Source organism: Nansenia antarctica, assembly GCF_963989245.1.
Source record: "Nansenia antarctica genome assembly, chromosome: 6".
NCBI lineage: Eukaryota > Metazoa > Chordata > Actinopteri > Argentiniformes > Microstomatidae > Nansenia > Nansenia antarctica.
In genome coordinates, this window is record NC_137676.1 from 48,781,260 (window position 1) to 48,853,348 (window position 72,089).

Consider the following 72,089-nt stretch of genomic DNA (forward strand, 5'->3'; position numbering starts at 1 on the left):
GAAAATGCAACATGTTGTACTTGAGTGTGGCAGAGAGGTGGGACCCCCGGGGATGGTGGTGTGCTAACAGCTAGCCGCCGCAGAGGCACCGTGCTGGGCTGGCCACCTCCACATGTCACCACCCCGGGCAGCATGGGGCTGGGGACTGGTCATCTGGATGTGGGGTAGTTTAATACCCCTAGATGTGGAGTTGTCTGGCCACCGTGTGTGACTGATGTAGCCTGACCCAGCAGCAGGGAGGTGGGCAGCATGGAGACAGACCTCTGCATGGCCTGGCTGGGCTGCTAGCTGACAGACCTAGCCCTAAAGCCTGGCTGGGCTGCTAGCTGCTAGCTGACAGGCATGACATGGATGAATGAATGAACATGCTGCTAACCAGGAGAACTTGACACAGCTAGTTACCATAATACAATGCCATCAACTCTGCGTCTAGTAGGGCTGTAGGCATGGGCCAATGTGTGATTTTGGTGCAAAAATTGCAAAATCACTAATAAAAATGTGTTATAATTACATTTTTCACTGTGCTCCTAAATTTCTTTGTGTGCCCCTAACATTTTTCATTTAGGAGCACATGTGCTCCTAGTGAAAAAGGTTAGCGTAGAGCCCTGCTGTGTCAGTGGCTCAAGCATATCCTATCCATCCATTCCTATGCACATGCACATGAACACATATGTGCATGTATAGGCACCCACACACATACACACACACACACACACACACACACACACACACACACGTGTATACTTTATTTGGGTTCACAGTAAACCATTACATCACACACACACACACACACACACACACACACAAACACACACATACAGTATAAAGCCCTGCATCCCCTAGCCTAGCCCTCTATCCATGGTTCCAGGGTAGTAAAGTAGTCAGTGGGTGATAATCAAAGCCCTTTTAAGGTCACATATATCTCAGTCGATGGGTCCCTAGAGACAGACAGCACACTACAGAACTGCACATTCCCCTAACCTCTCTCCTGAAAGAGGATGTGGAAAAGGGCAACATCAGATGGGCTGTGTACTTAAGTCAACTCTGTACTGCCAGACAGTGAATAATGATAAATGATCCTCTTTACTTTGTCCTCAAAGGAGGGGAGTGAGTGCTTGGCCTCATGTGCCTCTCGGAGACGCACAAACAAACTATCAAAGCGTGGATGAAAGGTGTCTGAGGTGGTGTTGTTATTCATCTTGGCACAACAGAAATTCTTTAATTTCCACCTCTGCTGGCTATTGTAGCTGTTGAGCTTTGATCGCTTTGAGGATTTTTTGACTCATGATTCTTTAATGCTACAGCCAGGACTGCATTGTTATAATGAAGTGTGTTTCTAAGAGCATCTTATCATCAATGATAGTCCTACCCCAAAATGAAGATGAAGATCATCAGAACGCCAAAATGTTCCTAATACTTTATGAAGACTCTGTCTGAAGAAGTCTGTTGCTATACGGGCATTGCATTGCATTGTTAAGTGTGCTTGCAGTAGCAAGCAGCACTTATTAGTATTGTACATATATATTTATTTATTATTATAGCAAAATTTGGCCCGGCTACTCGTCCCACAGTTTTGGCACTAGGTAGACATGAGAGGTGTCAAAACGTGCGGCTCATTCCAACTTGCGTTACTATTGTTACGGCATACGGTTTACCCACAATGCCCCGTTTAGAGGACAAAATGAATGGGCCGATATTCAAAAAACACCACAGCTCGGCCTCTGAGTGACGTAAAAACACACGGTCTTCGACGGGGGGTGCAGGGGTGTTAGCTAACTAGCGCTAACTAGCACTAACTAGTAGCTAGTTAGCTAGTGCTAGTTAGCCCTGCCCCTGGGTGAGCTAGAGAAACGCGGTCTTCGCCGGGGGATGCAGTGGAGTGGCCCGGGAGGCGGGGGCAAGCACACTTCACAATTTCCACAGGAATTGTCCCTGTCTAGTTCAGGTTTACTCTCATAGCAAGTAGTACAGATGAAGGATTTACCCAACTGTGAACCTATCTCTACCATTTGGCCCATTGCATATTCCTTGCTATTCTGAGGTGGAGACATACCCTGTCGTCTCTACTAATATTGTAACTCTTACTTTGTCTGTGTAGATAGTATATCCTGCTACCACTCTTCCTAAATCAATAGGTAGTATTCATGTTTCATCAGTATGGGTTAGAGGGTTGAGACATGTGGTGTATGTGTCCGGCATGTCTGCGTATGTGTGTGTCTGTGTGTACGCCTGTGTGTGTGCGTGAACACTTTGCCACGGTTACTGGTTGATTGCAGCTTCCTGTAGTTGGTTTAAGCGTGCAGCCTGACAAAGACAACATCATAAAACCGAGTGTCACACGTACGGACATCCATCACTACGACATCCATCACTACATCCATCACTACATCCATCACTACATCCATCACATCCATCACTACATCCATCACATCCATCACTACATCCATCACTACATCCATCACTACATCCATCACTACGACATCCATCACTACATCCATCACTACATCCATCACTACATCCATCACTACGACATCCATCACTACATCCATCACTACATCCATCACTACATCCATCACTACATCCATCACTACATCCATCACTACATCCATCACATCCATCACTACATCCATCACTACATCCATCACATCCATCACTACATCCATCACTACATCCATCACTACATCCATCACTACATCCATCACATCCATCACTACATCCATCACTACATCCATCACATCCATCACTACATCCATCACTACATCCATCACATCCATCACTACATCCATCACTACATCCATCACTACATCCATCACTACATCCATCACATCCATCACTACATCCATCACATCCATCACTACATCCATCACTACATCCATCACTACATCCATCACTACATCCATCACATCCATCACTACATCCATCACTACGACATCCATCACTACATCCATCACATCCATCACTACATCCATCACTACATCCATCACTACGACATCCATCACTACATCCATCACTACGACATCCATCACTACATCCATCACATCCATCACTACATCCATCACTACGACATCCATCACTACATCCATCACTACATCCATCACATCCATCACTACATCCATCACTACGACATCCATCACTACATCCATCACTACGACATCCATCACTACATCCATCACATCCATCACTACATCCATCACTACGACATCCATCACTACATCCATCACTACGACATCCATCACTACATCCATCACTACATCCATCACTACATCCATCACTACGGCGTACTTTACGAAACAGTGGAAACCCACAGTATGTGTATGACCTGGGGTAGAAGAGTGGGGGACAGGGGGTAGGAGAGTGGGGGGCAGGGGGTAGAGGAGTGGGGCACCCTGGTGAGAGTTCTGAGAAATACAACCAACTGTTCTGGTCTAGAGAGAGAGAGAGGCCGGCACTGGACTAACTATTGTACAGTTATTTGAGGAAGTGAAGAGATATACTGTAGCAGAGGAAAAGGAGAACAGAATGAGGAGAGAGAAGGAGAGACGCGAGAGGGAGCAAAGGAAGAAGACAAAGGAAAGGAAGGAGAGGAAAGGAAGAAAGGAGAGCGAGTGACTTTCCTGGATGCCACTGCTGGGTCTGCATGTGATTTAGGGAAACGCTCAACACTGGCACCGTCCCTTGATTCCTGGGAAGCCACTAGAAGGCATCTTGTTTCTAATGTGAAACAGATGCGTCATCTCCTGTGTTCTATGAAACCCAGTATGAGAGTAGGGGCCTCATTTTTCCTCCTTTGCCTCCTCTTCCTCTTCCTCCTCCTCCTCCACCACAGACACAGCAAGGGATGGAAACATGACTCTGATCTCTACCAGCCCAGACCTACCCATAGCAGGATACAATCACACTACATTACCATCAGCACTCACTCAGGCATCTGAATGTTTCATCTTAATGCTTCACAAGTTATCTTTACTGCTTAACCTGAATGTCGTTCTTGTAACGGAAAGGTGTAGATATTGTATGTGGTGTCAGGTAGAAGGTATCAAGAAACGAAGAGGTGTGCAGTGACTATAAAAAGACTTTGAGACAGGCACGGCATAAACAACCGCCCAACTAACCACCCACTCGATTCCACACACATCCATGAATGATGCATTTTTGCACTTTTGCTCTAGTAAGGCATGAGTTAAGATAATATTTGGGTGCATTAGCCTCGCCAGCACAATCAGTCTAAGTAGGGCCATTACAGATAAACATTGCTGACAGCTTCCCCTGTCTATGTGTACGTTATGTTCCGCACAACAGTTAGCGGTTCGGCCACATGGTACACACTCTACCACCACCGGGCCCCCCAGAGCCAACTACAAGGCTCCTTTTGTTCCATTGCATTCAAGGAAAATGGGAATGCACGCAAACCTTTCACATCTAAATCAGAATGGGGGTGGGGGGGTGGGGGGCTGCTAGTTCAGCTGAATACATTTCCCCATCTGGAAACTGTTGCACACACACAGCCTCCCTCTCAGCTTCCAGCTCTCCTCTATGGTGCATTAACTGGGCGCACCTCCCAATGCTATCAGTGCTAACAGTGCAGATGCAGGGCAAGGTTCGTTAGCATCATATCAGTGACTCCAATCTGATAGTAGTCCTCCAGATGACTTGCATGCCATTTTCAGTGTATTTTAGGAACAGTTCAATACATAGCCTACACAACGTATGGCAAAAGACTGAGAACCAACAGTTCCAATCATATAAAACAGTTTAAAAAAATTAAAGTTTAAACAATTTAAAGTTTAAACAATTTTAAAAAGCTCCAAAACTGCCTGTATATAAAGGGTAAAGCAGCTTGTTTTGGTTGTCACTCTAAAGAAAGTACAGATCCTGAGTTGTGGAGGAAGCAGGAGAACATTTGTGGATGTTTGTTTATAGGTTTGGTCAAATGGTTCCATGAGGCCAGACTGGTTAGGTGAGGCCAGTGTTTCGACTGGCAGCCGAGGTTTGTGGATACAATGACTGTCCACCATGGACAAATGAAGCTTTTCAGGCCTTACCTGTTTTATTTGTCCATCTGTCTCCGCTCTCCAGGTTGTTGTCTCTGGACCCCTGCTCCCAGTCCAACCCCTCTGCTGAGCCCCACAGGCCAGGGCTTGCCCCCCTCCCCTCCTCACTTCCTGTGGGGTTCACCTCACCGCTATCTGCAAGCTGAACATGGAAAGGGAGGGTCACTTCTTAGAAGGCTTAAACAATTGTAAGACTATCCAGTGTCATATAAATATATATGAAATACAGAAGTGGAATAGACAATCCACACATTACACTTCACAATACATTTTCGACTGAGTGAGGTGACACATCTGTTTTCTAAGTAAAGTAAGTGAACTTAATTTAACTTAATCTATTGTGCTATTATTAGTTGCTGTGGTTATCTGAGGCATTGAGGCCTGCTGTTAGTTTCAGCAGAAACCATTGTCTCTGAAGCCTGATTGCCCTAAATTTGCATTTGGGGGTTTTCCCAGTTTTGAACAGCTATTTAACCTGGTCAGATTAGTGAGCTAGTCAATACATTTTCGACTGAGGCCCTGTCCACACCGATACGTTTTTTTGATAAACGTGGATTTATATATTCGTTTTGGGGGGTTCGTCCAGGCGCAAACAAGTTTTTGCCCCCTGAAAACGAAGATGTTTAAAAACGCCTGCCAGAGTGAAGAATTTTAAAAACGCTGTATATTCGCCGTATATTTTCGACGTGTGGACGAGATAGACAGAGCTTTTTGTATTTGTCACGTCATCATGCGCGTAGATTTCTATGATCATGCGCACTGCAGCTGTTTGCTGTTCCCTCCAACGTCATATCCTAGCACCAGTAACTACTTTGTTTACAACAGGCAACGGTGGTCGAGGCTACACAAGCGAGGAAAATGCATGTGTACAAAGTGCTTCTAGTTCTTTCACTGTTAACTGGACTTTTAACCTGTTTACATATAAATGCACGGTTAATGATCGAGAACATTGAGAGACAGAGGCGTCTGATTGGCCAGCGGGGCTATGAGGTTAAAATTATATCGCCGACTACTGGTGTGGAATGCTCAATGACAGTGTTTATATTGCTTTTAAACATGCTGGTGTGGATGGTCATATTTTTATATACGAAAAACGTTTATCAAAAAAACGTATTGGTGTGGACATAGCCTGAGTTCACCTGCCCGGTCGTTTAGTGATTGTTAGTGGGAGGGGCTGCAAGCCTGCTAGTCATCGTCGCAATTACTGAACCTCCGGTTATATCCGGGTGGTCAGAGAGCGACAGCCGTGACACAAAGACTAGGGAGTCTATCGAGGAAGGCCTGAGAGGAAGAATACTAAGTATTTTCTCTTCCATTTTTGATTGTCTCATATTTGTTTACTTTGAGTGTACTTAACTACTCCTACCTCTGTTTGTCCATTAACCCTCTTCCCCTCTACAGACCAATATCACAATGGGCTTTCTCCCTATTCCTGTTCTTCTGACACTCAGGAGGACACATAGACATCGCAACCCTTCCAATCTCTCTTCGTTCATGTCCCTCAATTTCCTCGCTCTCACTGAGACCTGGACCTCACCTGAAAACACAGCTACACCAGCAGCCCTCTCTGACGCCTACCGTATTTTCCGGACTATAAGTCGCACCCGAGTATAAGTCGCAGCAGGCCAAAAATGGGTCATGAAGAGGAAAAAACCACATATAAGTCGCACTGGACTATAAGTCGCATGGTTCAAGGGAACGGGCTTGGCGGAATCAGCGGGGAAAGAAGACCCTGTTGAGCTTGACTCTAGTCTGGCACTGTGAAGAGACATGAGAGGATTTGTAAGCCCAGGAAGGACATAATTCACGTTAAAACTTCTTCTGAAAGGTTAGAAATACTTAAATTATCGAGTGTAAAGCCAGGGCTAGCTAGCGCGTTGCTAACGAAGGTTAGCAAAATGGCGTCGCGGGAGCAAGCAAACAGGATGGAACAGCCTCTGAAAGGTAATAAATGACTTTAATATCGTGTATAACGTTCATAATATAGTGCTTAATGTCCACATTGTCGAGTGTAACGACTATTTATCGTGTATAAGGCCATGACAAAGATAGCTTGGTGAAAAACGGAAGTAGTTAGGATGAAGGGCGGCCTACAAACAATGCAACATTGAACAGCCTCTGAAAGGTAATAAATGACTTTAATGTCGTGTATAACGTTCATAATATCGTGTATAAGGTCCATAATATCATGTTTAATGTCCACATTGTCGTGTGTAATGTCCACATTGTCGAGTATAATGGCTATTCTATCGCGTATGTGGCGCTAGCGGAAGTAGCAAAATAGCCTCGCGGGGGTAACTTAGCAACATAGAACAGTCTCTGGAAGGAATAAATGACTTTAATATCGTTTATAACGTCCATAACATTGTGTATAAGGTCCATAACATCATGTTTAATGTCCACATTGTCGTGTTTAATGTCCACATTGTCAAGTATAATGGCTATTCTATCGTGTATGAGGCGCTAGCGGAAGTTACTCCTTGGTTCATGTCAGTCAGAGATTACCGTATGTCAGTTCATGTCAGTCAGAGATTATGAATTATTGATATATAAGTCGCACCTGACTATAAGTCGCAGGACCAGCCAAAGTATGAAAAAAACCGCGACTTATAGTCCGGAAAATACGGTACTCCTTTTCTCATTCCCCTAGACCCTCTGGTCGAGGGGGAGGCACAGGATTTCTCATTTCGCCTAAGTGGTCACATACTGTCCTTCCCCTGTCACACCTGTCAATATCCTCCTTCAAATTCCATGCTGTTTTTTGTCTTCTCCCCTGTCAAACTTCTAATTGTTGTCATCTATCGCCCCCCCAGGCCAGCTCTGTGACTTCCTAGACGAGGTGAGCTCCTTCCCTGATGGCACTCCGCTCGTACTACTGGGTGACCTCAACTTCCAGTTAGAGAAGCTTCTCTCATCTGGAGTACTTGACCTTCTCCTCTCCTTCGGCCTTACCCTGTCGCCCTCTCCTCCGACTCATAAGGCAGGCAATCAGCTCGACCTTATCTTCACCAGATCCTCCCAGACTTCCAACCTTACTGTTACCCCTCTTCCAGTTTCTGATCATCACTTTGTATTCTTCTCCCTCCCCCTCAAAACCCCTCTTCCCTGTCAGTCTCTAACCACTTTAGACCCTCTCGTCGCAACCTACGTACCCTGTCCCCCACCCCCCTCTCTTCTTCTGTCTTATCCTCCCTACCCTCTGTTGAATCCTTCTCCCTTCTATCCATTGATGCAGCATCCTCCACCCTCCTGTCCACTCTCACCTCATCCTTCCACGCCCTCAGTCCACTAACCTTGAAGCCAGCACAATCCTCTCCTCGTGCTCCCTGGCTCTCTGAAACGCTACATGCTTGTAGAATAGAGCTCAGGGCAGCTGAGAGGAAATGGAGAAAAACTGTCCTCTCTGATGACCTAAACCTCTATCACTCTCTCCTCTCCAACTATGCCTCCTCTGCATCAGCTGCTAAAGCATTCTACTATCATTCCAAAATACATTCTTCTGCCTCTAATCCGAGACAAATGTTCTCCACTTTCTCCACACTCCTTAACCCACCTCCTCCCCTTCCTCCTTCCTCCCTGTCTGCCGATGACTTTGTCAACTACTTCGAAAAAAAGGTTGATGACATCAGCAGCACCTTTTCCCCTCCTCCTACCAACGCTGCTAACACCCCTTCCAAACTCTCTGCTCAACACTCTTTTTCCCCCCTCTCCCCTGATGAGATTCTCACACTGATCACATCCAAGCGGGCAACCACATGCCCTCTCGATCCCATCCCCTCCCCTCTTCTCCAATCCATTTCCTCCGACATCCTTCCTTACCTTACCACCATAATCAACTCCTCCCTATCCACAGGATCTGTCACGGCTGCCTTCAAAATAGCCAGTCAAGCCTCTTCTCAAGAAACCAACCCTTGACCCATCCTCTGTCCACAACTACAGACTGGTATCCCTTCTCTCCTTCACTTCCAAAACCCTTGAACGAGCTGCATCTAAACAACTGACTGACTATCTCCGGAAGATGGAACATCTAGACCCCCACCAATCCGGCTTCAAGGCTGGGCACTCCACTGAGACTGCTCTCCTTGCTGTCACGGAGGCCCTCCACTCTGCTTAAGCTTCCTCCCTCTCCTCTGTTCTCATTCTCCTGGACCTGTCTGCTGCCTTCGACACAGTCAACCACAATATCCTTCTCTCTATCCTCTCAGAACTGGGCATCTTTGGCACCGCACACTCCTAGTTTGCTTCCTATCATCGGGTCGCTCCTACCATGAATGAATGAATGGTCTTTATTGTCATTGATATAGTACAGGTACCAAACAACGAAATTTGGGAGGGGGGGCTCCCCTGGTGCTAGGAAGAAAAAAAACTAAAAACAAGAAGGGAGCGATCTCGAGTGGAATCTTTTGTTGTTTCAAGAATTCCGTTGTTAGTCCTCTCGTTTTGCGCACCAACTTCTAGTAAGTCTAGTCTGCTGTAGGTACTATTTACACAGCCGTTCCCTATGAGTATTAAAATAAAAATGTACATACAAATGTACTTAGAAACACTTAAAAGTGTAAGTGCGACTATATGACGTCATTAGTAGCCAACAAAGTACTGATCCACAGGCTATCCACATCATAGCGGGGGACTTTAATCATGTCGACCTGAAGGCAGTACTACCCAAGTTCTACCAGCATGTAAAATGCGCAACGAGAGGAGAAAAAACACTGGATAAGGTATACACCAACATCAAACGTGCTTACAAGGCTAGTCCGCTAGCTCATCTAGGCATGTCTGACCATGTGTCAATCCTCCTGATTCCTGCATACACTACAATGGGGAAAAGTGCTCCCACCACCACTAAGACTGTCAGAACCTGGCCAGAAGGGTCCGCTCCACTGCAGATCTGCCTAAATGACACCCTATGGCAGGAATATGAGCATGAGGACCTGGAACAGTACACGTCATTGGTTCTGAACCACATAGTGAACTGCACCAACTCAGTCACCGTGGACAAACGGGTCCGGGTCTACCCCAACACGAAGCCATGGATGACTGGGAAGGTCCAAAAACTGATACATGAGAGGGACAACGCCTTCTTCGCAGGGAAGCGCACACCGCTGTACAGCTCCACCAGGGCCAACCTAAAGCGCGGCATCAAAGCGGCCAAGGCAGAGCACAGAGAGAAGATTGAGGAATGCCTCCTGAGCAACGACTCCAGGCGGATGTGGCAGGGGGTTCAGCAGATGACAAACTTCAGAGCCAACAGGCTCACAGCCGCAGAGGACGACCCCCTGCTGGCGGGAAAGCTGAACACCTTCTACGCCCGGTTCGACGAGGGGCGAACGGAGGTAACCACAACACAGACACCACTCTCTCCAGCTCTCAGCAGCCTCACCCTCACAGAGCACGAGGTGAGACGCGTACTGAAGGCGGTGGACCCCAGGAAAGCCTCGGGGCCGGATGGCGTCCTGGGACGGGTGCTGAGAGACTGCGCCGACCAGCTGGCCGGGGTCTTCACCAACATCTTTAACCAGTCCCTGTCCCAGGCCACCGTCCCACACTGCCTGAAAACCTCAACTATCATCCCAGTCCCGAAGAAAAGCACGGTGAGCTGCCTAAACGACTACCGCCCGGTGGCACTCACACCAATCATCATGAAGTGCATCGAGAAACTAGTCCGGGCCCACATACTCACACGCCTCCCGCCCAACCTGGATCCATACCAGTTCGCCTACAGAGCCCACAGGTCCACAGAGGACGCCATAGCGACGACTCTCCACGCCACTCTATCCCACCTGGAGAGGGGAAACAGCTACGCGAGACTGCTCTTCGTGGACTTCAGCTCCGCCTTTAACACCATCCTTCCAGACAGGCTAGTGACCAAACTACTAGACCTGGGTCTATCACACTCTATATGTGCGTGGATCAAGGACTTCCTGACCGACCGCCCCCAGAGGGTGCGGGTGGGCCCCCACACCTCCACAGCCCTCAGCCTCAGCACTGGGTCACCCCAGGGCTGCGTGCTAAGCCCCATCCTCTACAATCTCTACACCCACGACTTCACCCCCATCCACCCCAGCAACTACATCGTAAAGTTTGCAGACGACACCACCGTGGTGGGATGTATCTCGGGGGGGGACGAGGCGGCGTACAGGGATGAGGTAGAGCAATTGAGCAAGCTGTGCAAGGTTAACAACCTGCTGCTAAACAAGTCAAAGACCCAGGAATTCATCGTAGACTTCAGGAGGAAAAAGTCCGAGATCCTGCCCCTGCTCATCGACGGAGAGAGCGTGGAGATAGTCTCAACCCTCCGATTCCTGGGACACAACATGCGGGATGACCTGGCCTGGAAGGACAACACTAAAGGCACCATCAAGAGGGCACAACAGCGGCTATACACCCTGAGATGCCTCAGGAAACAACACAACAAGAAGGAGATACTGGTGGCCTTCTACCACGGCGCAGTGGAGAGCATCCTCACCTTCGGCATCTCCAACTGGTTCCACAGCTGCACAACAGCGGAGAGAAACGCGCTACAGAGAGTCGTGAGAACAGCACAGAAGATCACCGGCGCCCCCCTCCCCTCTCTGGAGGAGCTGTACAACACACGCTGTCTCAGGAGGGCCTCCAAGATCTCCAAGGACCCGACCCACCCTGGGCACGTACACTTTGTCAAGCTGCCCTCGAACAGGAGGTACAGGACCCCGGCCGCTAAGACAAACAGACTGAAGGACTGCTTCTACCACAGGGCCGTCAAGGCCCTGAACACAGAAAAGGCCTAAGTTCTGGGCCCAGGACAGTCCGGACGGATTGTATGGCAGCTAGTGCTGAGGCACAAACATGTACATTTTCAAGCCTGCAAACTGTGACACTTTAAAATAATGTGAAAAAATACTTTCTTGTGCAATATGACAACCCTAGTTGACTATCTGTGCAGTATAGTACAGTGGATTGTGTACATAGCCTTTATTGATGTAAACCAGCTCCTTACCTTCTTGTGATTTTATGCATCTATGCTTTTTCTAAAATGTGTTTCTTTTTCCTTTCCTAAACACCAGGGGAGCCTCCCCTCCTAAATTTCGTTGTTTGGTACCTGTACTGTAGCAATGACAAATAAAGTCTATCTATCTTAAAAGCACCGATTTTGAGAGCTCCCCCAGCCTCGTGTCCGAGCGCGCCGCCATCTTGGAACTATATCACCACCAGGTGACCTGGGGAGAATCGCTGTCTTCTCCACAAACTTTCACAACTGGGGTACCCCAGGGCTCTGTCCTAAGGCCTCTACTGTTTATACCAAGTCTCTTGGCTTGGTAATCTCCTCTCAAGGGTTCTCCTACCACAGCTATGCAGATTACACTCAAGTCTGTCCTTCCCCCCCTCTGACCTACATGTGGCAACTCATGTCTCTGTATGTCTTGCTGACATCTCTACATGGATGTCAGCCCACCATATCAAGCTCAACCGTAACAAGATTGAGCTACTCTTCATCCCTGGGAAAGCCTGCCCTCTCCAAGACTTCTCCATCACAGTGGAGAACTCTACTGTAACCCCCTTCCTGACAGCCAAGAACCTTGGAGTGATCCTGGACAACCGACTATCCTGTGCGGAGAACAACAGCACGCTCCTGCAGATTCTTCCTTTACAACATCAGAAGGATACGACCATTCCTCACCAGAGAAGCAGCGCAACTCTTGACCCAGTCACTGGTCATCTCCTGCCTTGATTACTGCAACGTACTCCTGGCCGGGCTCCCCACCTCTGCCATCAGACCTCTGCAGGTCACCCAGAACGCCCGTCTGGTGTTCAACCTCCCCAAATTTGCATCAGATTCAAGATCCTGGTGCTTGCCTACCAGGCAGCTAAAGGGACAGCCCCTGCCTACCTGCAGGCAATGGTCACCCCCCAAACATCAGCCCGTTCACTCCGCTGTTCCACCTCTGCTGGCCGACTGGCCCCACCACCTCTACGTCAACACGGCAGTTGCGCTGACCAATCACGTCTCTTCACTACACTGGCTCCCTGCTGGTGGAATGAGCTTCCTACGACTGTCAGAACTGCAGAGTCACTACCCATCTCTTCAGGTTACACCTTAATTGCTCCTCCTGAGACATCTACTACCCCCCAGCACTGCATCTCCTGAGACACCTGCTTTTCCCCTATACTGTGTCTCCTAAGACTTCTACTGCCCCCTTGTACTGTTTCTCCAGTGTCTATAAAAAAAAGGGAAAAAATAAGAAAAACACGTTATTGTTCTTTTTTTCTTCTATCACGGAGACTGCTAATGGCCCCAGGCCTGAGCTAAATTACTCTTCCCACTACAACTGGTGAACTGATGATTCACTTGCTTAGCCAAATGTAAGTCGCTTTGGAATAAGGCATCTGCTAAAAATGGAAATACAAATAAATGCTAAATCACATATTCTCCATAGTCATTCCTTGACTCTCTAGCACCTGGGGAGAGAACTATCTCTAAGCCAGAGGAGCTAATTACATTTTCCCTGGCAGACTAGATTGATAGTGTGAACCAGTGATCAATCCTCTGAGATGGAGTGAGATCATAAGCACACATTTTTTTTACTGCTATCTTCAGGAGAGGAAATCATCCAGATTGCACTTTCAAAGAGGAAGCCACCATAAAAACCTCCCTGTAGTCTGCATGCTCAGGAGCCTCCTTGCTAGCATCAATCCCCATAAATGATGACTTGATGACGCTTCTTGCAGATAAAACCTGACTAAAGTTTTCCACATGGTAATCAGGGGCTTTAAAGTGCACATTACTCTACAAGGCCATTGAGTTGATGTGCAATGACTGTTTCGGTAGATCTTATCTGAATGTAATTGCAATTAAACAGTACAGTGCAAAATAAATGTTCAAGATTCCCATCAACATGACCACATATTCAGGTGGATAATGTTTGCATTTCCCAAATGCATTTCCAGAGAGCTGCTGCAGTGGTGGAATTGAGGCGTTAAGCCTGCATGAGTTTGTTTATGGTGTGATGTCTTAATCAGTGCAACTCCACTTCCTGTGCCTGTGAGACATCCAAGATTCCTCCTAAGCACTGAAGAGAGACCAGCAGCACCCCCGCTCACTCTCTCTCTTTCTTTCTCTTTCTCCTTCACCGTCCATATGTGATGGCAGCTGGTGAAACATCAAGTCAGACTTTTTTTCTGAAAAGTGTAAATAAATGTCAACATTGATGACACATTCGCTAGTCAAGCCAAAATATTGCAATGCAATGGATTTGGTGAGTAATCCCCACTACTACCTAGTTAACTATAACACATTTACACATTTAGATTACTTTACAGGCTCACAAAACAAGCTGTGTGCAATATTTTGGTTTGACTAGCGAGTGTGCCATTGATTCTCTTCCCTTTTTATCAGCACATATATCTCAGCACATATATCTCATTCTATCACTCTCTTTCTTTCTCTTCCTACTTCTCTCTTTCTCTCTCTTTCTGGCCTCTCTTTCTGTGTGTGGCTAGACATTTATGACAAGGCCTAATTTTGGTTGATCTTCTTGCAGTTTTGGCTGGTATCACTGACTGATTTTGAGGGTTCAAATAAAAATGACTTTTTTTATTTTCTTTTTATTTAACCTTTATTTAACCAGGCAAACATGTAAGAACAAATTCTTATTTGCAAATGCAGCCTGACTTGGTTACGGTATGCAAGGCAAGGCAAGTTTATTTGTATAGCACATTTTGTAAAGAATACAAATACAACAGGGGCAATTCTAAGTGCTTTACATACAGTAAGAAAATAAAAATGACAATGAATAAAAGCAAATATAATGACTGCAAATATAATGACTGCAATGCATGACTATAATGCTCATAGATGTGATCTCTTTCACACATGCATACACAGACACACACAGACACACACACACACACACACACACACACACACACACACACACACACACACACAGACACTGATCTCCCCCCTCTGATGAGCTTAAGAGGTCAAAATGGTTCCTGGAAGCCTCTCACAAGTGATCACTAAGTGCACCGGTAAATACAGCCTCTTCTTCTTTAATTTTGTTCACTTACAAAAGCTGAGTTGCTGCATTTAATTTCTGATTCATTTCTATGACATATTCAGCCATGAATTCTGACATGCCTGACATTCAACACATCTGGACCAAAAACATACATCTACCTCAGATTCACATGGTCTCCATCGCTCTGTGGAACCAAGGAGGTGCTGAATATGAAGGAAGTAATGCAACAGATATAAACAACTGTAATCATCACCATCATCAACCGAAAGGTTTGTGTCACTTACCCACTGTTGGTTGGGCAGAGCCAAGGAAGTCAGCATGTCTGCCATAGCGCCTAACATTTGGTCCGTCTGTCCCCGATTCTTCTGAAGAGCCTTCATTCTCATCCAAAACCCTCTTTTCCTCTTTCACTCTCACGGTTGTACTTTCTTTTTCCTCCTGAAACCCCACTCTTTGTTGTTGTTGTTGTTGTTGTTGTTGTTGCTGTTGTTGTTGTTGCTGTTGCTGTTGCTGCTGCTGTCCTCCACTTCTCCTCCCTCTTTCTCTCTCACTCTATTTTCTCCTCCACCTATCCAGAGCGTTCTGCCAGAGTTCAGAGCCGTTGTGATCCGCCTTGTACTAGACTGACCCGCAAGAACTATGCATATGAATAATTGATAAAGGAGGAGGAGAACATGTTTTTATCTGGACGGGGATGGTGTCAGGCTGTTATGCGGCACTCTGTCCTCTCCCCTCCACACACACACACACACATACACACACACACACACACACACACACACACAAACACAGGTGGTGTGAATCAACCATGTCCCTCACACAGGCGTTCCTCCTGTCCGCTTGGTCCACTCAATATTATCTTCCACCTGGGCGCAGGAACTCAAGATTCCTCTGTGGAATGGGTCCCTTACTCTTTTTCGTTGAATCCTTCCTCTGCCCTGAATCACTCAACTACTTGTCTTTCTCTTTCTCCAACGTTGAGCCTCCTACAGTATGTGTGAGGAATGACCAATCTCACCCTCCTCAAAATCTGTCTGCCTTACACTCCATTGGCTATCTAGGATTCCCACCCCCTCCCCAAAACTCTCCTCCCTTTTACGATCCATCTCTCTTTTCTCATCCCTCCCTTCAAACCTACTGGATTTCCCCCAATGCCTCCTTTCCTTCATCTCTCCATTTGTTCCTCCTCCTCTTCTCTTTTCTTTATGTTCCTGACACCCTTCTCTCTCTCTATTATTATCTCTGCCCTGGTCTTAGGCAGTGACACATGGTTTGTGTGAACTCTATGAGCTGGGCACCCAAATAAGGCATGAGCACACAGCCCAGAGAGCACAACTCTCTCCATTTAGAGGAGACATAGATTACACAGGCTGCACCCCAAAGTACTTAGTCAACATAAGATCTGGACTGATGTAGAGTTAGGCAGGAGTGGGGCTATTGCTGTGTGTGTACACTGGGAGGAGTTGCACTGAAGTGTACACTGGGAGGAGATGCACTGAATGGTGTATTTAGGTTTACCACATGCTGATGTGCAGATTTACCTTGAGACAGGACAGGACAGGACAGGTGTGTGTGTGTGTGTGTGTGTGTGTGTGTGTGTGTGTGTGTGTGCGTGCATGCGTGCTTTGTTTACAAACAGTGCCTCAGATGTCTCAGTGAATTGTAAAAGTTTGTTATTTTACACTCACACACACCCTTTCCTAATACTTTGTGCTTTCCGCTGGACACCAGACAAAAACGTTGCTCATGCCTCTCTCACCTGGCCTTGAGTAAGGACACATTCTTATTCTACAGAACTCCAAATACAATTCTGATTAAATTTGGGGTTGATTCGTTTAGCAGACATCCCCTAGTGATGCTGTAAAGACTCTTTAGAAGAAGAGACTGAGTTATGACTGAGTGGAGGAGGGGAGGAGGGGAGTCAGGCACATAGCTGAAAATAATCTACCAGAGCCCCTCGAAGCCTGAGGCCAAGCAGTGTTAAGACTGGTCCTGGAAAGACTGCCAAGTGTCTAATATTAGCTCTGCACATGGCTGTCTTTAGAACTGTTTTTTGTGGCTAAACTTAGTTCTCACAGGCCCTCTCTCTCCATCTACCTCTCTAGGCTCAGCTCTGCACTGTGTAAATATGCTGGGGCTTCACACAGGAAGGGAAGGTCTTATGGGGTGGACAAGGAATGACCAGTTGAGTATGTCCACATGTCATCGAATCTAACAGAACAGACACTATACAAAGTGCATTCAGACTTCTGAGAAAGATCTGAGAAATCTCGACGTGAGACAATGAAGACATCCAGTAAAATGCCCAGTCCATTCATGCCACTGGAAACTAAACACAAACCAACTGTTGGTTAGAGTATGTTGATTGTGCTCTGCTGCCCCCCTCTGGTTACGGGTGCAACTAACCTACAGGCCTTTGCTTTTCATGACATGAGTTTGTGAGTTGCTTCTATTTGAGCTATTTAATAGGTAGGTATTACCAGTCATTCCACTTCTCTGTGTGTTGTGGACAGTAGGGCCTCTTGAGGCATCTCTCAGTACTCTGAGGTGCAGTGGTGACTTCAAGGCCAATGCACACAGCGTGCGATTTTTGTTTGAATGGAAGTCTATGAGAAAATCTCATCCCAATGCACACGGCCCCGATTTTCATCGCACCGCGAAAATTCGATTCCATTCGTTTTGAATGGGACAAAGCACACGGCGTGCGAGTTTTGTCGCACTGTCAAATTTTGTAAAAGTTTGTGGTGCGACGGATTATTGCATCACAATGGGACAATTGGGGAAACTTCAACTGGTCTATCTAAATTAATTGAGTCACTCATAACGGGGAGAGAGACTGGAGCATACCTTTTTATATAGTTATAGTTTAGCAAAAAAGCTTGCTATCATTACATAAACGCATATCAACGTTAACGTTGCTACTCACCCATTTTCGTTTGTCTCCTTTCGTTGATGACTGTCTCCGTCCTCCGAATCTATGTCCGCCTGATCATCGCCCATAATAATAAAGTGGCTTTTATAATACACCTTTCTGGCTGTGTGTTTTGTGCGCTCCCTCTCCTGACATTTTACCAATACCCCTAAATCCTCCCCCATGTCAGCCCAACTGCCTTTTCCTATGTCTGACTTCCTCCAGACATGATATATGTTTGTTTTGCCTATTCTAATCAACTGGTGTGATATATCCACACACAAATACATTTTTCTTTTAATTTTGTGTCCCCAAGATACAAATGGGTATTTTTGGACTACATTTTGATAAAATACTAAATCCAACTCTTATATCTTATGTATATATGTATTCACCCCTTCTTTATGTTTCTGAATGTTGAAATAGCAGTGAGTTTTTATAGAAATAATTGCATGGTTTTACCTGCATAGGATACCCCCCAATGTGGCCTGTCCCCACATCATTTCATCCACCTTCTTTGAGGATTTCAACCCACTAAACCACAACGATTTCCATAGATTTTATTTCCCTTTTCCCTGCAGATATTTTGCATAAATTCCTTGTTTTTAGCTATTACAAACATATTCTCATGAAGAACATACAGTTAGTTCGGGAAATATTTGGACAGTGACACAATAAACACTTCAGAATTCATCCGTCTGTTTCTGTCTTCTGACACATCATCAATAAACACTAGTGACCCAGTGCCATTGGAAGCCAGGCATGCCCATGTCATCACACTGTCTCCACCGTGTTTTACAGATGATGTGATACGTGTCGGATCATTAGCCGTTACAAGCCTTCTCAATACTTTTTTTTCTTCCCATCATTCTGGTACAGGTTGATCTTAGTTTCATCATTCCAAAGAATGCTGTTCCAGAACAGGGCCGGCTTTTTTAGATGTTTTTTTGGCAAGTATAATCTGGCCTTTCTATTCTTGAGGCTTATGAATGGCTTGCACCTTGTGGTGAACCCTCTGTATTTGTTTGTGTGAAGTCTTCCCTTTATGGTACACTTGGAGTATGATATGCCTACCTGTTGGAGACTGTTCTTCTTCTTGAGTAAATTGTCCAATTACTTTTGGTCCCTTGAAAAAGAGGGAGCTACATATTAAAGAGCTGTAATTCCTAAACCAACTATATCTGTGTCCAAATATATATGGACCTAACTGTTTTATGTCTTTCTAGAGAAAGATGATCCCTGTTTGCCAATAGGGCCTAATGGGCGGCTGTGGTGCAGGAGGTAGAGCAGGAGGTAGAGCAGGAGGTAGAGCAGGCGTCTAATGATCGCAAGGTCGGATACTATGAGTTGATCGGGAAGTACTGTAGGCCATTACTGTAGCCATTAACTCTTAAGACCTGATTAGCTAGCATCTGTCACAGGTTCAAGAGACCACAACCAGTCTTATTGTGGCTTACTATGATACAGGACAGGTGCCTCAATGACATTGGACAAATAGTTTATTTGTGTATGTGCCGTGTAGATTAGAGCATGTCTGTATGTCCCCAGTGCATAGCTCTAAGTGTTTTCTGAGGCAAATGCTCTTTCCTCTATCCTTCACTTTCCTTCACTTACACAAATGAATGCATGTGTAGTATGTGTGTGTGTGTGTGTGTGTGTGTGTGTGTGTGTGTGTGTGTGTGTGTGTGTGTGTGTGTGTGTGTGTGTGCCGGGGTGTCCCTGGAGTGGGTGCGGTCTGACTCTGAGACTGTTCGGGTCTCAGAGAACTGTATATCTGACCCTCTCACACAGGTCAGGGCAACAGCCTCCTTTGCTGGACAGAGCCACCAGCTAACATCTAGAGGGGCCAGACGGACTCTCATGGACCTTCATCAACAACAACAACACTGGACTGGTCTGAAACTCCAGGGAAAACTGGCATGTCTTCCCACAGCTGATCACTCTGTTTCCCATTCTTTTCTAAAAAACACTGCACTCGATGAGGACATTGTCATATTCACAACCAAGGCCAGATTACAAGAAGATCACGGGCCACAAGCAGCCACATACTGTGGTGGAGGGGACCCGAGAGCAGGCGGATGACCTGAACTGCTTCTTTAACAGGTTTGACCAACCATCCCCCTGTCACCCCCCACAGCCCCCGACCCTCTCCTCCCCTCTCCAATGTACCGCACCCCTGGCAACAGTAGCCCCCACTCCCCCTGACCCCCTCACACCCCAGCAGCAATTGCCTCCCCTTACCAACACCAGGAGCCAGGGAGCATGCTTCACACGTGGAGACACCGGTACTCACAGCTTTATAACATCTGAGCAGGTGAAAAGGCAGCTCTCCAGGGTGAATGTGAACAAGTCCAGAGGTCCAGACAACATCAACCCCAGGGTTCTGAAGGTGTGTGCTGGAGAGCTGGCGGACACATTCCAACATCTCTTCAGTCTATCTCTAAGACTGAGGAGGGTGCCACAGCTCTGGAAGACCTCTTGCATCGTCCCAGTGCCAAAGAAGGGACGGCCCAGCACCCCAAACGACTACAGACCTGTCGCCCTGACACCACAGGTCATGAAGATCCTGGAGAGGCTAGTGCTGCAACACCTTAAGCCCCAGGTGAAGGACTTCCTGGACCCCCGGCAGTTTGCATACCAGGAGAGCATGGGGGTGGAGGATGCCATCATTTACATGCTGCACAGGGCCTACACACACCTGGAGAGGCCACAGAGCATGGTGAGGACCATGTTCTTCGACTTCTCCAGTGCATTTAACACTATCAAGCCATCACTGCTGGCTGACAAACTAGCAGTGATGTGTGTGGAGGACTCCCTGACGGCTTGGATCCACAACTACCTCACAGACAGGCGTCAGTATGTGAGACTGCAGGGCTGTCAGTCTGAGGTGGTGGTGTGCAACACCGGTGCCCCCCAGGGAACTGTTCTGTCACCCTTTCTCTTCACCCTCTATACCTCCGACTTCCAGTTTAGCTCCGACCAGTGCCACCTGCAGAAGTTTTCGGATGACTCCTCTATCGTCGGTTACATCACAGACGACAGGGATGAGGAGTACAGGGCCCTGGTGGAGAGCTTTGTGCAGTGGTGCGACACCAACTACCTTTTGCTTAACACCAGCAAAACAAAGGAGTTGGTGGTGGATTTTAGGAGGAAGAGAAGGACCCCAGCCCCCATCACCATCAAGGGGGTGGAAGTCGAGAGGATGGACTCCTACAGGTACCTGGGAGTACAAATTAATAACAAACTGGACTGGACTGACAACACCGAGGCTCTTCTCAGGAAAGGGCAGAGCAGACTGTTTTTCCTGAGAAGGCTGAGGTCTTTCGGTGTCTGCAACAAGCTGCTGCAAATGTTTTATCAGTCGGTGGTTGCCAGCGTTCTGTTCTTCGCCGTGGCCTGCTGGGGTGGAAACATCTGTGCCAGGGATGCTGCGAAGCTAAACAAACTGGTGAAGAAGGCCAGCTCTGTGGTGGGGACCGGGCTGGACAGCCTAGAGGTGGTGGCAGAACAGAGGATGGGGAAAAAACTGGCGGCCATGCTGGTCAATCCCTCCCACCCGATGTACTGCGAGCTGGCGGGGATGAGGAGCAAGTTCAGCCACAGATTTGTTCTCCCCCGCCAAAGTACAAAAAGATTTGGACAGTCCTTTGTTCCAGCTGCACTCCGACTCTACAACCAGGCCCTGCAGGGTGGGGGAGACCTGGAGCTGGAACTTTTGGAACTTTTTACTTATTGAGCCTGCACTGTTTTATGTATTTTATTGAATGTTTCTGTTTTCTGTATTGAATGTTTTCTGCCCTAACTGAGCTGTTTGACAACAAAATTTCCCCATTGGGGACAATAAAGGTTTTCAATCAATCAAGTCCTTCCTACCAGACTCAACCTCTCTATTTGGTTTCCCTCCACTCAGGTTCCTCATTGCTTGCACCACACCACAGAACAGGTTACAGAAACACTTTCACATATCTTGAATGGCTGTTATGTTTACAAAGGAATGTATATAGCACGTCATGACAGAATTGTGAGCCTAATAGTAAAGGACATATCACTCCACTTCCCAGTTACAGTGAAAATGTATACACATGCTTGTGTCAATGCATCCATGTTCAATTTCTGTAATGACCAATGTCACTTTTCACAGTTGTCTGCTAACACACCAGATGTTGTTGTTGTTAATGAAGAGTCCAGAGAGGTGTCTGTATTAGAGGTAGCATGCACCTTTGATATAAGCCTAGAGGAAGCCTTCATGACTAAGGTCATGAAATACCAGCAGCTTGTAGACACCATCTCAGAGCTAGGCTATAGGTGTACGCTATTAGTCTTTATATTTGGCAGTCTTGGACATGTGCACAGATTGGTTGTCAGAGGACTACGTCTACTGGGAATGTCCAAGGGAGAAGCAAAAAGGCTCAGCAAGTATTGCTCTGTCTCTGCGATTATTGGCAGCCGCCAAATATGGCGGAGACGGTGTTACTTGTACCCGTGAGTCTTGTCCTGTTGTATGTGAAAGACATTGTCCATGTCTGTTTGTGAATGCATCCCATCTGTGCCTTCAGTATTTGTGTCCTTGTATACTTGTTTCTATGTGGACAGAAATAAATGATTAAAATGTGTGTGTGTGTTAGCTAATTGTCCTCATGAGCAAGGAGGAGTGGTGGGAGGCACAGGTAGCCTACCTTGGTAATAGCTTATGTGCAGAGGCTTTTTTTTGTAAGAGCACTTGGTTCCCAGTGCTCTAACATTGCTAATTTGGGAACCGAGAGGGAAGCATCTCATATGTGCCTGTTCGGTAAATCATCTCAGGCTAATTTAAGTAAAAAGAAAACATACCATACTGTGTGTGTGTGTGTGTGTGTGTGTGTGTGTGTGTGTGTGTGTGTGTGTGTGCGTGCGTGCCTGCGTGCGTGCGTGCGTGCGTGCGTGCGTGCGTGTGCGCCTGCGCCTGTGCACGTGTGTGTGTGTGTGTCTGTCTGTCTGTGAAGGGGTGGGTATGAGAAAACATTATTTTACACAGCAACATAAACAATTGGTCCACCGAGGCCATGGGGATTTCAGTGGTCCTGCTGCCTTGGCAGTAACAGGAGGGTTAGTTTGTTGTCCCTCAAATGGATTTCCTTGGGAAGACAGGCTCCAGACTGTGTCACTGCTTCACAGACAGACTGACAGGGATTATCCAGCCACAAGCATGGGGTCCATTCCACTACAACAGATTGAGTGTGTTATTGTGTGTAATCATGTGTGATTACATCAAAAGACTAATCTTGGGCTAATACAGACAGGCTGGCTCTAATACAACAGAAGGAGAGAGATGGAGACCGATAGACATGGAGAGCAGGGGCAGAGTGATAAGAGAAGTAGAGAGAGAGAGAGAGACTTCTCAGAGCCACAGACTGCCAGCCAGGAGAGCAAAACTGGCAGCTGCTGTTTCTGCTTCTTAATCCACAAATCTCCTGTAATCGGGATGAGAGGTAGGGATGCTACCTGTCTTAAGACAGCGTCTATGTTGGGACCTGGGCGGATTGCGGGGCAAGTGGAACGGCCTGTGTGGCCAAGCAACAGAATGGAGGGAGGGGGCAAGCATGAGCAGGGCTCTGCTGAAGAGGACTCAGCCAGTCCCCTCTAAGATCCTAGAGGAAGAGGAAAGGATCCACTACCAGAGGGGATGCTTTAATCACCCTGGGGTGAGAGAGAGAGAGAGAAAGAGGGAGGGAAGAGAAGAGAAGAGTATGCTCCCTCCTGGACAGACCCTAGTTTTATGGTAAGCCACGGTACAGTATGTGTGTGAGTTCGGAGAAACAAGGTAAAGCTTGGTCAAATGTGTTTTTTCTGCAGAAGTTGTGTTGTGTTGACCAATTGTAGTGCAATGTTTCCTAGCAGGAGGATATTATTGTAGAAGGAGAGTTGAAGACAGAAGGGTGTGTTAGGAATTGTTGGAATAACAACAGAGGAATGAAAACAAAAGATTGTGGGATTAAATAGTCAAGCATTTCCCATCTGGGTTTAACATGATCCTACTGAAAGGATGCTTTTAGCCAAATGAGTTGGGGCATGCAGATAGTTAGTAACGAGTGCTAAGCTTAACTAATTATTTGTTAAGTGATTGTGTTGCTGGCCATGTAGTGTAGTGTGTTGACGAGAGAGGGGCTGGTGCTGTTGTGGAATGCGGGGCCAAGGCAGCAGGAGCCGTGACATCCTCATGGCCTCGGTGGACAGATTGTTTATGTTGCTGTGTAAGAGAATGTTTTCTCATACACCCACCCCTTCATAGACACACACACACACACACACACACACACACACACACACACACACTCACATACACATAGTCACACTCTCACACACACACACACACACACACACACACACACACACTGACTCTTATTGTCAGCCTGCAACAACAACAGAGTAGCACAACTGGGACCATCAAGGATTACTAAATATAGCCAGTCCTAGGAGCAAAATAGCCATTGTTTTTTTGTTTTGTTTTTTTTTAAATCTGAGCAAAGTAACAGTGTCAATGGTTTGAGAGTGCTTGTTTTACACAACTTGACAAGTTAGCTGAATGACCGTGTTGCCAAGACAGCAATGTTACTCTTACACGTTCCGAGGGACAATGTACTGAATGTACTGAAATGGTGGGCTCTGTATTTCACTCAATCTGAAACTCACAGATTGTCAGTAACACCTTCTGTCTGTTCCTCAAGAATCTGTAATAATCTGTTCATCAATATCACAACACGTGATTGTTTTGCTTGAATATTCCATGTAATGACCATCTCAATGCGTCAGCACATACCTGTCATCAGGTCCTCAGAGAAAGAGAAAAGTATCTATTTTCTGAGTGAGGACAATTGTTTTTCCAGGAGCCAGGCTGGTTGGTATCCCAGCAGTACAGTATAGTACACTACATGACTACGGTGAAACTGTGGTGACAGATGCTGCAGCCAGGCTGGCTTCCAAGTGACAGCTGCACCATATTCCCTGCCTCTACCCAGGGAACCCAGAGGAACTATATTCCTATTTCATAGACATAACTTTTGCAAAATTCCCTGCTCCAGAAGACTCACTCATCTGCGTTGAGTAGGAGTTGACCATATTCATGTTTTATAATTGCCATTTGGGGTAAATGTGTATAATGTGTTGGGAACACTTATTTTAATGCATACAACATATACTGTATTTTCTACCTAACTGGCCTCCAGGCCTCCAGATAACACATCTGACACAGTGGAATTCTCGGGCCATGAGCCAGTTACCAAACTGAGGCACGTTGCACAATGAGGCACAGGCAGGAGGGTTATTTCTGCCAGGAGGCTCAGATGACCTATTCTTGTCAGTCACACCTGGGCTCTCCCTCTCCTCGTACCTGCTTTGAGGTGAGGTTGCGCCTCCTCTTTACAACCCCATCCGCAAGGACCAGGCTCTCTACAGTCAACTCAGACCTGAGGGTCAATCAATCATTTTGATAATAAAATTCCTCAGAGCATACCAAATTGGATGTCAGTTAAAGCTAAGAGTATTTTTCTTTTTTTTCTTTTCTTCTCTTATTTTTTCTTTCTTTTCTGTGTAACAATATAGTTGGAAAACTGGTGGAGGCAGGGGAGACTGGTGTAGGACAGGCGCACTGGAATGCACTGAATGGAATAAGGAATGACACCAAACAGACATTTGACACCGTTTCTCACTCCAAGCTATTTTTGGCAAATGAAATCAGAAATACATTTTCAACAAAAAATAAGAAAATATGGAAGAAATAAATGTAAAAATCATTATAACAATAGACATAAGCAAATGCTTTGACTTAAGGTCAAATATATGGAAAAGCGTCTAAGAAAACATATAGCAGAAAAACGTATTTTAATTTGTTTAGAAAAGCAGTCAACTAATGAAAACTTATATATTTATTTTTTAGGTTTGGCTTCTGTAAATTTAAGAATCATTGCCCTGTCTCGAGTCATTCTGTGATTTCTTCCTAATTTCCCTTTTGTAGAACCAATTTCAGTTGTAATTGTTAGAAGTAGTCCTTGTGCATTGGTTTATTAAACTTTGTTATCAAGGGTGTTTGTTTGGCATATGTGTGAAAGCGAAAATGTTTGTCTCAGCATCATTCTGTTACTGTGTCTTGTTATATTCACTATTTAAGACAAGGTGCAAAGTGGTACCAAGCAAATATCCCCCCTACAGGTTTGTCATATATCAGTAATTTTGTAAGAGCTCTTTGATGTGAATGTAACAATGTTTGTGTGTTCCTCCAGGTAGCATCCTGGATGCATTCAGGGTCCAGGGGTCCTCTCCAGCGGGTGTAATCCCTGGCTGCAGGGGGTCCAGCGATGGCTCATGCACGGGACGACCCCCAACTGGGCTCTGGCCCCTCTGACGTCTCTGAGTTTTCTGAGAATGACTCAGACTCAGGCAGCGTGTTCTCAGAGGACTCTGTGTTCCCATACTATGAGAGGGAGGAGAAGGTCGGGGGAACCACCTCCACATTGTACCAGGCATGCGCCAGGAACGAGGTCTACAACCTCCGTAGGGTCCTTGAGAGGGGCGTCATCAAGGATGAGGTCATGGAGCTGGACATCAACGGCAGGGTAAGACTGTGTACTTCTCTCTGGAGGTCCTCACTAACTCCCACCATCATCAAAACCTTATGGCTGCAGATACATACATGATGTATACATTGAGACCTATAAAATGACCATGTCTTGTGTTTCTACTCTGTTCCATGGCAGACCGGCCTGATGCTGGCCGTCTCCAGAGGTTATGTGGACATCGTCTATGGGCTACACACATGTCCACTGATAGACATCAATCACCAGGACAACGAAGGGAACACAGCACTCATGATAGCTGCCCAGGCCGGTACGTAAGCACCTGCTGCATGGCCTGTGCAAGGTACAAGGGTTTATCACAATCTTCCTAACAACAACCCCTCTATCCGCCCAGGGTTCAACACCATTGTAAACTACATCTTGAACTACTACCCTGCCGTGGACATTGAGGTCAGGGACGTCCGCGGCTTCACAGCCCTCATCAAGGCAGCCATGCAAGGCCGCGAGGACTGTGTGTCTGCTCTCCTCATGCATGGTATGTACACTGTAAAAAAAACAACTACGCTTTATTCAGTAGAGTTAGTATTCTGAATTGTTCAGACAGGAACATTTAAATGACTATGAGTGAACGTAAAAATGTACATCAGAGGAATGGAATGGACCCCAATAAGTTCTAAACATACAATTGTGAATAAACTGAAATTGCAATTCGTTGTTGGCACATCTGGTTCGTTGGTATAACAGCAGCGCATGCGCACAAGGCAGCTCAGACCTCAACGCATTTTTTTTGATTGGCCGCTTGGCCACAACTGATTTGCATATTAGCGGCCCCAAAGGATTCTGGGCCCAATTGATGTGAGTTTTGTGGGTCACATCGTGACTGTGTTGTACAGGGGAAAGTATCGGGTAGTTCCAAGTTCATGGGGTTGAGTCAAAGTACAGCCATGTCTTCAAAAGTCTGACTGTCAATATTCCAATGGCGGTTGCATGATTACATTGTGTGCGAGTCCAATAAATATCCACGCTACTTTGCAAATCAGGGCCCGGATTCACAAAAGTGTTCTTAAGATATTTCTTAGTTGGAACAGCAAACTCAAAATTCTTAGTGCATAAGGTTGCCTTGATTTTTTTAATATTCTCAACTATTCTTTTTTTAGAGTGTACCAACAGTACCTGACTCTCCCAACTGACACTTTCCCAGCTGCTCTCAGATCAGTAATGACTGTACTTTGGTGACTACAGTATAATGAGTGTGGCCCTGTATGGCATCAGATTAGTACAGTGTTCGACAGTCAACAATGCCCCAGGTAATGTTTCTAACCACCCAATCATTGTATAAAGCTTGCTTAAGTTCACACTTGCTAGCTCTCAAGTTTAGTTTGCATACCCAACAGTGCCTGTGAGCACTCAATATAGTTTATGTACTAGCATGGCTTATTCTCTGCTCGCTCGCCAGTTTATGTCCACTCGATGAGCAAGTTTCTTGCTCGACAGCAACATCTCATGCCTCTTGACATTTGGCACTAATCTGATGGCATAGCCCTGTATGAGAAATGATAAGGTAAATGTATAACACACGCAGTCTGTTACAGGGGCCAAGTCTGTTAAGTGATACCAAAAGTTATACCACAGGCATGGTGGTGGAAGACGATGACCTGGAACTGTGTTTAAGGGGAAAATCTAAGAACATTTTCTCTTCTGATCTTCAGGCTAATCTGGTCCTCCTCTGGGTTAGTCTAGGGGGGATTAACCTGGGGTGGATTTACGAGGCTTTATTTAGGATGGCTAAAAATTCCACTATCTATTACTGGTTCATTTAATTGAAGGGTAACAATCATGTCACACTGATACCTATTCTTATACACAATCACAACAGTAGTATGGTATATTTGTTGGTAGGTCTATTAGATATCCATGGCGTTCATTGGACTCAATGGATTGCTGAGACGTCTCTGAAATAGACACTATGAAGATTATCTATCCAATATCGATTTTAACTAAACAATTAAGACAAAGGCTAGCTCCACCTCCCTGAATCTGGTGCCAAGACTGAAGGCCATCATTGTCTCTATTTGAGTCTTTAGTCTAGACACTAAATGACAGTTTTACATCACAGCTGTAATGTGGTCCTTTTTATCTCGTCTTTCTCCCTCCACATTTTAAGTCCCATTTCTGGCTTCTTGGTGGGGCAATTTTGTTGAATTTATTTACAAGCTTTGGCATCCATCCATATTTTATGAAAATCAGAAAATCTAATTGTGGCCAGTTTCCCTAATTTGTTTCTTTAAAAAAACAACAGGAAGGATGGGTGAGTGAGAAGAGGGATGACATGCAGCATAGGTCAATGGCCGGATCCGAACCAGGGACCCTGCAATTATATGGCATGCGCCTTAGTAAGCTATGCCATGCTGGCATCCCGCCTCATTTGTTTCTGTCTCCTCCCTCTCCTTGTCTAGGTGCAGATATAAACGTGGTAGACTCGACTCGGGGGAAAGGCATTAAGGACTGGGCCCTGAAGACAGGTCGCTATGAGATCTTGCGTATGCTGCATTACCTCAATGTCCAACCCATTGCCGAGCAGTTCTGTGAAAGCTACGTCTGCGAGTGGCCCGAGCTGAAGGGGCGGGTGGCCAAGGCCACAGCCCGCAAAAGTGCAGGCCAGAAGTTCACCCGGTGCCTGAAGGACAGCCTCACCGTTAACTTCCCTCGTGACCCCCAGGACAATGGGGTCATGGACCACATGGTGCGCATGACCACGGGGATCTGCAGCCCCCTTGTGGTAACTGGCTGTCGTCCACTCTGCCCCTCCAGCCCCCCCGAGATCGGGAAGCGCCGCTTGTCTGTAATGGAGCTGATGGAGAAACACACCAGTAAGGATCTGGAGGAGAGCTCGGTGTGCCACAGCAATGGCTCCATCTGTTCAGCTACTCCATTGTTGGTGTCATCCTCCTCTGTATCTCTGACTTCCCGTTGTATCAAGTGGAGGGACATCTTGATCTCCATGGCCTCCGATGGCATGAGGAATATCCTGCCACGTAGAATAGTATACAGGAACTCAGTCTTCCCCTCAGGCTGCATCCCTAAGATCCAGGTGACAAGGTCTGCCGACCCCACACCCAAGAAGGAGAAGAAGACGATGAAGAACCACAAGGGCTACCTGGAGCCGCCTCTCTGGAAGTACAAGGAGGCCAAGGTGGAGAAGAAGAACGTAAAAAAGAGGATAGAGGAGGAGAAGATTGAACAAGAAAAGAAAGACAAGAAAGCTAAGAAGAAAGCCACCAAGTACTGACTGGCAACTGTGTAAAGAAGTCTGCCACAGAGTAAGAGAACCCTTCAATGGCCTCCTCTGTCATCTTTTTTCTCCATTGTACCCACTGTGATGATGTCATATACTGTAAGAGGAATAACTGCTCCCCTGTGGCGGCCCCTGAGGTCATCTGGAGTCCCAGTTGCAGCACTGCAGTGAGGCCACCAATAACGTGTGGAAAAAAAGGTTTTTGTGTGTGTTTTATGGACAGTCTATTGTTTTCCCCCTGGTAGGGACATAGAGTAGGGAATGAGACGGCCTGGACATTCCTAGACTTGTTATCACGTATCTTCCAGAGTCTTTAAAAAGCTAAACAAGGTTTTTTGATGTTAACTTATTTGACTTTGGAGATTGTTGTCATTTGATGCATTCCTTGATTTCCTTGGTTTGACCTTGTTTCAACTTCCCTGTGAAGGTTATGGAGATGTATTATGTTGGGAGAGTTCAGACATATTGAAATGGTCTATCAAAGGCTAAACAAAACATCATTATTGTGGCACAAAATGTATGTCTAAAACAAGTTATCAATCTCTACATTAAATCTCATTGTGACAAATGTTATTTGACAACACTGTGAAGGGACCAAAGTCATAACTAAGAAAATATCTTATATTATGGGTTCACTTACCTGAGAATATGGAAATGTATTGGGGAGGATTGGAAAACATTTTAGAGCCTTGTCAGCTTACCACAACTCCAGTGAGGGCTGTACATTTAGGAAATTGACATTCTATACACTCCAATCAGCGGTCTCCCGAAATAAGGGATTTTTTACCTATAACCAGTTTCTTTTCACATGTAGACCAACTGTTTTTTTTATTTTTATCAAGGGTTGTAATATCAGGGATTACCTCAGTTTTGATGAGGCTCAGGTTCTAAAGGACTGGCAACAAGTGACTTATTGCATTACACAAGCCTGCTTAGTTAAGTTTTACTGGGTATGCTGAATATTCTGTATTTAACACCAAATCAGTATGGTTGTTGATCCCCCAAAAAAGTGTGATTGTTGCCACAGCCATGTGACTGATGGTCTTTTTCCCCCCTGCACTGTGTATAACTCTGAGCTTGTTAACTTAGGCTATAATGGGCACAGCAAAAGCGTAAGAAATGGGATGATGTCACTAATCCTCTAAACACCTTGTAGTGTTTTAGCCCTGGGGTCAGAGAACACCCCCATACCTCTGACATGCGTCATTAGGATGACAAAATATAGAATAAATAAAGACTACTTTGTACTTTTTAATTGTGAATAAGGGTATTTAAAATGTTCCGAAAGCATTTAGTAACTTTCCCTTGACTTTAAAATCTTAGTATCTATACAGTAGACCATATTAAAATGGTTATGGAATAAGAATGAAACTAAAGAGCGCCAAAACTGCACATATTAGGAAACCACTCAACAACTGTTCATATCAGTAGATCAATCTGCTATGATAAACCTACTGAAATTAGGGATGCATCAAAATGAAAATTCTTGGTAGAAGCCGAAACCAAAATTAAGGAAACACTTGGCCGAATGACGAATACCGAATACCGAGTGCATACCGGCAGTTTTATATTTATTTTGCCAATTATTATACCATTGCATAAGTTAAATAAATATAGCTTTTTATTCATGCTTGTATGCTTATTCATGTCAAATGTAAAATGATCATTATCAAAATTACATGTTTGAAATTGTATATACTTTATGTTACGTAATATTTCCTCATTTCATGAAAGATGTCAAATGTGACACCAGCTGGTGAAAGGGGGAACAAGTCGGCAACCATCAAAATGTTCCGACGGAATGTTCAACGTTGTTGAAAATCACATCACACACATCGCTAGTTAAGCCTCTCAGCCTTCTCACTGCTACCTAGTTAATTATAACACCACATTACATTGTTAGCAGGCTCACAAAACAAGCTGTGTTAGTTGACTAGCGAGTGTGTCATTGATTGTCAACAACAGTGAAATGTATTTACATTTTTCTAAATTAAAGTCAGAACATTAAATCTGCTGCCGGCTTGTTCCCCTTTCACCAGCAGCTGTCACATAATACTGTGATCCCATCAGTTTCCAGTGATCGCTTAGCTCACGCTTTTATTTTCAAGTTGCGAAGACTAAAACAGAAGTCTTAAGCCCCTTTCACACATAGTACCCTGAAAATTACATGGAATCCCAACCCAGGTCCGCCAGTGATTTTCGCCGTTCACACATGAACTAAATGAGTGAAGATTACCGGGTTGTGTCTTTTCACACATGTCAATGGCATTCCCGGGTTTGCACGAGCTACTTGAATCACGCATTCAACTGGATACAGAACTGGAACGTAGTAGACCACCTGAATTCGAACAAGACAGGTGCGTAAAACTGCCATATACCATATATATATGCCATATATCATACCTCAGTTTTATATCTATTTATCATCATATTTGTCACATTAATTTAACAGCGAGTCAACTCATATGCTTACCATCGCCAACTAAAGCACTTCATTACTGTTGATATAAACACACTATACTAGTCCAAAAGCACAGTATGGGAGAACTTGGTGATGGTAAGCATAATATGAGTTAACTCAATTAGACAATAAACAGACGGAACAGCGCAGCGCGGCGGCCTTAGTAAACACAGTTGAAGCAAGGGAGTGACTGGAAGTGCCACTGATGCGCACTGCATAAACATATCACAAATGTGCATTTCATAAGTAATCTAGCTAAGTAAGTAAGCTAGCTAACTATGGTTGAAAATGAAGTAGTATCCAGTTGTGGAATTATATTTGGTAGCAATATTCGAGGTCTGGGGCAGTTCTTATGCGCTCTGTGCTGCGGGCTCTCTCCCTGCTGACTGCACGATGCAGGACAGCTGTGGGAGGAGATGGTGTGTGTGCTCCGTAATGTGTCTATATCACAAAATGTACATTTGATAAGTAAGTAAACTAGCTAAGTAAGTAATCTAGCTAACTATGATTGGAAAAATGAAGTAGTATCCAGTTGTGGAATTATATTTATCACTGCTTTGGCTGAGGTGATGTGGGTTAACTAGCCAACTCCAAAAGTACAAAGTGAGAAACTCCTTGCTGTGATTGGTTAACTTGTTCCATGTGAAAACGTCTTGCGTCAGACATACGTTACCGGACCAGGCAATGTTCAGGCTTCTGTTCACCTAAGCCTTCCCGGTAAATTCCATGGAAGCACACAAGGTCTTGACGAGGGTAATTGCCTGAGACAATTTCCATGTAAATGGCGTTCATACATACGCCATACCAGGTAAATTCACTGGGAAGGCTTGTATGTGTGAAAGGGGTTTTAATGTCGGAATGTGCCCCTCATTGTCGTTCAGAGAACAGATGCCAAACTGCCGACATGTTTGCTGTAATTATATGACTTGGCAGTAGGCAGTCATCAGTCACAGAACAGGATGGGTTCACAGAACAAAATGGGTTGCTTGCACTGTTTGATCGTGTCATCAAAAAAACGTGTCGTATTCAGTAAACATTCGGCCTTTTCACACATTCAGGCGAACTCCGAATGGGCTTTTTTTTTGCTATTTTGTTGTGTCCTGTTTATACCGCCAGTGGGCGCTAGTATGCTAGTGATGTATGCAGTTACGGAAGTGATGTATGCACTTACGGATGTGAAGAGAAGGAGTTGAATAAACGTGCGAAGTGAAGAGCAGCTGCGTGTCTCCCGGTCTCATTCTTTCCTAACTACTTTCTTACTACAGAATACCACATTTTTGGCGACGAGGATGGCTATTTCCGTACCCTTACCTACACCGTTCATGCCTGTGCCAGGCGAACCTGCTATTTCTTTTCCTACTTGGTTGAGAATGTTTGAAAATGACATGCTCGTAATTGATGCTACCGGAGAAAAATGGCCGGAGGAAAGAAAGCGCGCGGTTCTTCTCCATGCACTTGGGACCGAAGGACAAAGACTGTTCTACACTCTAAAGGATACGGGTGTTACCTACACTTCTGCCGTGGATGGACTGAAAAAGTACTTTGTTCCTAAGGTGAATGTGATTGCTGAACGTCACAAATTTCGACAGAGAGCTCAGGGTCCTGACGAGACGGTTAATCAGTTCCTTGCTTCATTACGCGAGCTAGCTGCAGCTTGTGAATTTGGTGCCATGGAGGAACAAATGATTCGTGATCAACTGATTGAGCGTGTTGCTAATACACGCATACGAGACAGACTTTTGCTTGAATCGGACTTGTCTCTGGACAAAGCTACTTCAATGGCCTTACAAATCGAGGCTGGACTACGGAACTCCAACGTTCTCTCTGGAGCTACAGCTTCGGTGAGAGCCATCGAGAAACAGCCGACGAGGAGGAGGTTCGACAAGGGCAAGAAGAAAGCTCCGACGACGACTGCACCTGCCACGGTCTACAGCCAGCCAGCTACAACTGGGAATCAGCGCGCCTGCTTCCGATGCGGATCCACAGGACACTTAGCTAACAAGCCTACATGCCCGGCGGTTAAGGTGACTTGCAATACATGCGGAAAAGTTGGACATTTTTCCAAGGTGTGTAGATCGGCTCAAAAAGAGGTGCGTGAGGTAGTGGTGAATGACGTTACTGTGCTTTACATGCAGGGGGCCGTCGTGAATGATAAAATTATGTGTACTGTACGAGTTGATGCAAATTATCATTCCCATGATGTTGAGCTGATAGTGGATACAGGCTCATCTGTTTCTATTATTCCAGAGAGTACTTACCAGACACTTTTCCATACATGTGTCCTTGCTGAGCCTACAGTGAATCTGCTTACTTACTCCAGAGAGAAAATTCCTGTTAAAGGTTGCATGCATGCTACAGTTGTTCATAATGGACATTCAGTTACAGGTTCATTGATAGTGGTTGAATCAGGAAATGCATTGCTGGGACTAGATTTATTTGTAGCATTGCAGATGTGCATTGAGGGTAACAAAATTATTACTGTTAGCTCTGCTAGCTCTCCTACTGTGCTCCGAGCACCTACTGTACAGAGTACCACTCCACAGACCGAACCAGAGGTTCTAGTACAGGAGTTAGGGTGTGCAAAAGGTTTTATGCACAAAATACAGGTTAAACCAGATGCTGTGCCAGTACAGCAGAAACTGAGGAGGCTTCCGTTCTCAGTGAGGCAGGCTGTGACCGATGAGCTCGCAGATCTACAGGAAAAAGGCGTTATAGAACGTATAGACGCATCTCCATGGGTTTCCCCTATAGTTGTGACCCAGAGAAAGGGGGGAGGAAAGCCTCGCCTGTGTGTTGACCTCAGAGAACCTAATAAGGCAATCATCAGTGACTGTCATCCCTTACCGCACATGGATGAACTGTTCGCTGAGCTCCGTGGAGCCACAGTCTTTTCTACTATAGACTTAGCCTCTGCTTATCACCAGTTGCCATTGCATCCAGATAGCCGTGATTTAACTGCGTTTATCACGCATGAGGGTCTCTTTCGTTTCTGCCGAGTGCCATTTGGCCTCGCTTCTGCTCCTTCAGCTTTTCAGAAAATGATGTCGACTGTACTGACAGGCCTGCCAGGCGTACAGGCCTACCTGGATGATGTGATTTGCTACGGCATCACACAGCAGGATCACGATGTCAGCCTACGGAGAGTGCTACATGCTCTAAATGAAGTGGGACTTAAACTGAACATGCACAAGTGTAAGTTCAACCAGAAAGCTCTGCGCTTCCTGGGCCACACTGTGTCCAAAGATGGTCTTCATCCTGACCAAGACGGGGTCAGTGCTGTGGCGAACGCGCCTGCCCCGCATGACACATCCTCCCTGCGGTCCTTCCTAGGACTTGCATCGTGGTATAGTAAATTCATACCTGACTTCTCTACTGTGGTGGAACCGCTACGTGCTACACTCAGGGAATCTACTGACACTAAGTTTGAATGGACAGCGGATGCAGAGTCCAGTTTTACTGAGGTTAAGAGACTGATTACTGAGAGTCCTACCTTAGCATTATATGATCCTGAGTTACCTACTTATGTCACTACCGATGCTTCTAACTATGGATTGGGGGCTGTAATGAGCCAGATTCACCCAGACAATACAGAGAGAACCATAGCTTTTGCGTCCAGGACACTTTCTCCTGCAGAGAGAAAGTACTCTACCGTCGAGCGTGAGGCGCTGGCATGCGTTTGGGCGGTGGAAAGGTGGAGAACCTACCTGTGGGGACATCGTTTTGTCCTATGCACAGACCACCAAGCGTTGACAACCCTACTCACTTCCAGGGGTACGGGTCGCGCAGGTCTGAGAATAGCGAGATGGTCTGCACGTCTACTATGCTTTACTTATGATGTCACTTACCATCCAGGGAAACGTAATGTGACTGCTGACTGCTTGTCCAGACTCCCTCTGCCTTCGACAGGAGAGGTGGAGGAGGAGCCAGACATGGTAGCTACTGTGTTCACAGGTTCCTCACATGCCATATCTGTGACCGAGTTCACTGCTGCCTGTGAGGCCTGTCCTGAACTGACTCAACTGAGACAGCAGATACAGAAAGGTTGGCCAAAATGCAGTAAGAATGTGACAAAGGAACTTGCTCCATATTTTAGAGTGAGAGATGAACTGGCTGTGGATGAACTACTTGTCATGAGAGGCCCCGACCGTGTGGTTGTTCCTACTACACTACGGTCTAAAGTTGTAAATTTAGCTCATGAAGCGCATCAGGGAATAGTGCGTACTAAACAGAGACTACGAGAGCTATATTGGTGGCCGCAAATGGACAGATGTGTCCAGACATTAGTAGGCTCATGTGTACCCTGTCAATACAATGACAAAACAGCCAAAACTGCGCCTGCACCACTTACCCCAGTGGAACTGCCAGGTGGACCATGGGAGAAGGTGGCCATTGACATTGTTGGTCCCTTTGACTGTGCGACATGGGACTGCCGTTATGCTATTACACTCACAGACTATTACAGTAAGTGGCCAGAGGTGGCGTTTGTCTCTACTGTAACTACAGAGGCGGTTATTAGCTTCTTGACTACAGTGTTTAGTCGTGAAGGTAACCCTTCCTTCCTGGTCTCTGACAACGGATGTCAGTTTACCTCCCAAGCTTTCTGGGAGAGAGAGAGATAAAGCACCTGCGTTCCAGTGTTTATTATCCAAGAGCCAACGGGGCTATTGAGAGATTTAATCGAGTTCTCAAAGAGTGTATTCAGACGGCTGAGAGAATGCACAAGCCATGGAAACATGCAGTAACAGAGTTCTTACTGAACTATCGCGCTACGCCGCATGCTACTACAGGAGCTACTCCCTTTGAGTTGCTGAGGAACAGAAAGATGCGTACAAAACTAAATGTCCTCCCTGTCTCACACCAAATTAAGTCACATGAGAAAGTGCAGGAGACAGTGAGACGCAAGCAACAGGAGAGTAAGGAGTACACAGACAGAATGAGGGGAGCGAAAGTGCCCATGTTCCAAGTGAATGACACCGTACGTGTCCGCAGACCGGAGCATGTAAAAAAGGGATCATCAAGATTCACAGAACCGCTGACAGTAGTTAGTAAAGCAGGACAGAATACATACCTGCTCAGTGATGGTCGAAAATGGAATGCATCCAAGCTTACACGCTTCCCCAAGGATGCTCTGTCTGGCACCAGTGGTGAAAAGGAGATTGAGCTAGAGGAGTTCATGGGGCCCGAGACAGAGAATGTGTTTAATGAACCAGGTCCAAGAAGGAACCTTAGAGTCAGAAACCCACCTAGGTGGCTGGTAGACTTTGTGCCGTAGAGAACGTACTAAAAGGGTAGGATAGAACACGGTTCTAACTTAGTACAAAAAGGTCCTACAATGCAACGACAAAAGTGAATGTTCATTTCATGTTTCACTGTCATAAACTGTTTATTGTTGTTATTCATTCTGCTGATTCATTCATTTTCATTTCCTTAGTTTTCATTTTATTTCAATTGTACTGACACCAGTCTACAGAATATTGCATTCTTTGAGTACTGTAATTCCTTTAAGAAAGGGGGAAATGTTGTGTCCTGTTTATACCGCCAGTGGGCGCTAGTATGCTAGTGATGTATGCAGTTACGGAAGTGATGTATGCACTTACGGATGTGAAGAGAAGGAGTTGAATAAACGTGCGAAGTGAAGAGCAGCTGCGTGTCTCCCGGTCTCATTCTTTCCTAACTACTTTCTTACTACAGAATACCACATATTTTCGGCCGAATATTTTCAGTGGCTGAACTGTCGGTCCATCCCTAACTGAAATGTTCTCACAGTATCTCTAAAGCATTTTGGCTCAGTTCCTGTTTGCAGTTAGGGAACTTATAGACATATCAACTCTAAAATAAAACCCCTACAGACTTCAGTGGGCGGCCAGTGTACCCTGTGACTAACACTTTGAAGCCTCAGAGGGGACATACATCCTCATACAGTGCATCACAGACAGCTTACTTAGACAGATTTTACTGTTTCAATTGTAACAACTGTTAGCTAAGTCTCTTCAAGAGAAAGTTCTAAAACCAATTGAAAATACTTTTACTTTTAATGTTACAGTGCATTGAATGTGTCTTTTACTTATTGACCATAAAATGTTGTGGATGTAAAATAATATGCGTGAGTGAGTATGAAAATAGTCTTGTAATATTTCACATAAAAAAGATATATGCTATGGAGTTATTTTGCTTTGGGACTTCCTCTTCAAAAGAGTTCAAAAGGCTGAGTGTCACAACAAAATGGATTTCTCTATTCAATTGAAGCATTAGAGGATTTCATTTTCCCTCCTCTGTGCGATTTCACAACCAACAAATCATTTTAGCGAAGTCAGAGACAGTGTGTGCTGTGCTGGCGCTGACAGAATGCTGAGAAAGACCGGATCTCCACATCTCACAGATTAATGGGAAGGAAAAATAAATGCTGATAAAAAAAAGTGCTCTCTTCCCCAAGACTGGTGCTATGAAGTCTCCCAGCTGTGTGTAGACATGGGCCAAGAGGATAGATTACAGAGCCTGAGAACAGAGGCAGGGAATGTACAGGAAAGGATCTTGAGGCTTTCATATTTGGTTGGGTGGAGGGAGATGGACTTCGGCTCCACAGACAGAGTAGGTGATTCCTCGATTTAGATTGAGCATGTATCCATTGTATGGGGTTTTGTGACTATAACTAGGTAATAAACGTTATAATACATTTTAAACTATGCATTTTTTTTTTTACATAGTTCTAGCTGAGGAGGACACTATTAGGGCAATACAACGTTGGTTTCATATACATGCTATACCATAACAGAGGGAGAAAACCAACCCTTTACCACTATCAATAAGTGTGTAATGTATGGCTCACTCAGAGAGATCTGGCTGCTGTCCTGGTGTCTAGTCCAATGTCCTCAGGAGGCTCCATGTCTTTGGAAAGCTGCACTGCTGCAGTCCCAGTAGGCATGGCAACTTCACATCACGTCTCTTATTCTCTGGTCCAGTCTCAGTCAGAAGAGTAAGTAGTAGTAGTGATATAAAGTAACACTAAAAAAGGGCACACCAAACAAAAAAAAGACTCATGTGAAAAGCATCATTGTAGTTTTTCATCCACATGAAATGAAGATGCTCAGATTATGTTGCCTACATGAGCCAATTAGTGCAACACAGTCAACATTTAAAGCTTAAGCAGCTATAATTCAAAAGGTACAATCCCGTTCTAGTTATCATGCTTTATTTAACATATCCAATTAAATCTATCTATCTTACATCATGGACTTAAGCCACATCTGTAGCCTATTAACCTTCTAATTGCAGTTTTCATAGACGCAGGCTACAATGGGAAATACGAGGAGCAAATGAAAGGTTTGCCAGCAAACAGGAAAACCGCTATGAGAACACACATTCCAGGCAGACCCCGTCCGAGACAATGAGGGGTGGGACAAAATTGTATATTTAAAATCTGTAATCATGCCCTTGAATCAGGAACAGAGTAAAGTTGGGTTCGTACTTATCGAGATGGAGCATGGAGAAGGAGCCGCTCTTTGTGAATTTATTTCAGAGCGGAAGACGTCTAGTCCTGCTCCAGACCCCAGTTTCGTGTTTTTGTTTTATCAGTGAAAGATTTCTGCCGAGATTATTGCTGCTCACTACGCCGTGACACAGACAAGACACATCAGCACAACTTGGACTTGCCTATATCGGGCCTATTTAGGAGGATCGCTCACTCTACCGTCAAGTATCTTGGATTTTTTGTTGGTTGAGAGTAGTTTCATCGGAGTTGGGCTGAAGTTTTGAAGACACACAGTTGAGAGGAGCGCCATAGAAATACTGTGGTTGATTCTCATCGAAACAGGAAAGGATGTGGAAAGATTTTAGGATCCAACATCTGGAACTGAAAGCAGTCACCGAACTCAAAGGCTGACACATGATATGAACACGTCTGTGTAATAAATGCCTTTTTGGTGTCCATAAACATTTAAAGGACCATTTTTATTATTATTATTATGGGATATGCGCGGCGTATTTTTCTGGTGATACACACGTTGTCTACCCTGTGAAACGGCAAGAGGAAAAAGCTGCGTAGAATATTTTTTTTTAAAAAGGTAATAAACTTTCATTCTTAGGGATTGTTATAACATAGCTATTATATGTTACATGTGCAACAATTAACCTGCAGTCTCGTCAGCTGTTAAAAAGCAATAGGCAACTTCGCCTACTAAACCTATTAATCATCAGTGGTCAGATGTTTTCTAGGCAGAATTAATGTATTTAATTATCTGTTGAATGTTGTCTGTAGTAGGCTATGCAAAACACTGTAGCCTACTTGTTAATTAATAGACGTCACTTGTAGGCATCGATGTAACGGTCACACCCATATATATCACACCTTTGCCACTTCGGAAAGGCGCCAGACAAGCTGTGTTGATTGATTGGACAAAATACCCCCGATATCTGTATCCCTCTTCAGTTTTCTCAGTAAAATTAGCACGAATGTTTGCACTTGCTCTGTGATTTACAAGACCTTAATGTACATCCAGCGAAGGCATTATTTAACATGATTGATACATTTTATGGTTGGACATTTTTACTGTACTTTTAAATAACGTATCAGTAGCCTACTGGAGCAGACATATAGGCCTACCTTTCCAAACATATGGAAATGTTGGTTTCGAACTAAAGGAGTGGAGGCCAAAGAAGGCATTTGAAAGATCAACATGACAAGTATTCGCTGAGGCACGTTTCAGGTCGGAATAGAAATACAGGTAGCCTAGGCTATGTTTAAAAAGATAGTTGCCTATTCAGTGTCTTGTAAAAATAGCCTTCACTATTACTGGCCTATAGTACTCATAGTGCTGTATGGACCATGATTGAGGCTACCTGTACTGGTGCAGCCGGGTGCACAGCTATGGAAGTCTATTACATCAAGAGAAATTATTTTCTCACTCAGGTGTGAAACAGTGTCTTTCAACAGAACCCGGAGCTCTGTCAGCTCTTCATAATAGGGCGATTCAAATGAACACGTTTTCCTCTCAGTTCAGTTGTTTGCTTGTCAATAGAATACCTGTCTGCTCTGCATCATATTCATCTAGTGATCATTGATGCCTTACAAAAAATGTATGTGTTTTTGTTTTATAAAGGAGGATACCTCCCAATGAGAGAACACGCATACAATAACTGAAGATTACTAAATCAGTAAGCCTGGCCATGTCTGTGCAAGTATACAATCAAACATACAAGTCTCCTTTAATAACAATGTGGGAGTCACAACAATCAGGGGATAAGAGCTGTAAAGATTATACAAAACAAAAGCAAGCTCATTACCGTGGGTACAGTATCTGTGGATATCAGTCAATATGAATGATATTACAGAATGTCATTTTATCATATGAGCGATATCATACCAACACTATGAAGTTAGGATTGTTTCAGAAGAAGAGGCCCCACAGTCGTTTAGACCCTATGAGGCCCAATGGAGGCGGGCTGTGCTGTGGCCTTTGCTGCTGGTTTGCCAAGCCCCCAACACGACGCAGTCATCCAGATGGAATGAGAGATCTGACTCACAAGTCAAAGTGCTTTAGATGAGAGGAAGAGATGACAATGGCTGTCTTTTCCCATGGGCCTGGTGGCCATAGTGGCCAAAACAGAGAGAGGAAATGTGTTGGGGAATGCATCCAGGGACAGGATTCTGCCTGAGATAGAGATAGAGATGGAGATCGCCCGCTCTTTCTCTGTGATCTTATGGTGGATATGAGCTGAAGTGAAATTAGAAATGGTAACGCTCCTCCATAGTTAAAAGGGCAATTCTACGGGTGGAGCTGTGTTTACGTTAGTCTTCCAAAGGGCCATCAGTTTGAACAACGCTGACATGAAATCTACACGACACAGGAACAACAACAACTTTCTGCTACTCAGTATAATATCATGGTTTGCCTTGGAAGTGTATTGTAGTAAGGGCTGACTAGAAAAAGAGTGTTCCGTACTGTATGTAGTTCTTTCCATTCACTACCATTAGACTGTTACATGTGTGGCTGTTGGCACCTGACTCTACTCTCAAAAATATAATTTGATTATGGCAAATGCTTGAGCAATACATCCCACAAGAAGTATGAGCCAGCCAACGGTCATGTTCCTGATTCTCAGGAACATGACCATGTCTTTCCATATCATGATTCATACATGAGTTACCAAACTGCAAGTGTCATCTGTTTGTGTTTTGGAGGCTGGAGTAACAGAACCTACCTAAAACCAGTTTTTCCCATTTTTATAGAATCAGGGGGTGTTTTCATGAAATGATAAAAAATATCTTTAAGCTGCATAGCACACCCCTGTTTAGAACACCAAGATAAAGTACACAGTACACAAACCCAAAGAATGCTTGATCCCACCCTCTCAGTCGCTAGCTCGCGTGACCCTCGTCAGTGCAGACCTAAACAATGAGCAGACCTGAGTCTCCGTGGCCAGCCGGGTGCGGCAGGAAGCATAGCCATCAATATTTACTCTGTGAGCGGGGCAGCCATGGAGTCGACTGGCCTGGGCAGCACAGTCCAGTCCAGCACACATGCACACACACACACACACGCACACACAGAGGGGCCGGACAGAGCACTGTAACAGCAAGCTCTCCCTCAGCTCCCTCTCCCACCCACTGCAATTACATTGCAGTCAGACTGACTGGACCCTGACGCTGTGTTGTTTTTGAGATCATAACTCTCAAAGACCTCTGCTGACAGACTGGGCCTGCGTGGCTACTGCAGCTGTTTCTATTAGGCCAGTTATGGCAGAGATGCCCCTCAGCCAGGCCTCAGCCAGGCCTGGCACATTCCGTTTGGGAGTTTAGATTGGTAGAGCAGAGAGAGAGAGGAAAGAAAGAGAAAGAGAAAGAAGGTAATCAATCCAATAACTCTAAAGGAGACCTATTATGCTCTTTTTCCACACGTTAATGTAGGTCTCTGGGGTCGTTTTTTGCTGAAAATACCACTCAGATGTTAATCCAAAGACATTCCAGCATGCCTCTAAACGACTCTGTTTCAGTCCTTTTCTGGACGGGCTGTTTCAGGGTCGGGAAATCATCAGCGGTTCGCTGTTTGATGAAAAAACACACGGTTCCCGGGGAATAAAATTAAAAAACAAATATCTTCAGCGCCATCATTTCAAGGTCCCTGGTTCGATTCTGGCCATTGCCATGTCATCCCCCTCTGTCTCACCCATCCTTCCTGTCTACTGTCTCTATCCCATTAAAAGCGTACATGCCCTGAAAACATATTTAATAAACAACAAAAAAACAACTAACAAAACAAACAAACAAACATTTTTTTGTTGTTGTTGTTGATTTTATCCCTTTTCACCCAATTTAGTATCCAATTATACCCAACCTAGTGTCCAATTATCCCCTGTCGCCTATTGCGTAGGATCGGCCGCACGCGCACCCCGTGGCCGGCAGCCCAGATGAGAGAGCCGATAGACTAGCTACCGGCCCCTCGAGCCCAACACTGTTATTCCGGCACCAGACGGGGGCGGTGTTGCGCGACGGATCCTTATCCGGAAATAGCCTATACCACCCTCGGGAGCGGCCGTCCAATATGCTGCTCCCCGTGGGCCCCGGCCATATCCGGGTCTGGCGAGACCGGGTTTCGATCCCAGTCCCCAGTGGGCAGCTTGCACCAGAGACTGATGCTTAGACCGCTGCGCCACCGCGGGGCTCGTCAAACAAACAAATATATATATATATATATATATATATATCTGTGTTATATCCCCACAAATATCCCCACAAAACAACGATTCCAAAATGGAAATAATCTGAGTTTCCCTAAAAATTACAGATGGGGATGGAGAACAGGTTCCAGTCGAGAACCGGTTCCAAATTGTTCAATCCATCAGAATCGTTCAGGTTCTAATCAGGTTAACGATTCCTTTAATCGATGTCGGCATGTTTTTCTCATAGTTGCATGTTGCAAAAACTCCTGCGTCTGACGTCAAACTCTGAGGTGTAGTATCGGAGTGTGACGTTTTATTTATTCGCAACAAGGACAGTATCACAGTATCACACCCAGTATCCGTTCACAAACTTTGTTTGAGAAAGTAACATGTTATCTACAGTATTTAAAATGTGACAAAGTCAAACCAAATGTAACGTTATGGATTCTAAATGGTAGACGACCTGCACGTCGCTGCCACTGAATAATAATGCGCCCATTGATACTTTGCACTCCGTGCCACATAGTGCTACCAATGTGTCTCAAATGGGTCATGGAAGGTCAAGGAATCGTGCATATATGTTATTAATATCTTAGTAATCGCAGTAAGTTCTATAGTATCTCACTTGATGGTGTATGTAAATGTTCCTTTGGTTTATTATATGGTAATTTGGTAATTATATTATAAAGTTACTCTTCCAATTAATGAGAGAACTGAAAACATATTTTAATAAGTAAAATGCATAGTTGAATATTATCAGTATGTATACATCAGTCTTCACATGATCTTGTTTTAGCCACACCTTCTAAATTCTAAATTCTGTATATTGTATGTACCTGTTACATTTTATATTTGGTTCAAGCTTATTCCCTTTTGAAAAGGAGTATTATAATTTATTCAAATGTTACTAGGCATACATGCCTATTTTAAGAATGCCTAAGAATATTTTTTTATTTCTCAGTCAGTTTTAGATTTGTTTTAAGAAAGTTTTAAGAAAAGGAGCAATGTAATTAATTTTAACATATTCAAATGTTATTAGGCAGACATACCGCACTGTGTTCAGAGACTCAAGAGATAATAAAAAGCTTGACCCTGAAAACCTGTGTAGGCCTGCGATCAGGAATCGATTAAGAACCGGACAAATAAGCAGAATCGATAATGGCATCGGTATCGATAACATCTTAGCAATTCCCATTCCTAGTACAAATGCATGGCGGGAGAAATGTTCATCATAGTGCCGGATGAGACCCCACTCTATGTAGGCGGGTGCAGCCAATCTGAATGGCTTGTTGAATCAAATGTTTTCCGAAATAGGCAGCCCACAAAAAACGGACTGAATTGTTTTATTTCACAGTTTCTGTGTTAGTAGGGTCATAAGCACTGAAAATGTTTTTCATTGATATGGGACCTTTTTCATTGATATGGGACCTTTATGGGACCTACTTTTTCTACTTTTATATATTTTCACTAAATATTTCACTACGATATTATCTTGATACATTTTCATTACCTGGCTATAAAGTATTCCAAGTGGATATTGCAAGAGTGACTGCATCTCTAACCTGTGTCATTGCTCTCTGACAGAGATGGGGGGTGCTGCCATGCTCACAGTGCTCTTAGCTGGGATGTGCCTGTGGATCTCCTTAGCTCAAGCAGGTAGGTCAACCAAGACAAAATGATACGCACTATCACACACCATCACTCTCACCCAATATGACAGTAAAAAATAAAGTAAGTGTGTAATGTGTTCTTTTGTTTGTGTTTTCTTTGTGCATGTGCATGTTTTGGAATGTTGATAATTATGTGTCTGCAACTTGTACTTACATTGTGTCTGCAGAATTGTGTTTGTATGTGTGTGTGTGTGTGTGTGTGTGTGTGTGTGTGTGTGTGTGTGTGTGTGTGTGTGTGTGTGTGGCTGCGGGGGAATCAGCTGGGTGCAGATGTGGAGATGTGCTCATAGGCTTGTGTGAAACAATAGAGCAGAGGAAATGTGTGTCTTCCTGCGGTGCCCATGAGTGACTGACCTGTAGAGCTGAGGGAAAGAGAGAGAGAACAGCCCCTCACTGACCACTAACCCACCTCTCAACTAGTGAGGCCTCTCCACTGGAATAAAGTTAGGCTCTTGGCTCACGACACAGTCTGTGTGCCCCCGCTCTTCACTAAACGTCTCTAAATGTCCACGACCTGTCAGGAATTACAGTTAACATACTTCACCAATTGGACAAAGTTACCTATTGAGAAAACTGAGGTCCCGCCTCAGCTAATATAGTATATCACTGACATTTTGGTCTTCATGAAAGAAAACAATATTCCATTGAAGCCAACTGTTTTTCTGTGTTTACCTTTTCCAGGTGAGTCATCTGTGGGGACATCTGAGGGTACGTTAATGTGTGTGATGTGATGTTACTCTAGAGCTATTCACTGCGTAATTGTCATTGCTGAAGCGTTTCCTCATACCCTCTTATGTGTTTGTATGTGTGTGTGTGTGTGTGTGTGTGTGTGTGTGTGTGTGTGCCCTCTTCCCAACCCCAGACCTTGATCCCAAATTGCTGTGTTCGTGTGAGAACAACAAGGGCACGTGTAGGAACGGTACCTGCAGTGGGAACTACTGCTTCTACACGTTGGTGCAAGGCCGCGAGGAGAGGGGCTGTTTTGAGAGAAACCACCGCGAGCAGTGCTTCACCGCCATGGTCGGCTTGCATGTCCACTGCTGCACAACAAAGCTCTGCAATGCCTACACCACTGCTCCCCCAGACCCAGGTCTCTACTGCCATAACTGACCTGGGCCTTGTGTGACTGACAGAGTAGTGTTATGAAAGCCCCTGATGAAAACATAGTGGCTTATGCCCTCTGGTGGCTGGTCAGGGGTAGTGCCATGTGTCAAGACCTTAATGCATGCAAAGCAATATTATGACCATGTGTGAATGTTCCACATTTGAAATCTAAAAAGATGTTTCAGCTTATATTTCCTGCTGATATTACCTCTGATCAGTATCAACGTGTGTGTATGTGTGTGTCCAGTAGTTGAGCCAACGAGAGAGGTGGACAGCCTGATTCTGCTGGTGACTGTCCCTCTGCTGGTATTGCTGATCATGTCTGTGAGTGTGTGTGGCCTAGTGTTGTGGCTGCGCTCCAGACGTCAGCACCACAGGCTGCGCTATGCAGAGGAACATGATGTCAACATGCTCAAGGTGCCCAGCGGGGGGGACCCCACTTATGGGGTAAGAACCACCACCTACCTATATACGCTCTAGACAAAAGAAGACATACTTACTCAATACTGTTTAGGTTCAGTTGAAGCTATTGGTCAACTATTAACCGTGTTGAGACCAGGTTTTTGTAGAGGTGGAAACCTGTTTGAAATTAATTATGCCTCGCCACATGTCAAACCAAGAAAATACCAAATGACTAGATGTTGTGTATAGACCACACTTCTGACAAAACATAATTACGTTTTTCCTTCAGGTATTCTTCCATTTTCTTCAATGTTGCAAGCTAGCATAGGCAACAACTCTTTGCAAAATAGTCTTACCCGGTCGGAAAAGAGGACACACATTACAACAAGCATTTGGGGGAGGGTTCTTGGAGTGTCATTCTCAGGTCATTCACTCGAGCCAGATCAGCTAATCAAAAAATGTCCAGACCTCAAAGGAGGCGTGAAACAATGTGATTTGGAGGTATGGAGACATGAAACTAGTCTACTAGCAATGCTCTTGTTGTCATCTCCCAATAAGGGCCTCAGATTCAGTCCTCAGTCTAATGACTTTTAATAGAGCTTAATTACACCTTATATAGGCATGAGGAAATCATTGGATACTGAATCAGAACACTGATGGGAGGCTCCTTATTGCCAAGAAATGTGAAATTGTCAGGCCTGTATTAGTGTGAATGAAAATGTCTGCTGGATGGTGTGTGACCCCTGTCTCTGTCTTTGTAGGACATATTTGATGAGTTCTGTACATCCGGCAGTGGAACAGGTCTGCCATATCTGGTCCAGAGGACCATGGCCAGACAGATCTCTCTGGTCGAGTGTGTCGGTGAGATTCCCTCCTCCATACTAACTTATTATTCACTGCGTCCATCTATGACTCACTCAGTCAGTCTCTTTACAGACGAATTAACTCACTCACTCACTGACTCACTCCCACATTCGCTCGCTCGCTCACTGACTCACTCACTTACTCGCTCACTCGACTTAATAACCCACTTAATAACTCACCCACTCACTCACTCACACTCACCCACTCACACTCACCCACCCACTCATTACTACCTGCTTGAATTTGAATATTTTAGATGAATTTGATTTGTATTTATTATGTAACAGGTGCAGTACTACAGTTTTACTCTATCGCTTTAACACGTCTCTTAACTCTTAACACAAATCCAAAAACTCACACACAAAACCCTAAACAGCTCCACAAATGTCTTGCAAAAGCAAACACTGCATTCAAAATAATGTTATGTCTTCTCAAAATGAAATGTTATCGTCAAATGACACACACACACCATCAAATGAACCGACACTTTTAAGAACCAATTGAACACTGACGTGCACAATGGAAAACACTATGATCAGCGAAAAACAGTACTATGATAAGATTATCAGTAGGCCTTTTGCATTTTCAGTGTTACACTGCATACGTACAGTATCCTGTTATAAACTGTCGTTGTTGTTTTCATACTCTTAGGGCCAGTTTCACAGACAAGGCTTAAGCCTAATCCTAGACTAAAAAGCATCTTCAATGGAGATTTTACATTGAAAGTGTGATTTAGTCCAGGACTAGGCTTAAGCCTTGTCTGTGAAACCGGCCCATAATATTTTTATACTCAAATATAAAACACACAAATACAAGAATAGAAAAATATATATATTCTGAAATACTGCACACATCTCAGCAATGACAGTTGGATTTGTAAAGTGTTCTTCATACAGAACATACAATAAAAAAAAGAAAATAAGCCTTCTGCATATACTCACAAAAAAATACTCACACAAAAGCCACAAGACCTCGTCGACATCACAGGCAATGTTCTCCCTGACCAAGCAGAGGGGAAAGTATCGCCTGGCATGACGAATCCAGCCCTGATACACTTCAGATATATTTCAACACAGGAGAGCCGACCTTTGGCCCTTTTATTGCTAAAGCTATGATTGCTAATTGAAAAGCAATAGGTGTTTGCCCATATGAGGAGTGTGCTTGTGTGATTGGTGGTTTGAGTTTAGCATTCTGAATGGTAGTGTTTTCCATGTGAACACAACAAATTTTATCAAGGAAGATTGTGACAAATGTAGAGAATTGTATTTAGTGTTTTGTTAACTGTGTGGTTTAGAGCTGCAAAAGGAGTGATAAGCAAGAAATGTGTTTGTCATTGTGAAGAATTGGTGTGAGATAAAATACACCAGTTTCAGGTTTTAGTCATTGTGTTTGAGGTTCCGATGTTAGTGTTAAAGTAAACTATACCACCATTTTCTTTTTACTGTTTTTCACCTTTGTTTTCAAATGAAAGTTGTCCAACCTGCAATGCATATTGATGATTATAGATACTATTATACATTATATATTTAGTGTGTGAAATGAATGGTGGATTGAAGTTTTCATTAGATCACAATGGATACTGTTTTAATGCACTGATTGGCTTTTGTGCCATATATTCTTTGTTTTGAGAGTAATAGTGCACTTTGCAAAAAGTGGTGTTTTTTTTTGCAAACATGTTAAATGTTTAGGGGAAGGGTTAACTGTTTTGAAAAGTTAAATATTGATTCAAGAAATGTGCTCAAGCAATTGAGAAAAAACTCTAGTAACATAGGGTCATTTCTTACACCAACCCACTTCATCTCTTGTGTGTGTCCCTCAGGTAAGGGCCGGTATGGAGAGGTGTGGAGGGGCACCTGGATGGGCGAGAGCGTGGCTGTGAAGATCTTCTCCTCCCGAGATGAGCAGTCTTGGATCAGGGAGACAGAGATCTACAACACTGTGCAGCTCAGACATGACAACATCTTGGGTGAGTCGGCAGAATCAATCTTACAGTTTTTCTCTATCACTTTAACACGTTTTCTCAAAGCATAGCTCATTTTCTCTTAACTCTTAACACAAATCCAAAGACTCGCATACAGAAACCTAAACTCCATAAATCTCTTGAAAATGAATGAATGAATGAATGGTCTTTATTGTCATTGATATAGTACAGGTACCATACAACGAAATTTGGGAGGGGGGGCTCCCCTGGTGCTAGGAAAAAAAAAACTAAAACCAAGAAGGGAAAAGAGCTGGTTTACATAAATAAAGGCTATGTACACTATCCACTATACTATACTATACAAATAAAACACTGTGCTGTACTCTATGCTATGCTATACATATCCTAACGTTTCCTATCTCTGAACCTTATGTACCCGAGGGTTGTCATATTGCACATAGTGTTATTGCACATTCATTTAAAGTGTCGCAGTTTGCAGGTTTGAAATGTTCACAGTTGTGTTTCAGTATTGCACTTGATTACAATCTAGTAGCTGCCATCAAATTGTCTAGATTGCAAATTGTCTAGAAAAAGCAAACACTGCATTCAAAATAATGTTATATCTTCTCAAAACGAAATGTTGTTGTCCAATGACAAACACAAACCATCAAATGAATAGACACTTGTAAGAACCAATTGAACACTGATGTGCACAATGGAAAACACTATTATCAGTGGAAAACAGTGCTATGATACGATTATCAGTAGGCCTTTTGCATTTTCAGTGTTACACTACATACGTACAGTACAGCCTGTTATAAACTGTTATGTTTTCATACTCCTCAAATATAAAACACAGAAATACAAGAATAATATTTAGAATTTTATTCTGAAATACTGTACACATGTCAGCAATGACAGTTGGATTTGTAAAGTGCTCTTCATACAGAACACACAATGGAAAAAAGAAAATAAGCCTTCTGCATAATACTCTACACAAAGGCCACAAGACCTCGTTGACATCACAGGCAATATTCTCCCTGGCCAAACAGAGAAAGTATCACCTGGCATGACGAATCCAGCCCTGAGGTACTTTAGATATACTGTATTTCAACACAGGAGAGCTCCTCTTTGCCCCTTTAATTGCTAAAGCTATGATTGCTAATTCAAATACAATAGGTGTTTGCCCATATGAGGAATGTGATTGTGTGATTGGTGGTTTGAGTTTAGCATTCTGAATGGTAGTGTTTTCCATGTGAACACAAGATATGTTATCAAGGAAGAGTGTGCCAAATGTAGAGAATTGTATTTTGTGTTTTGTTAACTGTGTGGTTGAGAGCTGTAAAATGAATGATAAGCAAGACATGTGTTTGTCATTGTGAAGAATTGGTGTGAGATAAAATACACCAGTTTCAGGTTTTGGTCATTGTATTTGAGGTTCAGATGTTAGTGTTAAAGCGATAGAGAAAAATTGTAGTACAATGTTTTTTTGCTTTCACATAACAAAACAATGACTCCCCTGTTTCCTACCAATAGTAGTCAGTATCTGAAGGGAATCTATTTCATCCCTCCAACAGGTTTCATAGCCTCTGACATGACATCAAAGAACTCCAGCACCCAGCTGTGGCTGATCACACACTTCCATGAGCTCGGCTCCCTCTATGACTTCCTGCAGTACAGCAGCCTGGACCCCGAGGGCTGCTTGAGGATATGCCTGTCAGTGGCCTGCGGCCTGGTCCACCTCCACACAGAGATCCTCAGCACCCAGGGCAAGCCAGCTATCGCCCACCGAGACCTCAAGACCCGCAACATCTTGGTCAAGAGGAATGGCCAGTGCTGCATTGCTGACCTGGGTGAGAGGAGAGCGGGGGGGGTAGCTGAGAGGAAAAAGAGAGAGAGAGAAATGAGGGCAATGTCCATTCTTTGTTGCCTCCCGTATTTCCATTTTAATGTATGTACAGTAATGTATAGGCAATATTTCAAGCCTCCCACAAAGATCTTCATCACAGGTTGAGTGCTAATGTACTAATGTGTACCATGTTAAACCTGGAGACACCACATGGGCAGAATTCCTCTCCCTCCTACCAGGTCACACGTGTCATATGTGATGTCAGAGTCTACCAGTGGTCCCTCTGACCCTGTGTGTTTCTCCTGTGGTCCTGCTATGCCCTCAGGCCTGGCTGTGATGCACTGCCAGACCAGTGACTACCTGGATGTGGGAAACAACCCACGTGTGGGCACCAAGCGCTACATGGCCCCGGAGGTGCTGGACGAGAGCATCCGCATGGACATCTTTGAGTCCTACAAGCAGACAGACATCTGGGCCCTGGGACTGGTCTTCTGGGAGATCTCCCGCAGGACCGTCGTCAATGGTAAACAGTTACAGCAGCCCTATGGATACAGGAATAGTGGTCTGCTTTACTTGAAATAACTGAAACATGTACTAGCCACATCTGAACAAAAGCTAACCAAGGGAGCCTGGGATAGATGCTTCACTACCTTTTTCTACTTGAGCAGATTTTATTGAAAATACATTCTATTAGTCTTAGAACTTTTAAATCTCTAGAGAATGTGTAGGAGGGAGTTCATCCATGTCTCTCAACACTACAGTGTTTTTCTATCTGGCTGTCTGTGTGTGTAACCAAGTCTGTGTCTGTCTCTACTATCCTCTCTCATGATTAGCAGTCCAGTAATTATAAACATTCTTATCTCGTGTCAGCACTCTCCCTCACAAAGTCCAGATGCTCACATACACACACACACACGCATACACACACACACACACACACGCACACACACACACACACACACACACACACACACACAGAGACACACACACATACACACACACACACACACACACACACACACACACACACAAACACACTGCCAGGCCAGGCAGAGCTCTTCCATCACAATGCACTCTCCAGGGATCCCATATCTCTCTCTGCTCTCTTTTTAGTCCCACATATAGCCCAGCTCTCCAACTCTCTACCTATCTGAAGTTCCAAGTATGTTATTTCAGTTCTGTATGATGTTTACACATACATTAATTTAACTCTACAACATCTAACATTAAGCCTGCATTTACAATCGAATGCTCATCTGATCTAATGTAGATTCAGTGGTCACTCAATCGCCTTGACATTTTGTCAACTTCCCTTTCTCTTGATTAGTTTATCAAAAGTCATTGTCACGATGTTGGCAATTTTACCTATAAATCCTCCCATGATCCTCCCCACCGTAGTCATTATTAAGATGATATGTTATCGCTGCCATACTGTACTAGCTGCCATACTAACTGTATACATATCGTCTGTGATCATGTATGTTTTTTTAGGTATTGTGGAGGAGTACCGCCCGCCCTTCTTTGACATGGTGCCCTCTGACCCCAGCTTTGAGGAAATGAAGAAAGTGGTGTGTGTGGACCAGCAGAGGCCCAGTCTGCACAACAGACTACACTCCCACCCGGTGAGGCATCCAGCCAGAGTAACATCACACAACATCACATACAGTAGACATTTGGCGCTTTTCCATTGACCAGACCGGTACGGCACGGTACGGAACGCGTTTGTATCCTACCCGTACCGTACTTTCAGAAACGCTTCTCCATTATACACAACAGACCTGGAGCGAGCCGGGACAGTAGGAGGAGTTAAGTGTCATAAGAGCACTTCACTTTAATAAGTGCCGCTATACAGCTCAACAGGGGGGAAATGCAGCACTATCATGCACAGATCAGCCTTAAAACATGTAACGTTAGATATATAACGTTAGACAGGAAGCGATGTATTTCTACGGAAAGGCTGTGCACTTCCATTGGACTGACGCCGGGGCGCTCATACAATCTCTGCGTTTGTTGCAGAGGAACAGGGTGACTGGCACCCTGAGACAAATGCGCAGATATGAGTATCTTGCTGGTAGCCTTTATTTATACAGCATATGGATGTTACGTGCCTGTTACTTGCCGCTTTCATAATTTTATTTAGCCTATATAGCACAAGTCATGCATTGAACGTAACCTCAAGTGCAGCTGAACAGTATTAAGTAAACCACAATACATGTGTGGGTGTTTTGTTATCGAAAAACGCACCCAATCGCCGACCACACGACTCCAAACGATACGGCAAAAGTAAATGTTGAAATAGCAGTAATACCACATTCATTGATAAAATGACATAAGGGATGGAAAGGGGGGATGGCAGTTTTAGAAGGTGGATAATGAAGCGCGCTGGACTGTGGAACGGTCTAGCATAGGCACAGTACATGGCCATAATAGCAATTTTTTTGTTATGCTTGTTGTAAAGAAAAGTTCTATGATGCATTGAAATGACATTAAACTAAGATAATAAGATGGTTATCATAATTTTTCAAATCTTTATTAATAAGTAATTACAGAAAAAGTAAACAAAAGTGAAATTTTCCAAGAGCTAAATCTGTTGTGGTATTTAAAAATGGCGGTTAGCGGTGAACTCTATGAACAAGGGATGACAATGTTGTGATGATTTCCATTGACCAATCAACAGTCTGCAGCGTCACACGTCACACACAGCCTGGCACGGATAGTACCTTTCGCTCCTAGTCAGGAAGGGTAGCTAAAACCAGCATGGGTACTTCGGCCCGGTATGGCTCGGTTGGCAGTGGAGAAAGCAAAACAAACCGGGCTCACATGGTACTGTACGGTACGGTAGTGGAAAAGCGCCAATTGAGAAACACCACCACTCACATTATGATTTGCAGTCACATTGCACTGTGTGTCACAAAACATGTGAATTTGAGTGTGGTCTTGTGTCTCTATCGAACATGCAGATCCCGTCGGCCATTGCCAAGATAATGAAAGAATGCTGGTTCCAGAGCGCCCCGGCACGTCTCACAGCCCTCCGCGTGAGAAAGACACTTGCCAAGCTGGACCAGGACAGCGACTACAGCACAGAGAAACTCAAACAGGACCTCTAGAACTGAACTCTACACTTAAACAGAACCTATGCAGACCTGAAGACAATTTAGTCTCTCTCTTCCACAGGACTTGTGAACCTACAGACCAAGATACTGGACTGGGCTCCTCTGTGGAGTAATCGTACATGTTTGAAACAGGGCCTATTTTTGCATTTTGTACCTCTATAAATCCATATAATTTATGTTTGAGATTTTCATTCACATTCACTCACTTTCCTATTGTCATACATATAGTTTCTTTTTTTTTATTCTTTTTTTTGTAAATTGGATGACAGACAGACTCTGGCCCTCAAGGCCAATCTCATTCCTATCATACTATTCAAGTCTCACCGTGGCCTATACTTCTGGTGCCTCTTTCTAAGAAGTCCCCTCCAACCTATGGGATTCTATGTATTTGTTTTGTCTTATTCATCTGCTAACATCGTTGACTGGACAAGCATGGACCAATAGGACTTGGCTGGTCACTCTATAGACAGAACCTTTGGTCATTACCTAATTTCCCCTACTGGCGGACAGTGTAGTGTTGTACGGATAGTCACGCGGACAGAGATGAGACACTGTCCTCATTCAGAGGCAACCTGATTCAGAGGTTAGGGGAAATGTTTGGGTCAGACCTTGTTTGCAGATGTGTCATGCTGGGTTTCCTTATGATGACGGTCCTATGATGCTTTGGGAATGTCTCACACAGTTGGTTGAGTAATACCAATTAGGGTCATTTGCAATGAACATTATGAGGATCTTCAACTTGTTTCTTCATCCCTTATCACTCTAATGCTCTAATACGTTGAACTACTTTGCTGTGTTATGCAAACAGAGTTTCCAGTTTCAGCTATAACCACATTTCAGAGAATGACCTACACAGAGGACTTCAACAGGATCTTTAACAACATAGACTGGGCTGATTTTTTTTCATGCGTATTGTAAATTACCCATAATTTCCTGCTTGTGTATATTGTTTGTTTTCCATGCACTTTACGGGAACCTATTGATTTTCTTTTGTATTTCCTGGAAACCTTTTGAGCTGACCATGTACCCTGGCAATGCTCCCATTAGTTCTGCTCCTATCCCTGATCATACTATCAGAGCTAATGAATCAGTTGTATATATATTATATATCCTAACAATAGAATAGTGTATCTTCAACCAGCATTGGATTTACTGTAAATGTGTGGTACTGCTCAAAGTTAAAGTGCTTTGTATGATGCTATATGGATATTGATTATATTAATGTATTTTTTATTACATTTTTATTTTATTTTAGAATGATATTGTATTATGCAACACTTTAGACAAATTAGTACTATCACCATCACTGCAATGAGTTCACAAGTAGTCACAATACTAAAAAGGGAAATAAAAGACACATGACATTATTAAAACAGGATATTGCATTTTTCATAGTAAATAAGATTCACATATTTTCATCCTTCTAATCAAGTCTGCGCATTGGTCTCAAGATGCTGGTAGGTGAAAAATAGCAGGCAGTTTTCCTATTGTCCTCTAGAGGTTCCTAGACACTAATGATCTACTCCACATGGCAGTGCAGTGTCCTGCTGAGTTTTCGTTCAGAAGCACTCAAACATGTGGGTTTTTAGAATGTATTGTAGGCTACTATCTTTGCTGTTTTTTTAAACGTTGCCCTTTTTTGCTTGTTCGCTTTAATATTTATTAATAATAATAAAAAAATGTCTTCCCAATTATTATTTTTTCTGTTTAATGTTAAGGGAAGAATAACAAATCTCTCATAACCTGTCTATCACAATTCGAAGATATACTCTAGACATTTGAACCGTATGATCGTATTTCATCCACAAATAGATATCAGGCAGATCCTCTCCATAAAAATGCGAACACCAAATGCTTATTCTTGGGACAAACTGCTCACACACAGAGATATTTAAACACATACGCACAGACACACAAAAGAGCAGGTATTTTATGTGTTTCATTGTATTGTATTGATTCATTCATTGTGTTTCATAGGACTTTACACTTCACAGTCTGACGATGATGGTCAATTTAGTGAATTGAATTTCAGTTCCAGGCATTTTCTGTGCTGCAACAATGTGGTGTCAGTGAGGTGTAAAAGAAGCAGATCAAATTGACTGCCATGTGTTTCAATTCTGTTATGAAGACTCTTATTTGTCACAAATAGTAGAGAACATTTTTTTAATAGAAAGAACCCAACATCTTGTGAAACTCTCTTATTCTCTCTTATTCATTCTTTACGCATTATACATTCATACATATTTTTTATTATTATTATTATTAATATTTTTCTAGCACCAGGGGAGCCCCCCCCCTCCCAAATTTCGTTGTATGGTACCTGTACTATATAAATGACAATAAAGACCATTCATTCATTCATTCATTCATTCATTCATTCATTCATTCATTCATTCATTCATTCATTCATTCATTCATTCATTCATCCAAAAAGCATGACTTTGTGCGAGTGTGGACGGGAATTGATCATTCAGTACACGTAGTGCAGCAGATTAAATCAATATTTCATAAGAATCGTTCACTTGGTGATACAAGCACCAAATTTGGCACAAATGATGTCCAGGATGTACTTTCTAAGAAAAGTACGGTTTCCAGCTGAAAATCCAAGATGGCTGCCACTTTTCAAGATGGCCGCCTCATCAGATGCAAAATAACGTTTTTTGGAGTAGAACTTGAATGAACAGAAATGGGTTAATGGTCCAAACATCAAAATGAATGTATCCTTACTGGAACTCAATTGTGTCAATTAAATTCCAATATGGCCCACCAGTTTTCAAGATGGTGGCTATTACGTAACTCAAAATAAGCGTTTTTGGAAGCTGTCTGATCACAGATATTGCATTAAATTGAAGGGCAGCATTCATCACCATTAATTGAGATGATGTGGTCAACCATCTGTCGACATCACTGCTGTGAAACTCACCATGGGGTTCAGTCCACCATGCAGAGAAGAAGCGAGGTCTTGAATTTGAAGTGGGCATTACCTCACTCTTGCCCCTTCTTCGTGATGAGGCACATTCTGTTGCCACGGTGAGGCATTCCATGAACAAAGTCAGGGATGCTATTGCACACCTCAACCCAAACCAGGTTCCCGTGATAACTGCAGACCAGCCTATTTATGCTCTTGCCAAACAAGTCCAGTGGCACTGGCCTGACCTGTAGCCTATGGCGAGGACAAATTTGTTGTAATGTTTGGTGGACTCCACATAGAGATGGCTGCATTCAGATCACTGGGGACCCTGCTTCAGAGTAGTGGGTGGACAGGTGCTCTTGTGGAGGCTGGGGTAGCTTCTTCTGGAAAAGCTGACTCCTTTCTTTCTGCCTCAAGTGTCACAAGAACACGCCTAATGCACCAAGTTACAGCATGTTGTCTCTACATGCTCCGAAAGGAAGCATATGAGTACCATTGTGCAGAGGAGAATGAAGGAGCCCTGAATTTCAGTGACTGGTGTGATAAACGCAGGGAGGAGAGCCCCCAGTTTCAATTCTGGGAGCTTGTGTTGTCAATGGAATTGGTGGTTTTCTCTTTGGTCAGATCTTTCAGAGAAGCTAACTTCAACTTGTATTGTCAAGCACTGTCTGCTCTAATTCCATTCTTCTTTGCAAACAACAATGTGAACTATGCTCGATGGCTCCCCATCCACCTCAGAGACATGGCGTCTTTGGAGCAAACTCATCCTCAGGTTTTCCATGAATTTCAGCTTGGAAAGTTTGTGGTCCACAAGACTCACAGGGAGTTCTCAGGCTTACCCATTGACCAAGCTCACGAGCAGGCCAATGCAGTTGTTAAAGGTGATGGTGGTGCCATTGGCCTTACAGAGGATCCATCTGCACTGAGGCGGTGGATGGTGTCTGGACCAGAAGTTAGCCAGTTAGTCAACCAGTATGAGTTGGCATCTCAAGTCAAAGAAGCAAACAAAGATGTCAGGCATCATGAGCAGACCAGTCAGTCTCAGAAGTCCTTCACTGACAAGGTCCAAAAGTTGTTTGATGTGATGAAGGATCTGGGCAATCCTTTCCAGGAAGAGTCCAAAGATCTGCTCACATTGGACACAAAAATCATCGCACATCCCAGTGCTGCTGAGCTTGTAAGAACTCACTTTGAGAACGGTCAAGCTGCCTTCAGAGACTTTTTCAATGGTCTGGGGGATGAGGGTTCCTTCTATAAGCCCATTAAAAAGAACAAAGCCGACTTCTTTCGCCAAGAGGCAGCTGCAGCTTCCAGTGACATGAAGAAGCAGGTACTCAAAGATGACTGTCGTCTGTTCTCGCAGCTTTTTATATCCTGCCAATTACGAGAGTGTGACCTGCTTGAGTTCTTTAAGCATGAGAATCAACCTTTCCCTGCTGCACTGAGTGACACTCCACTCTGGCCAGAAGTCTCAGCTTTCAAAAATTCTGGAAGCTACCATTTCTCCTCCTGACAAACAACCAGAATGTGATGCCATTATCATTGATGGTTCCTCTCTTGTGCATTCATTGTCTCCTACGACATCAAAGACCTTTGAGGAATATGCTGTCCAGGATGTAGTTCCAAAAATCCAGACCCACTCATCAAAGTATGAGCGAACAGATATCATTTTTGATGTCTACTGGACTTCAAGCCTGAAGGCTGAAACTAGGTCAAACAGAGGTATGGGAGGTCGACGAAGAGTGACAGACAAAAACAAACTCCCACCCAACTGAAAAAGCTTCCTGCGAGACAGCAACAACAAGACTGAGCTCTTCGTGTTCCTAGCCGACAAGATAGTGACCCTGTGTCCCAACAATGTCATAGTTGTGACCAAAGGGGAGCAGGCTCTATCAAACAAGCCCATCAGCCTTGAAGGCTTTAGTCCATGTAACCATGAGGAAGCTGACTCCAGAATCTTCATACATACTCTTCATGCAGCCAAGCAACAGATGAAGTCTGTGTTGATCAAGGCATGCGACACAGATATTCTTGTTGTTGCAGTCAATGTTTTTGCGACTCTTCAGGATGCAGGCTTAGTAAGGCTTTGGGTAGAATTTGGCCAAGGTCAGTCCATTAAGTGGTTGCCTATCCATGACATGGTGCTTTCTCTTGGCCCAGAGAAATCCAGTGGCATGCTGTTCTTTCACGCCTTCACTGGCTGTGATGTTGTGTCAGCTTTTCATGGCAAAGGCAAAAAAACGGCATGGCAAGCATGGGAGGTTAACCCTAAAGTGAGCCCTGTCTTCAAAAAGCTCAGTCAGTACCCACCTATCATAGAAGATGCAGACCTCAACATCCTTGAAAAGGACATGTTTTCTGTGTTTCCTCTAACTACAGTATAAATAAAAAAACAAAAATAATACAAAATACAACAACAAAAAAACATTGGGGGAGACAAAGACAGCCTCTACGTGGCCTTACCTACAAGTAGCTTACAGGTCCAATAGCCAAAAGTGAAACTAATGTCTTTAATGCATCTTTTAGGAAATTGCTCAATCATTCTGGTTATTTTGTGTCCTTTTTGAAATGAGAAAATAAAATAAAATTGTAGCACTGCGCACTGCAATGCAATATGCGTATTTTGCGTATCGGAAACAACACCAAGAGAGTGTTTTTAGTTTAATTCCCATTTTATCACCATAATATTCAATCATTTTGATATTCTAAATGCAGAATTGGATTTCTCACACTCAAAAACATATTGTAACGATCCTGTATGAGGCCCCGTTAACAGCTCCTCCAAGGGAGTTAACTCTCTTGGTCTAATGGTTAGCGCGGCCGTCGGTTATGTGGGAGGTCGGGGTTCGACTCCCGCATGGGGCGAGTTACACTAGAAGATTCCCGTTCGCTACACTGGTGTTAGAAGTGGGATGGAAGGAAGGCCATCGGAGAGGCGTGTCCACGTGAGGGACTTGACATAGTGAAGCGTGAGGGCACGCTCTCCCGAACGGTGAGGATAGTGTAACGATCCTGTATGAGGCCCCGTTAACAGCTCCTCCAAGGGAGTTAACTCTCTTGGTCTAATGGTTAGCGCGGCCGTCGGTTATGTGGGAGGTCGGGGTTCGACTCCCGCATGGGGCGAGTTACACTCGTTCGCTACAATATACTTCAATGTATAGGCCATCAAAATAGGATTATTCAGTCAAAAACGCTGTTTGAATCCATTTCGAATGGCGGCCATCTTGAAAAATGGTGGCCATTTTGTTTTTTCAAGTGGAAACCGTACTTTTCTGAGAGAGTAGGTCCCAAAGCACTTGTGTGCCAAATGTGGTGCTTGTATCACCAAGCGAACGATTATTTCATTAATCTGCTGCACTAACGTACCTGTGGATGGCTTTGTCTGCCTGGTGTAGAACAAACTCCAGAGAGATAACACGCCATCAAAGACCCAGTCTGTCTGGTCAGTCAGATGAAGAGGTGGTTATTTTAACAATATGGGGGGTTATTCAAGAATCAGAGGCAAAGCCCCCCCAGTCCCTACTGCTTTCACTGTCTTTCCCTCCTCTGTGTATTCCTCCCTCCATGGGCCAATTCCAAATGGCTCATCTTATAGGAGGATTGGAACAGGAGACAGTGTGCACTGGAGACATTTTGGAGATAAATTGGACAGCTTGATAAAGGCTGGATATAAGCCCACTGTGGAGACTAAGCAGACACAATTATACTTGGGGACAGAGCAGTGAGAGTCCTAGCGAATGGACAGGTGATAACAGCATGACAAGATACAACTTCCAGTCCTACAAATGCATCCTACTCTCATTAAGACACAATTGGATGTATAATCTCACTTTAATTCAATGATCTTTTACAGAATTCTCTGCACATCCAAAACAGAAGAAACTCAAGGAACATGTGTGACCCTGAGTCTTTTTATGTAACCAGATTATAATCACGAGTCAGCGCTGATGCTCAATTCTTTATTCAGAGAGAGAGAGAGAGAGAGAGAGAGAGAGAGAGAGAGAGAGAGAGAGAGAGAGAGAGAGAGAGAGAGAGAGAGAGAGAGAGACAGAGATTCTTCACATTGGTGTGTTTCAACAATAACTTCCACCCGAGCCTTTTATGGTCATTGAAAATATAGCACTACCCTTTGTCAGGTTAGAAATTGTATTTAGGCCTATAGCGGCCTACATAAAAGGTTTTCTATTGGAATTATTATAATATATTCTCTTTTGGTTTGTTATGGATATATTGTTGTCTTATCAAGAAACATCCGATCATAATCTAATACATTTTATTTATTTTAATTTTAAAAGTTTAATTTTAAAAGTTATGCCCTAGTCAGTGTTTGTCCCAACAAAGTGATGTCCCAATGGTTTGGCTGCATCGCTCTCTCTCAGGTCTTTATTTTCATTCTATTGAGCGAGGGGACTACTTACAACAACAAAGGGGCGGCGGAGACATGACGAAGCCCTCCCCTTTAAATGTAAGAGCACACCCCTTTAACTCCGCCTGTATCCCTTCGCCTGGCTACCGCCGGTGGTGTGTGTAGGTTTGTGGTTTGTGTTTTAGGTTTGGCCGTGTTGACAACACTACACTCGAACGCGTGAAAATGAAGCGATGGGAATCCTGAAGAAATGGCTTTAAAACAAACTGTCTCTATGTTGCTGGCCCTGTTCGGGTTATTCGCTGTCGGCGACGGTAAGATATAGATACATACATGTGCTTTTTCCGGCTTTTTGCCTTGGTGTGTTTGTATTTCTCTGCGTGTGTGTGCAAGGGCGGCTCGCCTGTCGATCATCATGGCGCTGTTTGGGATGTGTAAACCACAGCACAGCTTGGCTAGCCAATGTTGCCTTGCAATAAATCAGAAACCAACATATACATTGAGTATACAGCGCTGCTGATTCGTGCATTAACACGACCAGACCGAGCAGTATCAGTGAGATAATAACGTGACCAGTTGTTCCACAGGTCAGTGAGTAGTGAGGCTGGCTAAGCTGTTAGAGTTCGCTAGCCGTGAACACGCGCTGGCGTTGTGTTCGTTTCCCCAGAGCTCAGTGTCGCTTTGACCATTGTAATGTTTCAAAGCCGTTTGCTACTATTATATTCATTTGGGTGTCATTATCTTCGTGAATAACCAAATAATCCGCAGGTAGACTGCGAGCTAACAGGAATCTGTTGAGAGTTTTAATCTTCGCGTGTCTGTGTCCTCACTGTTGTGTTGGTATCATAGTTATCTGTGTTATGCTAGAATATTTACCAAACAAGCGCGAGGCGGCGTGTACATGTGGGGGAGGGATGGCAGCACGTCGTATGCCCGTTTGAAATGGTTATCGTGCAATTGTTTTCCAGTTAATACACCGATTAGGTCAAACTAATCTGTAGGTAAACATGCAGTTTTGCAAGGTATCGCACGAAAGAAAGTAATTCAGCTGAAAACCTTTCCACGTGTGGTCTTCTCCATCTAAAAACACGACTGGAAACGACACAGTAGTGTAATCAACAATAATGTTAGGGTAGGTGCGGTGCAAGTAAACAATTGGTGTCACTGTGTGAGGAGTGAAAAGGCTGTTTTGTGACCACTAACCAGGGAAAGCTGGCAGAGTGCGGCCACAGCAATGCATTCAATAGACCCAGACAGAAGTCAAAGTTGAAGTCTGGGTTCATTGTGATGGAAATGTGGTGAATGGGGTCTTTTCAGGGTCTAGTAAGGGGGCCCACCGCTACCTCAATCCCCATGTCTGCACAGAGCAGCTGATGTCCACATCCAGAGCTTAAATGAACAGGCTACATCTGTAATTTGTTATGCCGAAGATACTTGTTTCTGATTGTATTCTGAACAAGTAATATTCTACTTATGTTTTGTAATATAAATAGCTGAAATATGGATTTTCTGTCTTTTTTTAATAGATCCCAGTTTCTTTAAGCTATAGCCTATGCATAATCATTGAGTAAGTCCATTTGAGACACAGGGAAGAGCTGAGCCACATTGGGCCAACTTCCAGTTATTTTTCTCTTTCTGTGATCTCTTCATGTGAAGGTTTTCCCTTGTTGCAACTTGCCACTCAGGAAAAAAAAGTTAAAAGGAATAGACAAAATTAACCCCATCTGCAAATGTAAATGCCTCAAGTCTGCTACAATCCATTTGTTTCTTGGCCTGTGTTGAGTAAAATGGGTGACACACTCCACTTCCAAGAATCAGAGGGGAACTTTCCACCCTTGGGTTTAGATATGGACATGATGTACCAAGATTGGTCAGATGTTCACAGACTTGATTGGAAAATAATGAGTGGATGAATGGGTTGCATCTGAGTTGGACCGTTCGACTGGGTTACTCACACATAACACTCTGGTGTGAGTGAGACCAGTGAGAGGGGGCTGATGATGGGTTTGTCCAGCTGGTCTGGGCTGTTGTGTGAAGAGGGGGCCACAGCCCTGTCTGGAGCCACAGTTTCACACCACATAATGGATTATACCATGGCAGGCCTGAATCCAGACAAACTTGAAAGTAGCTAGCGAGGTAGCTAGAAAGGTTTGTGACAGCATGGGAAAGATGTAAGTCCTTACTCACAGAGTAGGATTTCTCACGGACAGATTAATCACGTGTGGATGACACAAATGGAATTTAAGAGTCACTCGTGTCAGGATCCCTAGTTGACCTATGTGACGTACTCAGGTGCCTGAGTGAGAAAAAGTGAACAGCAATGTAATATGGGCCCTGTGAGCCAGAGAGACTGCCGTGAGGCAGGGTGCGTCTCTCTTTCTCATCCTCCTCCACTCTATTCTCTCTCTCTCTCTCTCTCTGTTGTAGGCCTAGATTCATACAGACTTGGCTGCACTATCACCAAATGGTATCTGTACTGTGTTAGCCTTTCTATTGTCCCACTTACGCTTCCTATTGCCCTCTGCCATGACAGACTGGCTTCTATTTTCTGTATTCTTGAAGGAAGCTTTTGGTTGAATATCCAAAGCTATCTATAGCATCTCCTGTACCTATTATAGCCATTGGAAACAGGCAGAACTCCTCCTGCTGCCAATATCTCTCTGCTTGATGTTTTTCTATGCAATCACAGAGAATGTTATTTGAAGCAGCAAAAAGCCCCCATTTCCTACCTTGTAAACAGAACTATTTAAAGCGCTAGTCTACTGTGGGCTTAGTGACCTGCTTAATGACATCTGTTGCCCCGGAGAGAGGGCCTAATGGCAGAAAGTAGACAGTCTAGCCTCTATGTGACCCAGGTCCATGATAACTATGTTGTATTCTGTATTAGTTGTTCTGTAGATTAAAAGCTAGATATTGTGATTTTACCCTGAGTGACGTATTTGTAGGTAATCACATGGTTATGGAACTACAAGGAGCTTTAGGGAGAGGTGTGCTTACCATTTCTGAATTAGCGACTGGCTGGTTTGTTTATGTTCATGTTCCTTTAAGAGTGGAACTCACTTTGACCTTTTGTTTCTTGATAATTTTGTACCATTTATTTCCTCATATGTACCAACTCTGTGAAATGGGGAACAGACCTGTGAATTATTGTCCATTTACCACACTCTGTATTGTTACCATCGTGTGAAGCACTATGGAGGAATCCTATGTTGGTCCTGTAGAAGCAAAGGACTGTTCTACCTTACATAGGTAGTCTAGTTGTTATTATGGTATTCTACAACTGTGCTGTTTGTCACTGTATACCCTGGAGAGTATGGAGAGCTCACACTCTGTGTCATATCTATGGTGCTGCTTAACCTGATACTCACCTTCCATTCCACAGTTGCCTCTTTGGAGGTGTGAAATCTGTCTTTGAACTATGTGTTGGGATACTGGGGAAACCAGCTTGTACTGTGGGCAGTGGTAGAGATTGTAGGAGCTGCCCGCCCGTTTGCTTTTAGAATCAGACCAGTAATCTGACCCTGGGATGGGACAACGGTAATGACTTTCCTCCTTCCCCAGCATTGATTAGGTGTGTGTGTGTGTGTGTGTGTGTGTGTGTGTGTGTGTGTGTGTGTGTGTGTGTGTGTGTGTGTGTGTGTGTGTGTGTGTGTGTGTGTGTGTGTGTGTGTGTGTGTGTGTGTGTGTGTGTGTGTGTGCGCGCTCCTTGTCTGGTGGCGTCTGCGTGTCTTTATCAGCTCTTCGTCTGGTAGCTGTATGGATCTGATTTCAGCTGGTGCATTTTGGTAATGCTGCTCACAAGCACTGTCTACAGCATTAACCCTCAGAATTCTGAACCTCAAGCGTCAACGTTTTCCAATGACTTCATCATAACTGAAGTTCACCTGTGTTGTGACAGTGCGTTGCCATTTTAACATGAATTTGCATTGTGTCAAGTCTGACTGTTCCAACCACAAGTCTCACACACACACACACACACACACACACACACACACACACACACACAGTCACTGCAATCAGAATGTAGGCTGTTTGTGTTGCTCATTATGTGGTTTTGGAATCTCCCAATGTTCTCCCATGAGCTAAATCCATATTAGGGAAGCGCTGGTTATGGCAACAATGTTTTATTAATCCCTTCCTTACTCTGTCTGCCATTTCCTGTCTCGACATGAACGGAATGATAGGAACTTCTAACTTGCCGCTGAAAAGAGTCTTATCCTGCATTACATTTTCCAAAAAAAAATCTTCCCTATTTTTCTTAGTCAAAGTCTAGACTGGGTTTTAATGACGGTCACAGCTGGTCACCCTAGCAGACCCCCCTCACAGCTGGGCCCCCCCAATTGTCCGGGCCTAGTGTCTGTACTCTTCTCCTCTCCCTGTCTATCTCCAAAACACAGGGGCTTGTGACCCCCCCTGCCGCCACCACCCCTCCCCCCTCCACTCCATGCGGCCCTCTCCTGCTCTTTGTTCAGACAGGGCCAGTCCAATCCCTCTTCATGTCCCCCTAATCTCCACACAAAGACCCAGTGTAAGGCCACCAATTATGTGGATACAAGAGCAGAGTTCACTCCAACCACACACTCTGCTGGTCTCCGGTGCCTTGCACATTCAGATAGCCTATCTCGAGACCATCATTTCACCAAAAATGTTGCAAGGGAATTATTAAACCAAGCACAAAAATACAGTGTACTTTTGTAAACAGACATGCATAAAACTTGCATTGGGTAAATAACTGCTGCTGAGTTACTTTGTTCATCTTACTTACTTACTGATAGCAGTTTGATACTGTCTGCTCTGCTTTTTATACATGAAAGAAATTTAGAGTGCAGTATAGCTGCTTTTATGTCTTACTTAGCCTAGGCCTACATTTTGCATGGCTTGGTTTTTAGAATGCCTACTATGAAGTTATTATTTTAGCTTATTCTTGGAAATGATGATCTTTAATGTGTTGTGTGTTGTAGGGCTCAAGCTACAAAGCAGATTCAGACATGTGTTAGCCCCTAACTAGAAGAACTGACCACAACGCAAACTTGTGGTAGACCACTAACAACCCAGAGGCTGTGTGTCTCAGCCATGTTTGATTTCCTTCCTCAGTGTCTTGGCTCTGTCTGTCTGTCCCGTCACACACAGGATGATGGATGTGTTGACAGAGTGTATGCTGTGTGTGCGCGCGTGTTTTTATTTTTTATATATATTGGCCTGGTATCTGATAATACCGTATACCCGGGTATTTTGAAATTATTTTCAGCAACTTCGTGGTAGATCAATGCTAAATCTGGATATTTTGGGGACTACTGCTTTCAAAATCTTTATCAGGGCCTGAAAAAAACATCACCACTGGGTGATTCTGATGTTCTTTTCTGGCAACCAAGGAATGAAACTGCATGTGGCCACTGTAATTTAGGGCTAAATAGTCATTTTTTAAAATTCAAAATTCAATCAGTTATCAATATAGGCAACATTCTTTGTTTTCCATAGCTACCATGTCCACAGAGGTGTAGAAGTGAAGGAAAATGGCAAGTAAAATAATAATAGGCAACAATTAAAATAAATCATTTGACCTGAGCACTTTGAGGGAGTAAAAAAGTGTGTGTGTTAAGTAAAAACTAAGTTGCCCTATTGCCCAACATGTGTGTGTGCATGTGTGGCTTCTGTGAAACCAGAGTTGAAAGATGAAAGAATTGCTCCGGTGTCACGTCTCCAGATAACCATCAAAATCAGACAGGATAGAGGAGATGACCTGAAGTCACGATGCCTCGTCTTTTTTTGTGTATGAGGACACATTGGCTTTGCACTGGCTTCAGACCAAGGAAATGTTTTCGAGCTTAATTTTCTATAAAAGCTTGCATTAAATATGTATGCATTATCCATACTTTTGAAGATAAAAGTTTGTTCCCCTCTTTGGACACATTTCTTTAGCGTGCGTGTACTGGTGTCAGTTGCCAACAGGTAAGCATTAAGCATTTTAGAGTTAAGCATTTTCTATCCTCACAAATAATTTGTGAGAGCTTATTTCACTTGTCTGAAAACAACATATTATTTTTTATAAAATATATTGAAGACCTCTGTACACCTCTGTAAGGACCAGCCTGGGTGGGTACATGGGCTGTAGTCCAACCTTCTCTCCCTTATTTAGTGAAACTATTTGCTCCATTAGGCTCCAGATTAAGAGGAGGATGTGGCACTGGGTTGTTTTTCCAACTTTATCAGGGCCCGCTTCACCTCTGTGTAATCTGCAGGAAATTCCATGTGCATGTGAACTGTGGGGAATTTGGACACGCTCCACTCGAAGTTCCTGCCACTTTCCCGGCTCCAGCAGCCACACGCTAACGGGAATCACCAAGACACAGACTCACTCCACTTACTTTTCCAGTTAGTTCCAACTTCATGCACACACATAGAAACATGCTGCTGTTCAACTGTGGGAAACACTCCCATGGACTTCATGGGTGGGGTTTGGCCACTTAGATCATGTCACATATCTGGCACAATATGCGTGAGAGAATGAGTGTGTTGAGTAAGACCGAGAAAAAAGTGTACCTCTGAGACAGATTCATGGATCCCAGGGAGAGAGTAGGAGAAAGTAGGAGATTGGCAGAGGGCAAACAGATTAGTTATATATTGAGACTTTTGGGGGAAATCTAGTGCCAACAGTTTTGAGTGAGCTCACAGGTCAGAGAGACCTGCAGGAGAGGAGACTGAGGATTAGCTGAAACACTTTTCTTTTTATTCTTCCGGCAGTTGTCGAGGTCTAACAAAGCTAAGCTCTTTTTTTTGAGTGAGCAGACTTAAAATCCACCCTCTTGTCTCCTGTGTTTGAATGTGTTGCCATTTGTTCCTGAGTGATGTTTTCTTTAGTCACAGTGATTTGTGTTGAGTGACCCAGCCATTGTTCCTGGATCAGCTCCGAGCTGTCACGCTTCACTCACACCCCTGTGTTATCAGACCCTCCGCTCCTCCCCGGCAACTGACTGGAGATCAGTGAGTTCAGTCAGCTCGCTTTTTGTTTTGTCCCCCATGTGAATACCTGTCCCACAGCAGCCCCACCCAGCCTGCCTAGCGTGGCCTTCATTAGCTATACCAGAGACCTCTGGATACTGAGGTCTATTTACTGACTTCTTGGGACAGGAAGCAAGAGTATGACGCATAATCACATTTCTGGGCAAATCAAATCAGTTTGCACTGGTTTAATAGTTGCTTTGGCACAGTTTGAAGCACAAGATGCATACAGACATGCAACAGTCATGGATCCTAGCTAGCCCCCATTTTATTCCTCTGATCTTCTGTTAGCCTATTATAAAACACCAATAGGCTCTTAGAGCAACATGACTTTTCTTCGGTTTTAATAGGTCCCACCGCAGGAGCTCTGTCTATGTTTAATAAAAGCCTCTCATTAAACCAAGGTTTCTCTCTGCTCTCTGTGAGGAGCAGAATGCTGCATTGGGGATTTGGCCGAGGCACTCTCCCCTTGTTGGGTTTCACTGTGTCTCTGTCCCAGGGCAGTTTCATCTCCACCGAGTGTGTTTGGGTTCATCTGCAGTGAAGGATCTGATTTCAGCCGGGGCTGTCTGCTGCTACACCAGTCTGCACGCACACTGGCTCCTCTCTGAATGGGACTCTATCCTGGGGTAGTCTTTAGAATGCGTAGTCGTAATTGTTGTCTTAGCATGCCCTCTGGTGGACAAAACTCAACACTTCAATTATTAACTTGAATTCTTCCTCATATCTAAACTAAAACAGCATTCATTAACCCCTCTCACCATCTCCTGACTCCCCCTAACTGTTCTCTTTCAGCTATGTGGTGATACTGCCCAACCTGACTCCCCTCTCTCCATCTCCTCCCCACAGCTCTGAGATGTAACTGCACCAACTGTGAGAAGACGGCGTATGTGTGTGAGACAGATGGGGCGTGCATGGCCTCCACCTCGTTCATCCAGGGGCACGAGCAGCATGTGCGCATCTGCATCACCCGTGACAACCTGGTGCCCCCTGGCCAACCCTTCTATTGCCTGAGCGCCGAGGGCCTGCTCAACACACACTGCTGCTACACCGACTTCTGCAACAGTGTCGACCTCAAGGTCCCCACGGGTGAGGCTCCTGTCCTGGCGGGAGACTTAAGCTGAATCCCAAATCAACTGTTCTACTCCTTATCCTTTAGGCACTTGTTTGGGTTTGAAATGGGGAGAATTTAACTTAAAGGGGAAATGCATTTTGTGTGTTTCTGGTCGAATCACGATGCGTACCATCTCACTCATTCCACGTGCACTGCATCGTAGCTATTGAAACGCAAGTTCTGTTTACTTCCTAAAAAAAGTGTCCTGCTGCGTCAGGCGAGACATTTTGCACTCTGTGCACTCTGCCGGTGATTCCCAGAGAGCAGCATGTGCTAGCTCTGAAGGACCTTGTGTGGGAGGGAGAGGAGGATCATGGGAGTTGTAGGAATTTACTTAATTGGGCAATTTGGAACATAGCAGTTTAAAAGTGTGATTTTTCTTTGGGGGGGGTTAGGTGAACGTGTCTACTGACTAATGAAAACTTCCTGCTAAATTCTGCTTCAACCGTGGGGAAGATGGATCTCACTAATATCCATTTGATACTCTCAGATTTACAGCAGTGCCTAGGGGGTAGTTGCTTGGGGTCCAATTCAAACATGTCTGTTGGTAAGACTAGAGAGATGGTAGCACTTACACCCTGTTCTCTCTCTCTCTCTCTCTCTCTCTCTCTCTCCCCCTTGTTAGTCCCAGAGAAGGAGCTGGGCTGGCTGGGCTCCGGGAGCTCCTGGGGGCCAGTGGAGCTGGTGGCGGTGATCGCTGGGCCCGTGTTTCTGCTGTGCATGCTGCTGATGGTAGGCGTGTTCCTCTTCCAGCACCACCAGAGGGCTTACAGCCACAGGCAGAGGCTAGAGGTGGAGGACCCCTCCTGTGACCACCTCTATCTGGCCAAGGACAAGACCCTGCAGGACCTCATCTATGACATGTCCACCTCTGGTTCAGGCTCCGGTGGGTACCTAGCTACTTACTGCTTCCAGCCACATACTACACTAAGGATTTATCATCAACTTTTATCATAGTAATATCTCTAATAAGTACATGCTCCCTGCTGCCCCCTCCAGGCCTGCCTCTGTTTGTGCAGCGGACGGTGGCGAGAACCATCGTGCTGCAGGAAATCATAGGGAAAGGGCGTTTCGGAGAGGTGTGGCGGGGAAAGTGGCGAGGAGGAGACGTCGCAGTGAAAATCTTCTCCTCCAGAGAGGAGCGCTCCTGGTTCCGCGAGGCCGAGATCTACCAGACCATCATGCTCCGTCACGACAACATATTGGGATTCATCGCCGCCGACAACAAAGGTGATTGCCCACCACAGCGCAACCCCTCCACATGTCCATAGAGATTCAAGAGACCATGACTTACTATTGGTTGTTGAAATCCATCACATGGATAAACCTTAAACTGGAGTCAGTTTACAAAACTGATATTGACTGTCCCTTCCCCCTTACCTTTCTCTCTCTCTCTCTCTCTCTCTCTCTGTCTCTCTCTCTCTCTCTCTGTCTCTCTCTCTGTCTCTCTCTCTCTCTGTCTCTCTCTCTCTCTCTGTCGCTCTCTCAGATAATGGCACATGGACACAGCTGTGGTTGGTGTCAGACTACCATGAGCACGGCTCCCTCTTCGACTACCTGAACTACTACTCCGTCACCATCGAGGGCATGATCAAACTGGCACTGTCTGCTGCCAGCGGCCTGGCACACCTGCACATGGAGATCCTGGGAACCCAGGGTGAGCAAGCAGGCATATGAATGCAGACCATCGATGTTCACCCTTATTGATACCACAACTTCCATTTATACATGAGGTAACTTGTGTGTGTTCTCCTGTAGGTAAGCCTGGCATTGCACATCGTGACCTTAAGTCCAAAAACATCCTGGTGAAGAAGAACGGCATGTGTGCCATCGCTGATCTGGGGCTCGCTGTGCGC

General features: G+C 44.5%; 3 protein-coding genes across 4 annotated transcripts in view; all 3 read left to right on the forward strand.

Annotated features, from left to right (window-relative positions):
• Positions 1-26,290: 26,290 nt before the first annotated feature.
• ankrd33aa (ankyrin repeat domain 33Aa) lies at positions 26,291-29,798 on the forward strand (the record flags this gene model as incomplete). The annotated part of the gene is made up of 4 exons (XM_080534593.1): positions 26,291-26,548; positions 26,690-26,819; positions 26,904-27,044; positions 28,966-29,798. The coding sequence occupies 4 exons, from the start codon at positions 26,291-26,293 to the stop codon at positions 29,796-29,798; spliced, it is 1,362 nt and encodes a 453-aa protein (XP_080390719.1).
• A 15,708-nt stretch (positions 29,799-45,506) lies between these two features.
• Positions 45,507-54,837, forward strand: acvrl1 (activin A receptor like type 1; the record flags this gene model as incomplete). Its single annotated transcript, XM_080533415.1, has 10 exons — positions 45,507-45,576; positions 46,272-46,298; positions 46,453-46,680; positions 46,942-47,141; positions 47,858-47,957; positions 49,780-49,926; positions 51,459-51,734; positions 52,056-52,253; positions 53,222-53,352; positions 54,691-54,837. 10 exons carry the CDS (start codon positions 45,507-45,509, stop codon positions 54,835-54,837), a joined length of 1,524 nt encoding a protein of 507 aa, XP_080389541.1.
• Positions 54,838-62,304: 7,467 nt separating this feature from the next.
• The window catches only part of acvr1ba (activin A receptor type 1Ba), a gene marked incomplete at its 3' end in the record, with an annotated part of 10,774 nt that continues 989 nt past the window's right edge, over positions 62,305-72,089 (forward strand). The window contains exons 1-6 of one of the 2 annotated variants that reach the window (XM_080533297.1): positions 62,305-62,434; positions 69,969-70,208; positions 70,859-71,119; positions 71,233-71,463; positions 71,723-71,890; positions 71,992-72,089. The exon at positions 71,992-72,089 is cut by the window's right edge and continues 59 nt beyond it. In XM_080533297.1, the coding sequence (XP_080389423.1) occupies positions 62,371-62,434; positions 69,969-70,208; positions 70,859-71,119; positions 71,233-71,463; positions 71,723-71,890; positions 71,992-72,089 (1,062 nt within the window). In that variant the 5' untranslated portion in view covers positions 62,305-62,370. The remainder of the gene's footprint in view (positions 62,435-69,968; positions 70,209-70,858; positions 71,120-71,232; positions 71,464-71,722; positions 71,891-71,991) is intronic. The other variant, XM_080533298.1, reaches the window with a different exon arrangement.